Consider the following 72,089-nt stretch of genomic DNA (forward strand, 5'->3'; position numbering starts at 1 on the left):
CCCCTGTTTTGAAAAAAATGTAGAAAAATCATCAGAACTCGTATCAGTGATCCGTAAACTCTCAAAGTTTTCGTTTTGAGTCTAGTTTGTCCATGAATTTTTCCAAGACCTGTTGTTGCCTCCAATTTAGGTGAAAATCGACTTTTTCATTGACGGGTCGGAAATTAGCTGTACGATAGACTGTTTTGTAAAAATCATATAAAATTGTAGAAAAATCGTTTGGACTTTTAAAAGTACTTTCTGGAAAGCTAAAAGTATAAACTACTGGAATATACAAAAATATTGTATAATTTGCAGTCCTTGGTGGTGTTAAAATGGCTTTGAACAGGTGGCTGTTACGGGTCAAAATCTTGAACTTTGTTTTAAACGTTCGTCTATATGTTTAGGCATTCTACTCTCAATGTTTTTGTGTCATCTGTTTGATATTCTCATAAAAGTACATAATTGATGTCTTAATACTACCATTCATTCATCTTGTGTGTAAAGTTGAGCAACTATAATCATTTACCTAAAGTCTTGAATCACATAGTGATTTTTGGTGAATGTTAGAATTTTTGCACAACAACTTTTCCCCATCTTGCGAGAGCTATAGCTGCTAATCCGAGCAGAATTGGAAGATGCTCCTCTCTCATGAAGTTCTAGGAAATCGAATCTAGTTTCCAGAATCTCCGATGTCATCCCAAATGGAGCTGTAGATTAGGTTTTATGCTTAAAACACTAAATGGGGATCGGGCAGGGAAAATATAAAAAATTAATATAAAAGTTAGAATAAAGTTGTATTTTTGAAACATATACTTTATTTGTTAATTGAATGTTATGTGTGGTGTTTAGGTGGAGCCTTGAGAACTTCAAGTAAGTCCAAGACTTGGAAAAGAAGGAAGATTTCATCAAGGCTAAATGTGAGTTCATGGTTTTAACTCACTAAGGTTTCATTATTGAAATGTGCAATCCGTAGATGGTGATTTGATTCACTTTAGGATGACCATGTCATTACTTGTGCTTGATGATGATATGATATTTGTGATGCTAAAATACGCTTTGTGCTAATGCCATGATATGACCTAGTTGCTATGTTGCTTACATTTCATGTACTTGATGTATACGACATGCTAGCTTAAGTTACTTGAAATATGATGTATGCTAAAAGTCACGACGTTACAATATATATATATATATATATATATATATATATATATATATATATATATATATATATATAACTTTTATAAGCAATATTAACACTAAAACAAAGTGATGAATTCAGGTGACAATTCATCTTCTTGAAGAAAAAAAAAGCTAAAAATTTTGTCCCTAATATTTTACCTGTCAATCGTTCTTCAAATTACACTAATGTAATTATCTATGATTTTGAAGGTATTTATATGTGACGAAAAATGTCGTTTAACTAATAAAACAAAAAAATGTTGTGTACAAAGATGTTCTTCAATGATTAAAGATATTTATCGATTTCAATGTATCATCTACATATTTTAAGAATACCAATAACCATAACTTTTTTTTAATAATTATTATATAATATCTGTAGACATTTGTATGTTTTTTTATACGTTTCCCGCGTTTAACACGGGTTATAGTCTAGTGTAAATTATATAACAATAATCATATTTCAAATCAACTTTGCAAGCACATGAATCCAGTTGTTTTAAAGAAGTAAAAAAATATGATTAAAAAAGATTAAAAGAGAAAAAACATGTTCTTGCATTTTTTTAAGAAAAAATTCATCCGCCAATTTCAAATTGATCAAAAAAGGAAAACAAAATTTTTTATTTTTATTTTTCTTTCATTCCGACTCGATAAACTTACATTTTCATTTTTCTCCTCCATCTCCTCATCCTGACGCCCTGTGGTTTCCTTTTGACTATATCGAAAGAAATGGAAGCTTTGTTATGCAGGAAGCTCGGTGACCCAACAACCCAACCGGATTCATCGGAAAACACCGCTCTCACTGTCTCAACATCTCACCCTATTCCCAAACTCACTTCTCCAACTTCAATCAGAGTTCGAATCAAGTCCACCAGCTTGAATTATGCCAACTACCTTCAGGTCCTCGGTAAGTATCAAGAAAAATTCGCCTTGCCTTTCGTTCCTGGATCCGATTACTCCGGTGTTGTCGAATCCATCGGTCCTAAAGTCACCAAGTTCAAAGTCGGCGATCCTGTTTGTTCCTTCGCCGGTGTCGGTTCTTTCGCCCAGTTTATCGTTGCCGAAGAGAAGGATTTGTGAGTAATCGTTTCATTTTTCTGGATATGAAGCTTGATTATGCGCTGAATTTTTCACTAAACATTTCCCTCAATTGAAGGTTTGGAGTTCCTGATGGATGTGATCTGGTGGCTGCCGGCGCACTTCCAGTTGCGTACGGTACATCTCATGTGGCATTGGTTCATAGGGCCAATCTCAAGTCTGGTCAGGTATTCATTCACTATCAGCTTATATCGTCAATTTCTTAAAAAAAAAAGCATTTTCTTTTTGATTTATGTTACCATTGATCATACTAAGCATCTGATTTACAAATAATCATGTGAAAACTCGAAAAATTTTCAATGATTTGTAGGTGTTGCTAGTTCTTGGTGCAGCTGGAGGTGTTGGTCTTGCAGCTGTTCAAATAGGAAAAGTCTGTGGTGCCATTGTCATTGCTGTTGCTAGGTGTGTAATTCGCTATACTGCTTTTAGTTTTACATCAATTGTGAAAATGCTTTTGTTTGAAATCTCAGAGGAACTGAGAAAGTAGAGTTCTTGAAGTCAATGGGTGTGGATCATGTTGTTGACTTGAGCAAAGGAGGTGTTATTGAAAGTGTAAAGTCGTTCTTGAAAACCAAAAAGCTTAAAGGGGTTGATGTTGTGTATGATCCTGTTGGAGGCAAGCTTATGAAAGAAAGCATGAAGTTGTTGAATTGGGGAGCACAAATTTTGGTAATAGGGTTTGCAAGTGGTGAAGTCCCTGTTATTCCTGCTAATATTGCTCTTGTTAAGGTAAACAACTTTATTAACTTTTTGGTATTAAATGAAAGACATACAAAATGAAATTTTGTATTATTTTTTCTTTCAGAATTGGACAATTCATGGACTCTATTGGGGGAGCTATAAGGTGCATCATCCAAGTGTACTTGAAGACTCTTTAAAGGAGCTGCTATCTTGGTTGGCAAGAGGCTTAATTACCATCTACATTTCTAATTCATACAAACTCCAAGAGGTAACAAGAGTTCAATTTTGATTATTGCTCAAATGTCTAATATACCCTTCACTAATACTAGAATAACATTACTTTTCGTTCTAATTAAGACCATCCATAGGATTTAACTTTGGTTTTGCCATAGAGAAACATTGCAATTAACATGAAAAACTTGTTGCAGGCGAACCTTGCATTTTCGGATATTAAGGACAGAAAAGTAATTGGGAAGGTGATGATTACTTTTGATGACCCCAAAAGCATAACCTCTAAGCTCTAGACCTAAACTTATGCAAATTATGTAGAAAGTAGCCCTTACAAAACCGTAGTATCTGCAATGCTGTGTTAGCATAAATAATGTTTCCTTGTTAAATGAAATGTAATGTTGGTAATAATGTTGACTGGTTGTATTGGGATTCATGGAGAAAGGATCAGTTTATGATATTTGGTTTTTGTTGGATATATGCTGAACAGGGTTTTGTTGCTATTTTTAGTTCCTGTTTTGGGGTTCTCATAGCTGACAAATTTTGTATGATATCTTTATCAACACAAAAAGATTCTAAAGTGAAATTCTTGAATTCGCTGTCATTATCACTCCTAAGATGCTTCACTTGTTGTCTAGAGACAACTCAATATGTTTTATGAATGAAATAATTTCATCAGATGTGTCCTCTTTGTTTCTTAGAAACATAACTCATGTAAGTAAAACTTGAGAATTCATCAACTATAACCGATGAGTATCTTTTTTCCTGCAAGGCTTTGGGCTTTGAACATGAATTGGTCCAAACAAATCCATGTGAGGTTGGGGGAGATGAGAATTGATGGAAGAACATTGTTTTGATCTAAAAGAGGTTTTGTGTTGCTTTCCTTTTCACAAGATTAACAAACTTTGTTTATAACAAACTTTATTTTCAGAATTCCTCTAACAAGCTCATCATTTCACAACTTTGAGATTGTCTTAAAGTTTAGATGAGACAGACGCTTATGTCATAACCATTTCAAAATAGATCGAGTCTTTGAAAGAAAACACATCTTCATTTCTTTGTTTCCCGTGAACATATCAAAATATAGATATCTTGAATCTTTTTAGCACTCAAAACTACTTTCCTTTCATTGTTAATGATGTCGTCTTCTGACCGTGTTATAAAACAAAGCTTTAAAATTTATATCCTATTTATTCCACTCAGCTAAAACAGAATAGGCAATGATGTACTTAGTCATGCAATAGTAGAGTAGAGTAACTAAGAGTCGAACACATGGAACTGAATTCTAGTTAAGAAAATATTACTAATAGTCGAACTATTTTTCAGGTTTAGAAAAAGTTACTTAAAGTAATCTACTAAAAACACTTTAAACTAAAGCAAAGAACTAGAAAACGAGTTTTGATCAAGATTTAAAAGATATTTTCGTTTAGCTTCGAATCCCCCTTTTCCTATAGTTAATTTCAAGCAATGGATTATTTATGTTGGTTACCAAATTAAAAGTTATTAGTTATCATGATCAGACTAATTAGTGTATGTCAATTTATGAATGTTAACCTCAATGATCATGCAAGCTAAGTACACCAAATTGATTTTAAGATAGATTTGGACTATGAATGAATATATATATATATATATATATATATATATATATATATATATATATATATATATATATATATATATATATATATATATATATATATATATATGATGTAACTAGTTATAAGACCCGTGTATTACATGGGTTCAGTTAAAAAAAATATGACAATTTTAAACATTTGAATTTTGAAAAAGTTTGAATTTATAAGAAAAATGAAAAAAAAATATTGAATTATTAAAATTAATTTTTTTTTCTTTTAAATTTGAACAAATAATTTAGGTAAATAAACAAAGGAAACTAATGAAGTTTTAATTTAAAAATGTTGAAATTAGAAGGAAAGTCAATTATTAAAATTGATATGCATTTATTATTATATTTATTGCAATTATTATATTTAAATATTATATGGAGTTTAATTAAATGGAAAAAACCACAAAAGGCCATGTGGAAAAATTTTAATTGAAAATAATCACAAAATGACATGTGGCCAAATGAATGAGAGTGTGACATGTGCCAAAATGATTTTCATTTATTACAGTAGATGCGTTCCTTTATCAAATTTAAATTTTTATTTCCCTTATATCCATAAAAGATTTTATTTTAATAACTCAGTTTCCTTTATCAAATTTAAACTTTCCAAAATCGGATTCAGTCATAACCTACCTATTTAATCGTCATTAATTTCATTCATAATTCCACCTAAATTGAATTTGTATTTTCCATATATGATTTTTTTAATGATCGTGATTTTTTCTCTCCAAAAATATTTAATGCATTTATTTTTAGATAATGTTCTCCCATTATAACTATTACTTTCCTCATATAAAGTAATAAAACTTACCAGTATGTATGTATGTATATATATATATATATATATATATATATATATATATATATATATATATATATATATATATATAGGTTCAAATGTTTCTCACATTTACTGTGTGCTAGAATGCTCCAATAAGAATTGAGTAAACATTAAATGTATATTAAATGATATCCATATTTATAATTCTTTTTTATGGAAACTAATTTAATTCATCATTAATGTCAATAATAATATTCTTTCAAAATGAATTCATATATAAAATAATAAGAGTGTATTCTAGGAGAACGAGAGTATATTATAGTAGAATACACCATCATTTTTCATATTCTATGCAACTTTATTGTATTTTAAGTGAGTGAGTCCTGAAATAAGGTTATTGCTGACATAAAAACCTAGATACGAATTCATTCTGAAAGAATGTTATTGCTGACATTAATGACGAATTTAATTAATTTTCATAAAGAGAAAATTATAATTATGGATATCATTTAATATCAATACAATTATGGAAACCATTTAATATCTATCATTATTTAATTAAATAATAATATAATTTTACTAAATTCCTATTGGTGCGTTCTAGCACACAATAAATGTAAAAAACACTTTAACCTAGCCCTATATATATATATATATATATATATATATATATATATATATATATACATATATTTGCCTTATATAAATTTTTTTAATGATCCCCATTTTTTCCCTCCAAAAATATTTCAAGGAATTATTTTTTTAGATAGCGTTCCCACATTATAATTATTACTTTCCTCATATAAAATAATAAAACTTACCAATATTCCTCTCTCTCTCTCTCTTTCTTTCTCTATCTCTCTCTCTCTCTCTCTATATATATATATATATATATATATATATATATATATATATATATATATATATATATATATATAGAGAGAGAGAGAGAGAGAGGTGGGTTCAATTGAGAAAATAAAAAAGGTTGAGAATGGGGGAATCATTCTCAGCCACTCATTTTATTCAAGCATAAAAAGGCACAGTGGCAAACTTGTAAATATGAGAACAACCTTCAATCCCAAATACGTATTTGTAGTTCAAACCCATTCATCGTTCAACATCCAAATTTCTTCTCCAACTTTCAACAATCATCCAGATTTCTTCAATTAAACCATCATCAACATCATTCAGTGCTAATCAATCATCGATCTTCGTCAATAATCAACACGATTCAACAGTTAACAACAAAAATTTGTTTTTGGTTCTTTTAATTCAACCTTCAATTGTGCTTGAATACGATCAGATCTTCAACATCGATGATTAATTATACTCTCAGCGTTATTAGATCAACATCATCGATAATCAACAAAAATCCACTTCATATCATTCATTCAACATCGATTATCAAATAAAACTTGAAAATTGAGGTTAGAAAAATATCAAATCGTTTTTTTTTTTGAAAAAATTCATATAATTCTCTATCAATCTACTCTTTTGTAGATTTAAATAGTCAAAATATCATGTTTCTAACATTTTTAAAAAAAGTTAAATTGTATGCACTCCAACTGTTTGATGAAATGCATGAACTAAATTAACACGTTATATTCATATATGAATATGTTTTCTCAGTATATGATTATTAAAACAAAAAACCAAATATACAAGTTTGTATGTTATTCATATGTGAATAACATATAAAAATTATATATATTTGTGAAAATACCTTGTAATATTCATATGTGAATATACTGTGTAATATTCATAAGTGAATATATCATCTAATATTCACAAATGAATATACTATGTAACATTCACATGTGATATACCATGTAATACTATGTAATATTCAGATATGAAAATATTATATAATATTCATAAGTGAATATACCATCTAATATTCTGAAGTGAATATATTATGTAATATTCATAAGTGAATGCATCGTCTAATATTTAAATATGAATATACTATGTTTATTATATGCTATATTCATATATGAATGATACTTAAACTGTAAAAAAAACAAAAAAATAAAAATAATCATAGTTTTTATTCATAACTGAATAACGAATTTACTGTAGTAAAAATCTGATTCATTTTTATTCACTTATGAATAACGATAGCTGAAAATATAAAAAAAATAAATTTTTTATTTTATCTTAAAACTATATCAATATGGATGTCTATTTGTAGAGAATAAAAAATCATGAATTTTGGTGTATTTAAAATCATTTTTTGATAAAAATAACTTCTTAAAAATTAAAAAAAATCGAAAAAACTATGTTTTTGTATAGATTAAGGTAATGATTAGCATAGTTTAAGGAAACATGTTTTGTTCGAAAACACATGTCTATTCCTTTCCCATTTCTGCTGGTACGACGGAGGCTTTTGCGGCAAAAATAAATGAGTGACTGCGAATGATTCTCCCATTCTCAACCTTTTTTTTTCTCAATTTAACCGTCCTATATATATATATATATATATATATATATATATATATATATATATATATATATATATATATATATATATATATATATATAAGCAATATTAACACTAAAACAAAGTGATGAATTCAGGTGACAATTCGTCTTCTTGAAGAAAAAAAAAAGCTAAAAGTTTTGTCCCTAATATTTTACCCGTCAATCGTTCTTCAAATTACATTAATGTAATTATCTATGATTTTGAAGGTATTTATATGTGACGAAGAATGTCGTTCAACTAATAAAACAAAAAAATGTTTTGTACAAAAATGTTCTTCAATGATTATAGATATTTATCGATTTCAATTATCATCTACACATTTTAAGAATACCAACAACCATAACTTTTTTTTTCTAATAAGTATTATGTAATATCTGTAGACATATTTATGTTTTTTTATATGTTTCTTGCGTTTAACATAGGTTATAATCTAGTGTAAATTATATAACAATAATCATATTTCAAATCAACTTTGCAAGCACATGAATCCAATTGTTTTAAAGAAGTAAAAAAATATGATTATAAAAGATTAAAAGAGAAAAACATGTTCTTGCATTTTTTTAAGAAAAAATTCACCCGCCAATTTCAAATGGATCAAAAAAGGAAAACAAAATTTTTTATTTTTATTTTTCTTTCATTCCAACTCGATAAACTTACATTTTCATTTTTCTCCTCTATCTCTGTAACGTCCCAAATTTTAAGACTAAAAATTTCTTTTAATAAAACATTACTTAACGTAAAATCATCAATTCGAAACATAATCAGAGTATTAAATTCCAAAACACATGTTCGTTATCAGAGTAAAACATTCCAGGTTGTCTAGTCTATGGTGTGTGCCATGCGATCACCCCGAGCTCTTCCCTCCGCTACGGGAAGTACCTGAAACCAAAACTGAAAACCGTAAGCACGAAGCTTAGTGAGTTCCCCACCCTACCACATACCATGCATAACCACATACTACACATACTGGGCCACGCCCGCTATCCTCTGCCTCGCCCGCTACAACGGCCCCGCCGTTCCAGGCCCCGCCTGGCTTCAAGCTCCGCTCGGATACAGATCTGTTTCACTTAGGCCTCGCCTGTCACAGGGCCTCGCCCGCTAACATACAGTAGCACATAAACGTATCATAACACATAAGCTAAACACATACCAACGGATCTCGTCCAAGGCCTCGCCTATCCTGGGCCTCGCCCTTGTCCTGTTACTGATGAGTCATGGAACCCCGTCCATGCTCTTACTGATAGTGAGATACGGGCCCAGCCCACACTCACTCTTTACCTAACTTGGGCTTCGCCCCTGATCTGTTGCTAATGAGATGTGGAACACCATCCACACTTTGCTCTTGGTGAGATACGGGACCTCGCCCACACTCACCTCCCTACCAGGTACATACAAGTATCACACAGACAACAAGTATAAACTATCACATAAACCATTCCTTGGGCACCCGCCCGCTATCTTTGGACCTCGTCCTGAATATCATACTAGCATACTGTGCCTAGGGCTAACCCTCGGGTCTTCTACTCATAACTATATGGGCCGGCATTGTGGATGTAGACCCATTCACACAAAGAGAAACTCACCTGCACTGGCTAAACTTGCTGATGATCCCACTAGCTGCTACCCGACAACTCTCTGAATTCCTGCTCCACTCGCTCCCCGAGCTACCAATATCAATGCAACATTGAGTCTAACTGACCCCCGAAAGACAACCAAGTCAACTCTGGTCAAAGTCAAAGTTCTGGTCAAAGTCAACCTTCCAGGTCAACCCTACTCGCCGAGTCACCCTACTGAATCGTCGAGTTCATATGTTCAGAGTCCTTCCATTCGCGACTCGACTCGTTGAGTCTACCGATTTCCGAGTCCTGACCTGTCCAACTCACCGAGTCTCCACTTGACTCACTGATTCGAGTCTCAACTTGAAGGATTTGGGGTTTCACGACCTGACTCACCGAGTTGTTCTTCCAACTCACCGAGTTCCTGCCCAACTCCATCCGACTCGACGAGTTGTTCATCCCACTCGTCGAGTTCCTCCAAATCTTCATGCTACTCGCCGAGTCCACTCAAAGGACTCGCCGAGTCCATTCAGATCTTCATACATGCAGAGGACTTTTGAGTCATGCATGGACTCCAAACTATAGATCTACCCTTCCCAAGCCTATTCCTCACGTAAAGTTGCAAACTTTACGTGTAGAGAAGGAGATCTAGGCAAAATACACCATAAACTAGGGTTTAAGGCAAAGAGGCTCCACAATCAACTCAATGACAGATACTTTATGCTTTTCAAGACCATAATATGATTAGATCCGAAGTAGCAACTTCAGATCTGGCTTCTAACTCAAATGGATAGCTAATCATGGCTAAAAAGCCCCAAAAACTCACAACCATGATAGATCTAAAGGAGGGAAACGACTTAATACCTTCAATAACTCAGAAAGTTTCCCCAATCTTCAGATCTAAGGTCAATCCTTGAAGCTTCAATGATTCCCCTTCTTCTTCTTCTTTCAAATCACTCAAAAATGGCTTGGAAGCTTGAATGAGCAACAATGGGGCTTAGGGTTCGATGTTCTGGGTGAAAGAGGCAGTAAAGGAACCCTAAGGGAGAGAATGAGACGTTTAAATAGGCTCCAAGTCCCGAATTTAGGGTTTTCCTCGCACAGACCAGACTCGCCGAGTCTCTTTAGCCGACTCGCCGAGTCGGTCACTTACTCCTCGACCTGGATCCCGCTCAGACTCGCCGAGTTCCTCCTTGGACTCGCCGAGTCGTCCCTTAAAATTAGGGTTTCCTTTCCTTTCTTGGCCTTCCTGAATTTGGGTGTGACAACTCTCCCCTACTTAAACTAAACTTCATCCTCGAAGTTTGCTATGGCCCACCGCTTGCGATCTGCTTCCAATATTCCACTAAATGATCCATCACCAGCTGCCTACCTTCGCTGGTCTTTCGCCCGGTCATTCCTACTAACATTAATCCTTGAGGATAATAATCTCGGGTCAACCCTGACCCTGAACATTCTCGAAACACAACTTACTCAACCGACAATCCTTCTATTACTCACCGAGTACTGCACTGAACCCATAAGGGTTCACCCTTTCTTTCCTTGCGCGATTTCCTTGCCTCCCCAAGGCAATGCTCCATAACCAACTATTTCCTCTGTCACTATGAAGATCCTATCTTCACCAATCCATTACTCCCGCTACCTCCAGTTCGGGTCATTATCGTCAGTATCCACTGGGCATTTCTTTCTACTATAATTTGGTGTCGAGCACCCCACGATCAACTAACTGAATTCCACCACACGCTGCATACCCGCACTGTTACTGACTGGAAATTCTGTTATTCCTCATCTGACTTCAGGACAAACTGAGACCACCCTGGTCCTTACCAACCTATCAATATCTCGATTACCGGCTCCCACCGAACGTCGTCCCAACACAACTACTAGTCGCTCCCAGCGACTTTTGAAGAAACTTCGACCACCTATAACTGCTCAATCTATTCTTCCATACAGGCACTACAATTCCTGGGATCCCAATCCCCTATCTTGACACTAAGGTCCCTACCAGGTCCCACCTGTGCTGCTAAAACTCATGGGCCTTGCCCACGGGTCTCACCCACCTCTATCCCTCTAGTCCTATTCTTGCTCGGGCATCGCCCATGGGTCTCACCCGACCATACTACTGAGCAACCCTGCTCTCAAGTCTCACCTATACTGCTATTCTCATACGGGCCTCGCCCATGGGTCTCACCCAACTACATCCTGGAGCGGCCTCTCTCAAGGTCCCACCTCTCTAGGGCTATACAGGCAAACTCCCTATCATTCTCATCCACTACCCATTCCTGATCCCTATCTGATCACTAGGAGATAAGGGCCTCGCCCCAACTCTGCCAACGAAACTACTATGGAATGTTACGGCTTACCCGCAGTCTTACATCACTTTCTATCACCGTCTGCTAGTGAATGCTATGGCTGCCCCGTAGTCTTACAACACTTTCCACCACTGGTTGCTAGTGAATGCTACGGCTGCCCCATAGTCTTACAACACATTCCACCACTGACTTCTAGTGAATGCTACGGTTGCCCCGTAGTCTTACAACACTTTCCACCACTGGCTGCTAGTGAATGCTACGACTGTCCCGTAGTCTTACAATGCTCTCCACCACTGGCTGCTAGTGAATGCTACGGCTGCCCCGTAGTCTTACAACGCTCCCCACCACTGATTGCTAATGAATGCTACGGCTGCCCCATAGTCTTACAACACTTTCCACCACTGACTGCTAGTGAATGCTACGGCTGCCCCGTAGTCTTACAACACTTTCCACCACTGACTGCTAATACGAAAGCACCCCGTGCTATCAGTTCTCAAGATCCTCCTTCTGACTCACTCGAGTCCTACAGGCGATCTTCCAACCTGAATTCCCAACCACATACTAACCAGCACCAATACACGCACTAGCTGAGGGGGAATTTCTCAAACTCCTAACCCTGAACTCCTCAATCCATCAACGTTGTATCACTTCTTTTCCTTCTCGGAGGCTGCGCACTCATTCTGGATCTGCGTGCTCTTACCTTTGAACGCTCGGAGGATTCTCCCCCACTTCGATCCTGCTTAACCCTTGCGGCTCAATGTTCGAAAAGAAATCCCAATCCTCGCTACCATTCCATAATCAACCTGCTGAGGAACCCCAAGCTTACCATAGCTAGGGATCTAACCAATCCATTTCCAAAATTTTACGGCTCCGAACTAGCGAGACATACCAAGTTCCTCCCAGGCATGCTACAATTACTGCATCCTAAGCAACCTTCCCCAATAGAGCACATCCCTTAACTATCATTCAAATATTCAAGGTATGCAGATGACATATAACTCGATCACAAGCAAGCCACACAAAATAAAATACTCATACCGATAATGATGCAAAACCATAACAATATAATCATGCACAAATAAAAGAACTGAAAATGGATATCGCATACCTGCAACGTCCGATGCTGCTCGCGCCTCCAAGGTAGTCATCTGAAAAGCCATGCCTCCTACTGCAGGCGCCTCTGCACGGCCCTGACGGCTGTCTGTGATCCTCAAAGTTGCAGGGGCAGGTGCCATCACCTGTCTTGCTGAAAACAAACTGGGGCACTAGGCCTTCTTGTGGCCCCGCTGATTGCAGTGAAAACATATCAAGTTTGATCCCTGTGTGGTAGTAGTAGCACAATCCCTGCTGAAATGACCAGTCCAACCGCACTTGAAGCAGCCAGACTCACCACCGCTACCACTCCGGCATGCGCCCCTGTGCGCCCTGCCACACTTCCCGCATCGGCTGCGGTCCTGAAAATCCCTCGATCTCGAATCCGATCCCTTGGGCCTTTTTCCCGAACTTGCGGCTACCTGAACCTCATCCGGCTTCCTCTTACAGATCTACTCCAAATCAATTTCCCTCTCTCTGGCCCGAGAAATCATATCTTCCAGCGTCTTACAACCGGACCTGCTCACGAACTCCCTGATGTCAGCCTTCAACATCTCGTGATATCGGGCCTTCTTCATCTCCTCATCCGCGACATACTACGATACAAGAAGAGCCTTCTCCCTGAACTTGGCGGTGATCTCCGCCACAGTCTCAGCGGCATGCGTCAAATCCTGAAACTCTCGTGCCAACTGCTGCACCTCAATAATTGGCGAAAACTCCGCCCTGAACCTGGCCGAGAAATCACTCCAAGTCATCGCGTCCAACACGGCATCATCCCCCAGAGCATGACCAGTCTCCTCCCACCAATCCCTCGCTCTGTCCTTCAGAAGACAGGAAGCGAGTCTGACCTTGTCCTCCTCAGGACACTGGCTCGTACGGAACGCGTTGGCAACATCAGCCAACCATCTGCTGCTAGCGATGGGGTCCCTAGCCCCATGATAATCTGGTGCCCCGCAAGCCCTGAACTCTCGAAATGTCAAGGTACGCGCTCCCATCAAAGCCATTATCTCGGTGCGGAAGGCTCCCAGCCTCTCATCCAAATTCTCCAGTATACCCTCCTTGACCGTGCCAAAGATCATAGGAGTCTGATCTAGAATACTACGCGTAACCTCAGCTGATATCAACTCCCTCAATCGCTCCTCAAGCTGCTCGGCCCCTGAACCCGAGCCTGTTCCCTCTCCGGCGCTTGATCCGCCCGCTGGTCTCTCTCGCAACGTCACCATGCTGAAAAAAAATAATACATCCTCAAACAAAATACTGATCACTGCTGCGATACCCAAACACACACCCTACCAGGTTCCCGATCTTGTCTCAGCCTTTCCCGAATCGAGTACGGATCCTCTGCTTTCAGTAGTACGGGCCCATACTACCTTCCACATCTATCTGTACTTTCCTCAGGAATTGCTTCGACTCCACCAGGTCCCTTATCCACTACTACTTCTCCCAGCACTATCTCATCCGAGGCTTACCCTAGGGAAACCTCTGACTCAACTCAAACCAGTCCTCAGCTACTGAAGGTCTCCTTGTGATGCTAATTAGCCATCATTTGGATACCATCACATGTGACGAGGCTCATATAATCCTTCAAGTAAAAGACTCGTCCCTACAACGGTTAGACTCAAACAAGAGCTGCACAATAGGACCAAATCCAGCACTCTGAGATTATTCAACCCTGATCACATGTGACGTGTCGTATCCACCTAATGGCTAACTCCCATTACTCAGAATCCCACAATGCACAGAGCAAGCAGCACCCAGACAAGGGAAAATCTAACCATAACATACTCAAGCAATCATATCCACATAGCAAGAATCTGAACTAGCATGCAACACAAACTCATAGACTCACACAAACTCATTAACTTAGGCATAACCTAAACAGGCCATCCTATTACTGTCTAATCAGCACTAACATGCAGCCCAAAAGCACATATAACAGGCACATAAGGCATCATCCCTAGATCCTTAGTCCTAATCTAGCATGTTGTTCTATTAACTGATAATCATAACATAAACTTGTATGGGTATTTTGGGGTACTTACTTGAGCTCGGCTGATTGCATGCACCACACCAGGGCCCCAAAGATATCGCTTTTCCCGTTAGGTAAAAGGAATGAATAAAATTTAACTTATATGCTTGTACTATTTACTCATCAAATCATGCACAACAATATGTTTTATAACATCAAGTTATTGATGCATTTACGCATTATCAATGCACAACTGACTCGTAAACAATAATTCACATACCACCCTCTTCACCGGAATCCTTAGAGTGTCACGACCAAAAATTTCAACCAAATTTAAAACATTTTCTTTCATTCAAAAACCATTAAGTTCATACATTTCGTTTTCAAAATAGTTTAGACATCAGAGCATCCCCATATCCATATCACTTAAATCATAAAACATGAGGAGCGGTACGATCATGATTCGCCTTGCCACGATCTCCTGAAGTACCTGAAATATAACACTACAACTGTAAGCCCGAAAGCTTAGTGAGTTACCCCCAGAATACCAACCACACATAACATACTCATATCATATCACAAATAGAACAACCATGCATATCGAGTCTACAGTGTGACTGGTCCGCCTGCACCTGACCTTCAGTCCACCCGGTCCACCGTCTTTTCGAGTCTACAGTGTGACTGGTCCGCCCGCACCGGGCCTTCAATCTATCTGGTCCACTCTTCGAGACTCGGCACGTCTGGTCCGCCCTCTTGGGGCCTTCAGCCTATCCGGACCGCTCGTCGGGCCTTCAGTCACTGGTCCGCCCTGGGTATGTTGGCCTACAGCACAAAGCAGGACCCGCCTCAACCCAACCCCAGTCCAAACAACCATGTGCACATAAACATATAATCATATAACCATTCACATCTAATCAAACCGATCTAGCAAATCACATATCATAACAACATCCAAACCAGGATACCGACCTAACCGGTCACTAACATAGCATCATCCTATATACCAGGATACCGACCTTAACCAGGTCTCTAACACATACCATCCTAACTACCAGGATGCAGACATAGCAAAGCAATAACATAACAACAACTACCCGGATTTCCATCCGATGAAGGGTCGGCCTTGGTGCCTTAGACCCTGTTGATATAGTGTGGATAACTCACCTTGCAACTGCCAAAATCCTGCAAGTCTCCGACCGCTAACTCACCGGGACTCCCAACTATCACATGATAATCACCAAGTTAGAGTCCAATCATGACTTTCTAGACCAAAGGCCCACAACACTCATTAAGACCAAGTCTCAAAATCAAATCCTCATGCAAAGCCCAATATTGGCCCAATTTACTAAATTGGGCCCACCTCACCAAATGGGCCTAGATCCAAGGGCCATAATACTTATCGAGCCCAAAATACTTTATCCATAATGTTCAGTCACGACCCAAGCCCCACTAGCCCAATAACAGCCTAATCACTTAAGGCCCAAAAACAAAAAACCAACAGAGGGAGTACGTTGGGCGTACCCCGACTCAGGTTGATTGGAAAATGGGCTGTTGACCCTAATGCTTTGATGGGTTTTATGCGTAAGAAACATTCCTATGTGCTCATACAAACCCTAATGCTTGGATCTAGGTTTCTCTATTGTACATGCTTTAATTCCAAGACTTACAAACCTAGATCTATCATATATAATTCGAAATTACCATAAGGAAAACAGATCTAAGTGGTTTACCTCTTCCAAGTAGCTTGAATCCTTGTAGTCTTCTTGATCTTGAGCTTAGATTCACAAATGCAACTCCTCTAATGGTTCACAAACCCCACAAGCAAGAAGGCAATATGAGAGAGGGTGAGAGATGCTAGAAATTGGCCTAGGGTTCTCTTTGAATCAAGTGGTAGCCGATTTCAAAGCCCTAGGGGTCTTATTTATACTTACAGGCTACTAGGGTTTCAGTCTAAACCCTAATGGACAGCTTAGCCACCAAGCAGCCCAAGGAACCTTCTGGAATAAGGCCTTGGACGAAAATATGATGGATACCCTTCATAATTTCGTTCCCCCTTAAGTCCATTAGGTTTCCTTAACCCAAAACTCAACTATCATACATTTGACAGTTTATACCCCTTTATTTAGTTAATCTCTTTTGGTCACCAAATTAATTTATTACCAATACTAATTAAATAAATATGATTTCTCCTTTAATATATTATTCTTATAATATATTAATAAACCATAATATTCTCTCTTTCTCTTTAAATTACCTTGTCAAGTTGCTTTGGAGAAGGCAACCCAAAAGGACCATGCACAACCGGGTCAAGTACATACCAAATATAGTTACGGGCCTAGACACTATTCCAACAGTCTCCCACTTGGATATGTCTAGTAACTATATCTCGCATACGACTTCAGAATCCGATTAGCAATCCTAGCTCTTATACTCTGCTGTCAACTTTGATCAACTTGTCTTTTAGATAAGGGACCGTATAATCCTCTATTCTGGATATCATGCTGACAATGCTTATTATCCAGCATTTGTTCCTTGATTTCTGATTTGTTTAACATAGAATTTAGTTGAACACATCAACTTCATTCTGACCAGGCCCGTCACATAAGTCAAACCAAATCATCAAGTGGCCAAGATATCACTTTTATTCTCATAGAATAAAAGGAACAGATAAACTTCGACTCATATGCATCCATTATTCACTAATTGAATCACACACAATAATGCATTTTATAACATCAAGTTACTGATGCGTTTACACATTATCAATGCATAACCAACCAGCAAACAACAACCATATCTCTAAGTTTTAAGACTATATGATGTTATCGCTTTGCGATCACTTAAGGTAAAACACCACGACGTGATACAGCAAACTCGGGTTTATTCCAATGCTCAAATCATATTCATAAGCACTCATGAACTTTGCAGCAAACCTTTTCTATGTACAAAACCTTTTAGACAATCTACAAACAATTCATGACAGTCTTCATTCATATCTACTTCCAAAATATGACTGAATGTGGACCTTTTGAATAATCCTATCATTCAGGAAGTCAAAACATGCAAAAATGGAAACAATAGACAAATAGCCAACACAAGATAGTAGCTTTACTCATAAATAATACAATTTTATTTATTCATCAAATTTTATTTATTCATCCAATGCTCCTAGCGTGCTGCAAGTGTTTGACCCTACTCAGTCCCTTCGTAAGGGGATCTGATGGGTTTTCTACTGATGATACCCTCTTCACAACGAGGAGTCCCTCTTCTACCCGATGTCTGATAAAATGGTATTTCATGTCGATATGTTGAGGTCTACCATGATCTCTTGGTTCCTTGGTCAAGGCAACCAGTCCTTCATTATCACAGAAAATTTCCACCGGCTCCATTATGGATGGCACAACTCCAAGGTCTCCAATGAAGTTCTTCAACCATATAGCCTCCTTTCACGCTTCGATCGCCGCAATATACTCTGATTCGCACATTGAATCAGCTACGGTCTCTTGCTTGGAACTTTTCCAAGTCACTGCTCCTCCATTTAGGGTAAAGACGCAGGCCGACTGCGATCGGAAATTATCCCGATCCGTCTGAAAACTAGCGTCACTATACCCTTGTACCCTTAAGTCATCACTCCCACCAAGGACTAGAAACCATTCCTTGGTCCTCCAAAAGGTACTTAAGAATATTCTTAACTGCAATCCATAGAGCTCTACCAAGGTTCCCTTGATATTTGCTGACCATGCTCAAAGCGAAAGCCACATCAGGGCAAGTACAAGTCATAGTGTACATGATAGAGCCTACTGAGGAAGCGTAAGGTACTCGGCTCATGTCAACTATCTCTGCCTCTGTACTCGGGCTCTGAGTCTTACTCAGCTTGGTATTGCTTTGGATTGGCAACTCCCCTTTCTTGGAATTTTCCATACTAAAACGCTTTAGTACCTTATCTAAGTATGTATCCTGACTGAGTCCTCTCAGTCTCTTTTCCCTGTTTCTTAATATTCTTATTCCCAGAATATAAGCAGCCTCTCCGAGGTCCTTCATAGCAAAACATTTCCCAAGCCAGGACTTGACCTCCTGCAAGGTTGGGACATCGTTTCCTATGAGCAGTATGTCGTCGACATACAATACGAGGAAGCTCACTATACTCCCACTGGCTTTGACATACACACAAGATTCATCTTCGCTTCGCAGAAAGCCAAACTCTTGAACCTTCTCGTCAAAACAAAGATTCCATCTATGAGACGCTTGTTTTAATCCATAAATGGATTTCTCAAGCTTGCATACTCTATTTGGATGCTTCGCATCGACAAAACCCTCTGGCTGATTCATGTAAACATCCTCAGCCAACTTTCCATTAAGGAAAGCGGTTTTCACGTCCATCTTCCATATTTCATAATCATGAAACGCAACTATTGCAAGCATTACCCTAATAGACTTTACCTTCGCAACTGGTGAGAAGGTCTCATCATAGTCAACTCCAGGAGTCTGAGTAAAGCCCTTCGCAACCAATCGCGCTTTATAAGTATGCACTTTCCCATCCATGTCCGTCTTCTTCTTGAAAATCCACTTGCACACGACTGTATTACGACCCGGTACATTATCAACCAAATTCCAAACTTGGTTGTCGTACATGGACTGAATCTCGCTGTCCATCGCCTCTTTCCATTTCGCAGACTCCGGGCCTGCCATGGCTTCCTTATAGCTGCTAGGTTAATCCAAATTTACTAGGGTACTATCACTAATAAATGTATCCCTTTCAGTAGTAATATGAAAACCATAAAACTGGGGTGGAACACTAGCCCTAGTGGAATGTCGAAGAGGTAAGGGCTCGTCAACCGGTTCAACATGAGTTTCCTCCTCAAGTTGAGTGCCAGTGTCAGAGGTTCCTTCATCGCTTTGATCTTGAATCTCTTCAAGTTCAATTTGCCTCCCATTGTCTTCTTGGCTTATCAATTCCCTTTCTTGAAAAACTCCTCTTCTAGCAACGAAGACAACATTATCACTCGGTCTATAGAAAAGGTAGCCAAAATACTTCTGCGGATAGCCAATGAAATAAAACTTCTCACTACGAGGTTCTAGCTTGTCGTGACTCTCTCGTCTTACGAAAGCCTTGCAACCCCAAACCTTGATATGTACCAACAAGGGAGCCTTCCCTGTCCACATCTTGTGAGGAGTCTTGGAAACCTTCTTGGTGGGAACTAAGTTAAGGATATGGGCGGTAGTCTCTAAGACATACCCCCAGAAAGCTATTGGTAACGAAGTCCGACTCATCATAGAACGAACCATGTCCAAAAAGGTCTGATTACGTCTCTCAGCCACACCATTCAATTGTGGCGTCCTCGGAGGCGTCAATTGCGAAACGATTCTGCATTCTTTTAGATAGTCGTGAAACTCATGACTTAGGTACTCTCCTCCTCGGGCTAACCGAAGCATCTTGATTTTCCTGCCCAGCTGATTCTGAACTTCATTCTTAAACTCTTTGAACTTTTCAAAGGTTTCCGACTTTTGCTTGATTAGGTAGATATATCCATACCTGCTATAATCGCCTGTAAAAGCACGTAGAAGCGGCAAGCCTCCCTTGTGGTGGATCTAAAGGGCCTACACACATCGGTGTGTATGAGATCCAATAAACCCTCACCCTTTCACAAGTGCCAGTAAATAGTGACTTGGTCATCTTCCCAAGTAAACAAGATTCACACGTGTCATCGTCCCTAAGGTCGAATGACTCCAACACTCCATCCTTTTGGAGTTGGGCTATGCGTTTCTTGTTGACATGGCCAAGGCGACAATGCCACAAGCATGCTTTGTCTAGACTAGTAGACGAATCAATATTCAAAACATTATTTCCTAAATTATCAACAATCATCACAGATTCACAAATCCCGTTACAAGGTAATGCATTGAAATAAAAGACACCATTCAAATAAACGTTAATAGAACCATTACTATTATGAAAAGAATATCTGAAACCTTGTCTAAACAACCCATGAAATGAAATAATGTTTCTTGCCATATCTGGCGAATAACAACAATTGTCTAAATCTATCCCTAACCCATTACTCAACATTAAAGAATAAACACCGACTTTGGTCACATGAGATAATCTTCTGTTTCCCATAATCAGGTTCATCTTTCCATGCTCCACCTCCTTACTTCTTTTTAGGCCCTGCATATCAGAACAAATGTGGTAACCACACCCTGTATCAAGAACCCATGAAGTAGCAAATGATGATTTATTAGATTTAATAGAATACATACCTGCAAAGGTGGGATTAATCTTCCCATCTCTTATGTCTTGCAGATATTGTGGGCAGCTTCGCTTCCAGTGGCCCTTTTGGTGGCAATAGAAGCACTCTGCTTCTTTGGGATCGGAAGAGGGTTTAGCAGCACCGACTTTGGTCCCACTTGAGGATGAACCATCTCGGGGCTTCCCCTTATGGTGGCTCTTACATAGAGCCTTCCTCTTTTTACCATTTCCTTGACCTATCGCCATCACGGGAGCGGCCATAGCAGGGGACGGTGCAACGGATTTGTCTTTGAGGTTGCTCTCAGCAGTCCTCAAGAGTCCTTGGAGCTTGCTCAAGGAGACCTCCTCTTTGTTCATGTGGTAGGTCATCCTAAACTGGTTGTAGCAGGAGGGCAAGGAGTGGAGGATTATGTCGATAGCCAAATCCTCATCAAACTTAACATTAATTTTGAGAAGACGATCAACATACCTCTGCATTTTCTGCAAATGAGAGGTTAGGGATTCTCCACTCCCCATCTTAGCGGTGATCATGTTAGTAATGATCTCATAGCGCTCTTGACTCACGCTCTGGTGATACCTGTCCAACAAATCCTGATGCATTTCATACGGATACATGTCCTCATAGCACCTTTGGAGTTCGAGGTTCATGGTGTCCACCATGATGCAGTGAACTTTCGTGGCATCACACTCGTGGGCCTCAAAGGCGGCCAGTTCTTCAGGAGTAGCAACATCTGGGATGATCTTTTCAAGCTTTTCATCAAGGACATATTCTTTGTCCTTATAGCGTGTGATCATTCGAATATACCTCATCCACTCGTTGAAGTTTGAACCATCAAATGTCACTTTCTGACACAGGTTCATCAACGAGAATGACCCGTAAGCGTTATTGTTGTTGTTGTTTGCAGACATCTGAAAAAGAAAGGAACAAAGTTTGATTAGAAATGAATCCCTAATTAAACACCTAAATGAGAAATTAGGGCTAGGATCCAACAACATTATTTAGAACTTATAAAGGGATGCCGTACTCTAAAAGTAAATAATTTGAAGGTAAGTGAATGACGATTCACTAATTCTCACCATGAAAAACAAAAAGGCAATTTAGGTTTTAAATGTATTGAAAACTCCTAGATCTTTGAGATCCATTGAACTTTTCAATGACATGTTTAAATATCGATATGCATTTCAAATTTGCGACTGGGATACCGAGGATAGCAAACAAATTGTGAATAACCATGCGAATCAACATGGTGCACTCAATGTCTCTATCACCTAATCAATGTGCCGGTAAACCACACATGCTCCATTGATCTATGACAAACATCGAGTCACCCTTCGCTACCAATGTCATCCCCAAATTGATGTGCCGATTAACCACACGCGCTCCACCAACGTTTGACAAGGGTACGATGTATAATTCCATGGATTAGCATCATTCTCACATTTTGCCCTAAAGTAACTAATATTGGGAATTTGTAAAAACACGTAGTTACTTTGTATCTTACATTATACTTTTAATGAGGAGAGGGTTGCCCTATCCTACCCGTTCGGCTAACGACCCTCCACCAGTCAAGCAAGCGGTGGGTGTGAGTGTACACCCATTAAGCGTCATTTTATAGGCAGCAACCTTATACCCACCTTATAGACTGGCTTCGTGAATGAGGCCTACTAACGGCAAGACTAGCATTTTAAGTTATATATATATATATATATATATATATATATATATATATATATATATATATTAATTAAACTTGTAATAATATATAATAGTATAGGCTTGAATTTTAAACTTGTAAAATTCTAAGGGTTTGAAATTTAAATTATTCAAATTTAAACTTTTAATCACAAAATTAAAATTTCAAAACTTGAGGGCAAGTTTTTGAACTTTTCAAAACACAAGGGATCAAATAACAAATAATTCAAATTAAACAATTAATTTCATAATTATCTATATTTGACCTAATCTTATTTTAGTCATTAGATAATTACTAAATAACTTTAAATAATCCATATTTATCATATAAACAACCAATATTTAAAAGATCTGAAATTATCTATTGTTTTGGCAAGGATAATCATTTAATTAAGATAACATTCGGATTTTAACTTCATAAAACAATTTAAGCATCAAATCCAAGTCAAAACAGCAGCTATATCCCGAAATACCCTCTGTCTGACGCACAAACTCGCCGAGTTAGACCTAGACTCGTCGAGTCCAGATACTGACTCGCCGAGTTGTGTCGGGCAGAGGCAAAAAACTTGATTTTTAGCAAACAAAACAGTTAAGCATCACATACAATTGAAACCAATCAAGGCTTTGATACCACTAATGGGTTTTATGTATAAGAAACATTCCTATGTGCTCATACAATCCCTAATGCTTGGATCTAGGTTTCTCTATTATACATGCTTTGATTGCAAGACTTACAAACCTAGATCTATCATATATAATTCGAAATTACGATAAGGAAAACAGATCTAAGTGGTTTACCTCTTCCAAGTAGCTTGAATCCTTGTAGTCTTCTTGATCTTGAGCTTAGAGTCACAAATGCAACTCCTCTAATGGTTCATAACCCCCACAAGCAAGAAGGCAATATGAGAGAGGGTGAGAGATGCTAGAAATCGGCCTAGGGTTCTCTTTGAATCAAGTGGTAGCCAATTTCAAAGCCCTAGGGGTCTTATTTATACTTACAGGCTACTAGGGTTTCAGTCTAAACCCTAATGGACAGCTTAGCCACCAAGCAGCCCAAGGAACCTTCTGGAATAAGGCCTTGGACGAAAATATGATGGATACCCATCATAATTTCGTTCCCCCTTAAGTCCATTAGGTTTCCTTAACCCAAAACTCCACTATCATACATTTGACAGTTTATACCCGTTTATTCAATTAATCTCTTTTGGTCACCAAATTAATTCCTAATTAATTTATGAGCAATACTAATTAAATAAATATGATTTCTCCTTTAATATATTATTCTTATAATATATTAATAAACCATAATATTCTCTCTTTCTCCTTAAATTACTTTGTCAAGTTGCTTTGGAGAAGGCAACCCAAAAGGACCATGCACAACCGGGTCAAGTACATACCAAATATAGTTACGGGCTTAGACACTATTCCAACATTCTTACCACACAATCCACGAAGGTATCCTTAGCCCTACTCTAGGATGCATTTCACATATCAACATACTAGTTGCAATACATACACATGGTAAATTTTTGGGAAACACTTACTTGAGCTCGGCCGATCGCACGCATTGCACTCTCCCTTCTTACTTAAGAAAACCTTTTTTCATAAAAATTTCAGTTCTTTTTTTTTAATATTATCATTCCTCAGTTTGAGTTTTGACACACCCGAGAGGATGACTGAATCCCTCAAACTAAGGCTTTGATACCAACTTGTAACAACCTAAAAACCAGATACAATTTTTCATTTTAAAAACTAGGAATTACATTCATAATTTGTTTCCAAAAGCCCATTACATCATAACATGTCAAATTATCAGAGTATCAATATTAAGGAGTGCGGAAAACGCTGGAGAGTGAATGTTGCGTCATCAAGTCGGACCCTTCCCTTTAGATCGGAAGTACCGGAAATCACCAAATACACTATGAGCAAAAGCTTAGTGAGTTCCCAAATGTCACATAACATACAATCACGGAATACCATGCAATATACATATGATTGCCATGGGCTACCCCCATGGTCTTTTCCTGGAATGCCAAAGGCTACCTCTATAGTCTGATATCCATGTGTCATGGGCTACCCTATGGTCTTCCATGCCATGGGCCACACCCATGGTCTTCCGTACAAGTGCCACGGGCTACCCTCAGGGCCTTCGGACAATTAAATACATAGACAACTGTCAATCTACATGTCAAGTAATGGGCCGACATTGGTGCCTTCGACCCAACGATATAGTGAGAAGACTCACCTCAATCTGCTGAGAAATAATAACTACTCGGCTATCGGTCCGGAAATCTCACACTGTAATATATACAAATTACCCTAATTAGAATTATGACACAAACCCAATCAAGAGCCCAAAATCCCTAAGTCCAAACTCTTCAAATAAGGCCCAAAAACCTTTCTCCTTTAATTGGTCCCACTATCCTTGGTCTAAAAGCAATAACGGGCCATCATGCCCTAAAGGCCCAACTATGTCGCCTAAGGTTCATTAGCAAGTACAAAGCCCATTCCAAGACACACAAGGCCCACGAAAGAAAACTAGGCCCACCTATCCTAAACGGGCCAAGGTCGAAAACTAGATGAGGCCCAAGAGTCCTAAAAGTTCAAAACTCGCCCATCAGCCCAGTGGAAGTATGTTTAGCATACACCATCGGTACGCTTAGCGTACGTGGTCTTCAAGCGGTACACATAGCGTACATATAAGTACGCCCAACGTATAAAGCTGCTAAGTACATTCAACCATTAAGGGCTTAATCTATGCAGCCACTTCGTCAACTTCCAAATCTTGGTCATTTTAAGGGTCCTAGGGCATAAAGTTGGCAAATTTATGCCTTTTCATGCATTATGGGAGCCCAACATCCCATTTTGTCCATTAAGACTTACTTTAAGAACTTAAAGCCATGCATGGTGCCATAACAACCATCAAGATTACATTTTATGCTTCTAACATGCCAAAGGGACTCAAATCTAACATTTCTAACCTCTGGAGTTGCTCAAACTCACAAAAGATGATTCATGGACCAAAAATGAACTCATTACCTAACCCTAACTCAAACTAGCAAAAGGATTAGAAAGGTATGAACTTTTTACATCCAAAAGCTTCTCAAGGTGATGTAGATGCACGATCTAAAATCTCAAACACGTCCAAGACTTGCTCACCATCTTCTTCTTCTTGCAAACACACCAAAAAGGGATACTTTTATCACTTCAAGCTCAAAGATCACCTCTAATGGCAACTTAGGGTTTTTAGGGATGTTTAGAGGCAGTGGAGGCTGTAAAGAGTGAGGTCCAAAAGTCATAAGTGATTTTAAATAGGGCTTAAGTATGAAGATTAGGGTTTTAGTCTTTAGGACACGTATGCCCGCGTACATGTTTGTACGCCCCACATACGAGGCTCAGCTGCTCGACCAAACGTGCCCATGTCGCTAAGCGTACATGCACGTACGCCCAGCGTACGGAGGGTCTCTTTTGCCACCTTTATTAATATCAAGGACTTGAAAAGGAAATACCTGGAGTCAAATGTTACACATAATACACAATTCCTATAGAGACAGAGAGTCTTCATGCATATAAGGAAACAATATCTTCTATTTAAAACAACTTGATCATCACCACAAAGTCTTCAAATCATCTTCTTGGTATTCTCGTTTCCTTGAGTTATGTTGTCGAGTCTTTAAAACCGCATGCTGAAGCTATCAACGTAGACACACACGTTGAATTCATCAGCGTCACATGTTGGCAACTAGATGCCGCTAGTTTGACTCATCAAATTATTGGGTTTGACCCAAAAAAGTGTTACAAATACCCTTCTGGCTTATATGTTTTGTGAACTAGCATTTCAAAGATTTTCAACTGTTTGGGGAGTTTAACCTTAAACATGGATTAGAAAAAGAATCCATAGTCTTAAAAGGTTCGACTCGGTGATTAACTCACTAGACTTTCCAAGCCTAACATATTTTTTGACGTGTATTCAAAACATGACCATTTCCAAGAAATTGAAGGTTAACTTGTAAGGAAGGTTTAAAGGCTATTAAAATGTGATTGTTGCTTATATATTTGGTTTGTACAAATTGAATATATTATAACACATTTTTTATGGCATGAAATATTTTAAAAGTATTGAGATCTTATTTTTTCGCAAATGTGAGATTTAAAACAGTAAAGTTGTTTTTAAGTGATTTTCAATAGTTCGTATAAGGGGTGTTTCAAATTGGATGTAAAAATAGGATGGACGTATATATGAATATGATTGATTGATGATCAATGGATGGATCGATTAAATTGATGGGATTGAATGATTGGATTAGTGTATATATATTGAATGGATTAATAAAAATCCACAAAGTAGGTCGATGCATTAATAGGATAAATTGGACTAATTGATGAAATAGTTAGATGTAATGGATCAATGAGGGATGGATCAATTTAATCACATGGGTGGATGTGATAAATGTATATGGATTGAATATATTAGGATGGATTTGATGAAAGTAAATGGATTTAATATATTAGGATCAAATGGACTGATTGATAGGATGGATGCATCATATTGAAGGATCAAGGATCAGATGGATAGATGAGTACAATATGTGGGGTGGATGGATGGATCGACCGGTTAGACGGGATGCCTTAAATAGGATAACACTTTATATGTTGGAAGCTTAGACTTAAGATCAACTGAATACTTTTAACAATAACCATCATCTTGGTGGCTCGCCGGGTAAAGCTTGGACATCCCATAAGGAGGTCTCAAATTCAGCCCTTGGGGTTTCAATCAAATAATGGTGTGGAGAAGGGTGCTTGACACGGTAACGAAAGGGACTGTTTAGTATTTAATGCTAAATGCGAGCTCTCTCCCTCAAACCTTGCAATATCGAGAAGTCGCAGTGTTGTAGTGGATGATAAGGACCCCATAATTCTTTTGAATCCTTTTCACAATCTTTTTTTTTTCACACTTGCTTATTGGCCTAATGGTTATTGTTCTTAGCAAAAGTTTATGTGGTATACTTTACCCGTTTTACAAAAGATATACTATCTCGTAAGGCCGTACGGAGCGTCGCGGGAAGGGGGTGCTGGAGTCATTCCCGCACATTGGAACACCGTACAGCCCCAATGGGAAAGGAGGTGTGGGAAGGGAGTGAGGGATAGAGACCCCACATTCTCTCTCTTGTTTTGATTGGTTAGTTTTTTTTAAATATTTGTTAAATTATATACTACTAAAAAATTATAACAAAAAAATATATCAAAATTCATGATTTTTAATTCCCTACAAAATAAATATAATATTTGTATGAAATATATTTAAAAAAAAAAGAGTGAAAGATTATTTTTATACACACCATGCGTTTTGATGAGGGAAAGAAAAGTTGGGCAAATGTCATATTAGCTCATCAAACTTATTGTGTTGTTTTAAAAAGCCACTCAATTATTTTTTTTAAGATTAAGGGAATGAAGTCCGAATTTACCGTTTTAAAGGTCCTTATTTGACCTGATACCGGTATCCAAGTAAAACTTATCGGGTTTTCCTCAAATCCGTTCTCGATCTTTGTTTTCTCTTCCATCGTAACCACCTGCAACTCGACCATGTTTTAATACGGGTCTCTCTCATTGCTCTAATCTTCATTGCCATCCGAACACCATCGTTAGAACCGGATCACTTGTCAATGCCGACACCCATCATCTTCCTTCAAGCAACAACCCACCAGATCGATGCCTTCGATGTTCACCTCCTGCCTCCGCTCCGATATCCTGCTGCTACAGGTGGTGAGCTCCAGCAAAGAACCAAACAAAAAAAACAAGTCATCTCTAGGAGCATTGACCTACAGTCGTCGATCTCTTTTTTGTGTTCGATCTCCGATACATTCAATTCCAAACAAAAACAAAAAGAGAAACTGGACCCATTTCATAAAATGGTTTGCAATATTATATTTGGGATGGACTATTTCTTTTAGGCATCTCAAAAACTAGCTATTTTGGAGAGGGGAAACCTGTTACAGTGGGAGGATGTTGGAGGTGATGACGTTACATTTCAAATTAAAACCTGTTATAGTGGGTCAAGTGACATTTTTAACAGGTCAAACAATAGTTTATGCCTTTAATGTACAAAAAAAATTTGTGACCTTTTAAAGTAAACACGAAAAGTTCAATGGGCTAATATGACATTTGTCCATAAAAGCAAGAAACAAATGTGACAAACAAAAAAAAAAAAAAAAAAGGAAAAACTGCAATAAAGTCCCTACATATTGGCCTCATAATCGATTTAGTCCCTATATATTTTTTTTATTCAATTAAGTCCCAAATATCGATAATCGTATTCAATTTAACCCTTTGACCCGGTCAACAGGTCATCCAACTTTCAAAAATTACATTTTTGGCCCAGATTTCAAAATTTATTACAAATTTGGTCCAAAATTTACACTTTTGGCCCAGATTTTAAATTTTTTTTTTTTACAAATTTGGTCCAAACTTTACCTTTTATGCCCAAATTTTAGAATTTTATTATGAATTCATCCTAATTTTAGTTTTTTTTACAACTTTTTTTTCAAAAAATTGTTTCTAATATATTTTTTCTTTATAACATCATATTTATACAAAAAAAAAACGTATTTTCACATAAAAATCTTAATATTTTATATATAAAAACTTTCTTCAAAAAGTTTTTTGTATATGAAATATTTAGTTATTAAAATAAGTATTTATTAAGTATATAAATATATAGAAATCCATTTTTATAAAAAAATGTATACAAAAACATATTTTACAAAAAAAATGTATACAAACACCTATTTTATCTATATATTTTTTTTTATAAAATCTTGTTTGTTTATATTTTTTTTTTATAAAAACGTGTTTGAATATTTTTTTTTATATAATACGTGTTTGTATACATTTTATAAAATGTATACAAACACAATTTTATAAAATATATACAAACACGTATTATATAAAAACTTATTCAAACACGTTTTTATAAAATGTATATGAACACGTATTATATAAAAAATTATTCAAACACGTTTTTATAAAAAAAATATAAACAAACACGATTTTATAAAAAAATATAGATACACACCTATTTGTGTGCATATATATATATATATATATATATATATATATATATATATATATATATATATATATATATATATATAAAGGTGATAGGTGTTTGTATATATATTTTTATAACTAGATATTTCATATACAAAAAACTTTTAAAAAAAAGTTTGTATATAGAAAATATAAGATTTTTATGTGAAAATACATTTTTTTTGTATAAATATGATTTTATAAAGAAAAAACATATTAGAAACAATTTTTTGAAAAAAAGTTGTAAAAAAACTAAAATTAGGATGAATTCATAATAAAATTCTAAAATTTGGGCAAAAAAGGTAAAGTTTGGACCAAATTTATAAAAAAAAATTAAAATTTGGGCCAAAAGTGTAAATTTTGGACCAAATTTATAATAAATTTTGAAATCTGGGCCAAAATGTAATTTTTGAAAGTTGGATGACCTGTTGACCGGGTCAAAGGGTTAAATTGAATACGATTACCGGTATTTGGGACTTAATTGAATAAAAAAAATATATAGAGACTAAATCGATTATGAGGCCAATATGTAAGGACTTTATTGTAGTTTTCCAAAAAAAAAAAAAAAAAAAGAGATCCCATATACCTTTGGGTCTAATACTTAATACTTAACAACCATTTTATGTTTTTGGGTGTATAAACGGTAAAGTAAAATTGCCAAAATAAGTGGTGATATAATATTAAACAATAACACATAACACAAAAGTAATTTTTTTTTCCAAAATCGCTTTATAGTCACACTAGGATTTTGAACAAAAAAAAAAAAAGAAAGAAAGAAAGAAACCTATTTATTCTATAATAAAAGTAATCACAGTGAATTTAGATCGAATTAGGTGTGTATTATGATCAGTTTATAGCCTGGTGTATATGTAGTAGGATTACAAGACTGTGAACCTGGACTTATGCGAGGCCATATTCATCATGACTAAACATCCCCTCAACCTCAAGACAAATGAATCATTAATGAATATTTCATTCCAACCGTGGTTAGTTTATATAACCATGGTTATACTTGATCAGTTTTGTTTTCATTTAAATGTTTCCCTCTCTATTTGACTTCAACCATGAGTGAAGGAAATGGAAGCTTTGGTATGCAGGAAGCACGGAGATCCAACAAACCCACCGGATTCTTCCGAAAACAGCCCTTTGAGTGTTTCAACTTCTCACCCTATCCCCAACCTCATTTCTCCCACTTCTGTCAGAGTTCGAATCAAGTCCATCAGCTTGAACTATGCCACCTACCTGCAAGTCCTCGGGAAATATCAAGAAAAATTTCCTTTGCCTTTCGTTCTCGGCTCTGATTACTCCGGCGTAGTCGAATTCGTTGGTCCCAATGTCACCAAGTTCAAAATCGGCGATCGGATCTGTGCCCACGCTGGTGTGGGTTCTTTCGCACGAGGAGCATGAATTGTGAGTGATCGTTTATTTTTCTGTATCCAAAGTTTGATTAAAAATTTCCCTAATTTTGAGTTTCACTAAGAAATTGAAGGTATGGGGTTCCTGATGGATGTGATCTGGTGGCTGCTGCTGCAATTCCAGTTGCATATGGAACATCTCATCAGGCGTTGGTTCATAGAGCCAATCTCAAATCTGATCAGGTATCAATCACTACCAGCTTCTCACTTTAATTTGTTAACTAAGCATCTGACTTCGGTATTCAAAGACTGATGAATTTTTTTTATTTTTATTTTTGCCTGCAGGTGTTGCTGGTTCTTGGTGCAGCTGGAGGTGTTGGTCTTGCAGCTGTTCAGATAGGAAAAGTTCGTGGTGCCATTGTTATTGCTGTTGCTAGGTGTGTAATTCCTCTAAACTTGTCTTAGTTTTTCTAACACCAATTCTGAAAATGATTCTGTTTGAAATCTCAGAGGAACTGAGAAAGTAGAGTTCTTGAAGTCGATGGGTGTGGATCATGTTGTTGACTTGAGCAAAGAAGGTGTTATTGAAAGTGTAAAGTCATTCTTGAAAACAAAAAAGCTTAAAGGGGTTGATGTTGTGTATGATCCTGTTGGAGGCAAGCTTATGAAAGAAAGTATGAAGTTGTTGAACTGTGGGGCACAGATTTTGGTAATAGGGTTTGCAAGTGGTGAAGTCCCCGTTATTCCTGCTAATATTGCTCTTGTTAAGGTAAATATATAGTTTTCACCCTTGTGGTGTGAAGTGGGACCCATAAAATGGGATGAAAGTACTGATTTTTTTTTTTTAAGAATTGGACAATTCATGGAGTCTACTGGGGGAACTATGAAACAAATAGACCGGGTGTAGTTGAAGATTCTTTGAAGGAGTTGTTATCTTGGTTGGCAAGAGGCTTAATTACCATATATATGTTTCGTTCATACAAACTTCAAGAGGTAACAAGAATTCGATTTTGGATATTGTAAAAATGTCTAATATGCTCTTTACTAATACTCAAATAAGAGAACCTTATGCGTCTAAAAATATTGTTGGCAGGCTTACCTTGCATTTTTGGAGATCAAGGATCGGAAAGTAATTGGGAAGGTGATGATTACTGTAGATGATCCTAAAACCATACCTTCTTCTAGGCTTTAGGTTGTTAGGTGTGTGCAACGCCCAAAGGCGGCTTTAGCAAAAAAAAAAAAAGGAAACGGCATTGCAGATGTTGTGGTGGTAATGGAAAGTAACGGACATGCCTATAACGCGCAAAAACGATGAAGGGGACAGTGTTTGTGCCGTCATAATGCGCAAAAATGTCCCACCGGCAGAAGTCAAATAAAATCTTTTAACTCTACTCGAATTAAATTTGGATTATGAGTTTTTTATTTTAAAATGAAAAATGTAAGTTCATAATCCCAAATGAAGTTTTTATATTTTTTTAGAACGGCTCACAAATGTATACATATCTTTATTCATAAATCTACACATTTCGTCTACAACAAGATTTGTATGCTCATCCTTTGACTTTTGTTAACTACTGATACCCGCTAGGCCAAATGTCTTTTATTTATGAAGTTTTTTCTTTAATTCGAGTGTTTTTAATGCTAAAAGTTCAAGCTCCTAAATTTTTTCAAAATCTCGTTGCTAAACATGTTTGTTTTGACTCTCAAACAAGTGTCTGGGTAATATGTCTACGTTCTGAGTATGTGGCTTCAAAAATACGGGATCTGAGTATGTGGGTTAAAAAATACGGGAAGTTAAAGAGTTTTAAGTATTTTGTTTATGTTTTGATGTTTAACCATATTAGAAAGTGGCAATTGAATGTGATTCCTTTTACATAAAAAGAAAAGTGACAATTTGGATCCTAGTATTCAGGGGGAGGCTAAGGTGCTGTTTGTTTTTTCGAAGCGAAAATTCATGAAGTCTGCGGACCACCTCTGCAATCCTCTGTAGCAGAAGAGGTGGAACAAACGGCTGCAGCCTATAATAAGAAGCATGTTTGTTTTTTAACATCTGCAGACTGCTGTAGTAAACTGAAATTTAAATAAACTAATTTTATAAACTGAAAATAGTTCTCAACACCGAAATTTAATAATTCTAGTTTTAAAACATTGAAATAATAATAAAAAGAACATGTAAAAAAACAAAAATATAAAACCTTTTTTTTAAAAAAACTTTAAAAAATGTAAAAGAAGCTAATAGTTTTATTTTAGAAAAAAAAACTAATTTTAAAAAACATTAAAAAAGAAAATAATAAAAAAATTAAGAAAGTATTGCAAACATTGTCTACAAAGTTCGTAAAAAATTACACACGTTAAAAAAGATGCAACTGAAATTGAAAATATTATTAATAAAACGGTAAAAAAATTAAAAAAATCATGTTAAAAAAATCGTGGAAATTATAAAAATAAATTGTGTCACATCCGTAAATAAAAATTTAAGAAAATCAAAGTTTTAAAAAAAATTAAAAAAAAGTTATACAAAAATTCTTAAAAAAACACTTAGAAAAAATAAAAACTGAAGAGGTTAGAAGAGGCAAGTCAAATGTTGCGCCTCGCAGCACACGTGCAGAGGTTTTGTAGTCTGAAGTCTTCCAAAAAACAAACTGCTGCGAGAGGGAAAGTGTTGCGTGTATGCTGCGCCGCGCAACAATAAGTGGTTTGAAGAGGTTTTTACAGAAAAACAAACAACACCTAAGTGTAATTAAGGTGGGTCCAATGTCCCACCTAATTTTTTTAATTGATCTAAAATTTCTAAAGAAAATTTTTAGTGACCTACCTTAAAAAGAATTTAGGAACTACCTTACCTATAAAATCTTTGAATTTGTTTGAATTTGTATAGAAAATTTTCTATAACAAAACTAGTGAACTATATAGTTTTCCATTTTAGACTCACCACTGCTGGTATTAGAAGTTAAGTTAGCATCCAAAATACCAAAGTGTTTCGGTTAAAAGCTTTTTCATGCTACATAATCAAAATAAAAAACTTACAGAAATTTCAGAAAGCTTTTTCATAATTTGAAAATAATAAAAAATAGATATGAACCCTACCAAAATGATTGAAAAACCTAATGTTTGTTATTGGTAAAAAAGTTATGGGCCCCATTAAAGTATTGAAAAATATATCTATTTAGAGGAGAGAGAGAGAGAGAGAGAGAGAGAGAGTAAACTAGGAAGACATTGTGAACAAAAAGCTCACTATAGGTGATTAATTTTTTCAAAACCATTTCATTTTTTAAAAGACTATTATTATGGATTTAAGTTATACCAATGGGTCAAAGATTCAAATCCTATGAACAATTTAAATATAAATATATTATTTTAATCATATAACTTTACCAACAGTTAAATAAAAGCAAAATTACATATATGGTTCGTGTGGTATGTCAATAAGTTATGTCAATGGGTGATTCAAATACTATGAAGAATTTAAATAAAAATATATTATTATTTTAATCATATAACTTTACCAACAGTTAAATAAAGGCAAAATTACATATATGGTTCGTGTGGTATGTCAATAGTTATAGTTATGGATCTTGTTCCTAAAACTATTTTTTACAAGGACGATATGCTCTTGGAAAAGATGTTAGTGTTCTTTACTTGTTATGGTTTGTCGAGGTCAAATGGTCAATACAACAATATAGTTTTACATTAAACATTTCTAAACAAATCTTGATACTTACATTGTCACCATGTGCATTAGGAAAGACAATTGATGACATACTCGTGCTGGTAAATTATATTTGGAAGCTAGTTTTAGAGTGGGTTCGAAGAAACCAACATATAACTTGATAACCAAACATTGGTATCTAATGGGTTCCTTGTAAGATATATGTTGAATCCAAGGCACTCTCTCCAAATAGCTCCTTATCCATAAAAAAGTGACTAACATATACTGAGACATTATAAGATATACTAGTATATGTGGAGTGCAAGACTCTCTATTCAAAATAGCTCTTATGGAGAAAGAAGACACTCCAACGTATATAGAGAGATAAGGGATCATGTTGCCCCGATGTGGGATATAGTAGTAACACTCCATCTCAAAGACGGAGACTCGATGATGTCAAACAATGATGTTTTAAGCTATGAGGTTGTGTAAGTCAACTATATATAGAGACATAAATGAACATGTAGTTCCGATGTGGGATACACCAACAATTTTTAAATTAGTCCATGCAAGAACATGCACCTGAAGTAGAATAAACATCGGATGTAATCAAGGTTCTAAAAGGTGTAAGACGTGGCATGGTGACAAGGTCAAGCCTCAATCTTTATGAACCATAACATTTTTCAATGTGTGATGTAAGGATACGATTTTGCATTGAACTATAATTATATTATCACATAAATATAGATTTATATCAAGTATAACTAGTCTTTAGAAGTGTTATATCAACAACTAATAACAAAAAGTTAACAAAAACACAATACTTGTATGCACTAATGCACGATTAAAAAAAACATAACAAAGAGCAAAACAATATGTCTGAAAAAAAAAAAAAAAAAAAAAAAAAACCCATGCATAACACGCCATGGCACGCCATATCACGTCTTGTCATGTGTCACTCCTAACAACAACGACATGGCGCTTTTTGTAACGGCAGAGTTGCACCTCACGCCTTGGTGCGTGTCATGACGCTCCTTTTAGAACAATGGATGTAATTAAACACATAGAAATAGAGGCAATAAACGGAGTGATGGAATCATGAGACATATTTGGCCAATAAGAATGTTAGACTACATTGTGGACTTGTTTTCCACCATGCTAGATAAAGGTAGCTTGTAGTAGTTGTGTAAAGGAAATGGTTATTGGTTGTGTATATGAATAATATATGGATTTGTTGTGCTTTTGGAATATTATAAGAGCATCTTCAACACACTTTCAAAACCCATTTTCCATTCCATATCTCACTCTATTTTGATGTAAATGAGTAGTATTACTCCTAATACATAATAATATTATTCATTAGCACCAAAACTGAGTGAAATTTTTGGTTGTCAGTTTTAGTCCCTATCATTTTAAGTTTATACAATTTTAGATTATTTTCATTTACTAGATATAATTTAAATATAACAATTACTGCTTACATTATCATTTTATATATTAAATGATGTTAATTAACTATAAATATAATTTTTTATCTTTATGTATCAAATTCATATAAAAGTTAAATGCAATTAAAAATAGTTATAACAAGATAACATATTTTACAGGGAGAATTTGGCTATATCCATGTAAACTTTTATAAGCACACCTATATCCTTGTAAAACTTCAAATTGCATGTATATTCTTATAAAACCTATACACTAACATATATACCAAGCACTTAATTGTTTTGGGGCTAAAAGTTTTGGGCTTAAATGATTTCCATAATTATATGTATATTAAATGATATCCATAATTATAATTCTTTTTTTATGAAAATTAATTAAATTCGTCATTAATATCAGCAATAATATTATTTCAGATTGAACTCACATCTAGTTTTTCATGTATGTGTTTGTATTTTGTTTCATGAACCACTCACTCAAAATACAACAAAGTTGCCTAGAACATGGAGAACGAGAGTGTATGTAGCACCTGGTTCCTGGTATGTAAATCTTATTGAGTATTTTCCTTCTTTTTAGCCTTGGACTCGGCGAGTCATAGGTCCGACTCACCGAGTAAGGACGGGACTCGGGACATGTTTAAGTTGGCGACTCGGCGAGTCACCGCTGTTGGATGAAACCCTAAGTTTCAGGGGTTGCACCCTATTTAAACGATGTTTTGTGCCTCATATCCGCCCCCATTGCGTCCAGAACACTCCCTCTCGAAGCTCTAACTCCTCTTTTGGTAATTTGGGTGATTTTGGTGCATTTCTTTGAAGTTTTGGAGAGAAGAAAAAGGTAGATCAAGAGGAGTGGAAGAAGATCCAGAATCTTTGTGCCATTTCAGAACTTTTAGAGGTATTGGACTCGAAACCCTCTCTGTCCCTTCATTATTATCTCATTGAGAGCTTGTGATAGCCATTTCAAGGCTTCTTCTAGTCTTGACCTTTGTGTAATGAGCTTATAGTATTGAGGGACTTCGGATCTAGGCATGTTTGGGCTCTAAGGGCTCGGATCTATAGCCTTTATGGACCCTCATTTCTTGAAAACCTTGGATCTACCCTTTTAAGTACATTTTGAACCCTAAAATCCGTATTGGTGAATATCTACACGTAAAGTTGGAAACTTTACGTGTGATTTGTGTTCTAGGAGTCCAGATCTGTGAATGGCATGGACTGGAATCGAGCAAATCTGTGTATTTAGTGGGTGCATGGCAACTACTCGGCGAGTCGTTCATGTGACTCGGCGAGTCTGTTCGCGAGTCTCTGAGTTTGTCCCCTTTTCGTAGTGTCGAGTGAGCAGTGAGTCACGGGGTGTGACTCAGTGAGTCGGAAGCTGAACTCATCTATGGAGGAACTCGGCGAGTAAATGCCCTGACTCGACGAGTTCAAGGCAATCTCCTTAGATCAAGAACAAACTCGACGAGTTGTTCATACAACTCGGCGAGTCGCAGCATAAGTGTTCTTCGGATGAAGATGGACTCGGCGAGCTGTTCATACAACTCGGCGAGTCTTAGCATAAGTGTTCATCGGATGAAGATGAACTCGACGAGTTGTTCATACAACTCGGCGAGTAGGATGAAGGACTTGAATATCAGTTTAGAAGGAGAACTCGTCGAGTCGTCGCCTAACTCGACGAGTAGAAACGGGATTCAGGACAATCGTTTGGGTAGGGACTCGGTGAGTTGGAAAGCCAACTCGGCGAGTCGGGTCAACTGAAAGTTGACTCTGACTTTGACTTAGGGCATGATCAGGGGAAAAATGGTCATTTTACCCAAAGGACAGTTAGCAGTGTTTGATTGAGTATGTTGTGGGACTTGCAGCCGGAGGATTTCCGGAGTAGCAACAGCAGCAGTAGACAGTCAGTTCCCAATTAGATCAGCAGCTACTTCGAGGTGAGTTACCTTCCAGTAGCGGTGGGTCTACGGCCACAATGCCGGCCCACCAGTAGGAGTCGTATGTTAGATGATTGTCTTTGTGATATCATCTAGGTTTGCTACTACCTGATATGTTATATGCTAGCATGATATGTTATATGAGATAGAAGTAGAGATCAATTGATAGGACCGAAGGGTAGTTCAGACACCCCAGAAATGTCTGACAGTACGTGATGATATGTTTGCATGCTGGCTTGTTATGTTATATGCGATAGAGGTAGTGGGAGGGGACTAGTCCCCGAGGATCGGTTGTTAGGACCGACGAGTAGTCAGCACCCCATAATGGCTTGACACGGGTAGGACAGCACCCCAGAATGGCCGTACAGGTAGTCGGCGCCCCAGAATGGCCGTACCGGGTAGTCAGGCACCCCAGAATAGCCTGGCAGTAATTGTGTTATGTGTTTGCATGGTCTGTGGTAGGTTGGGGGAACTCATTAAGCTTTGTGCTTACGGTTTTCAGTTTTGGTTTCAGGTACCTCCTCAGCTAGGGGAAAGGAGTCGGCGCGGTAGCAGCATGTCACACACACACACTCTCTTGTTTCCGCAGTTACGAGTTTATTCTGGGATTGATACTCTGATATTTGATTGATCGAATGTTGTGGTTTTCAACTTGGTTTTCGATGTGAAATGGTTTAATCAAACAATGTTTTAACTATTGATGCTTTTATGTAATGTTTTATAACGAAATTTTTGGACGTGAAAATTGGGTCGTTACAAGTTGGTATCAGAGCCCTGGTTTGAGGGATTCGGACACACCTTCGGGGGTGTCTGAACTCAAATCGAGGGATTAAAAGATTTTCTAAAAGAAAATGTTTTCTAAAAACTGAGAAAAGAGTTTCGAGAAAGAACGAAGTGTGTGATGTGCGCGCACTACAAGAAAAAAGGCCTTTTACGATGCGCAAAATACGACGCTCATTGATCTATGTTACGCAAAGGAGAGTGACATTAGAAAAATGTCATCTCTTCAAAAAATTTAAGGATAGAAGACACGCATTATTGTGCGCCCTTAAATTAGTGTCTAAAAAAAACACGGAGGGCACCTATAATAAAATGCGCGTCGTCTAAAAATGTCGCTTTATAATTTTTAATGGAACGCGCGTTCCATCCTTTAACAGTAGGGGGAAATGAAATTCTGAAAAAATTAAAAATCCCGCCTTCCTTTTTTTTCTCCTTTCCCTCTTGCCCTGGACGCTCCTTCCTTCCCCCTCCCGACATTGACTGCTGCTTACTTCTTCCCTCACTTCTACCTACTGGAACCACCATATCTCCCACTCGATGTTGAAATTGGTAGAAAAAGCCCTAATTATACTCTCAAGTCTAAATACAGAAAAAATAGAAGATGGTGAAGAAGTAGCAGTAGAAAAAGCCCTAATCGGAGGTGGTCCTGTTCTTCATTGTTTCTTCGATGTTGAAATTGTTAGAAAAAGCCCTAATCGGAGGTGGTCCTGTTCTTCCTCCCACCACGATTCCCAGCTTTTGTTCGCCGGAACACCGATTCCACCGTGGTTTCTGATCCACGCTGACCAGTCGTCCCAGTCTTCAACGATTTTCTGCCATTCAAATCCGAATGGGTTGAAAAGAAAAGGGGCGAACAGCCACGACACGACTAGGAACCACATTGAGATGGTTAGGTGGCTCTGTATTTGGCGCCGCCGTGGAGAATTGTGCGACCGAAATAGTGAAGTTTGGTGCCAAGAGAGAAGGTGAAGAAGACAGCGGAGAGCTGGAGGTTCATGATTATTAGGTCACCGAGTGCAGTTCTAAAGCCTCTTTCGAGTCCGATCTCCATAATCATCGGTAACGCCATTAAAAGACCAAGTTGAACTACAGATTGAGAAGCCATGGCTGCTTTCAAAGCTTTATCTCCTTGCATCTTTGCTGAATTCATAATCGCTTTTTCTAATCCACTTAAACAGAGATATAATCTCCCGTATAAGAACGCATACACAGTAAGCATCACCATCTGAAACATAAGATAATTTGTCATTTTCTTTAGACTTACATTACAATGAACCCGTATCGTTAACCATTCAAAATTGACATTGAAGAAACAATGAAAAGTTTTTACCTTTTGTTACTTTTCTAACTCGGTTTAAGCAAAAATTCACCTTTTTTTTTACTGGGATTGCAGTTGTGTACTTACAGTGGGCAGGAACATTTTACCAAAGAAAAGAAGGAAGAATGATTTCAAGAGGAATTGGAATTGTGATCATCTGAGACTAATGTGGGTATTTGACCTTGATTGACAAAGTCAATCTTGTTTAATCTCAAACAACAAAGAATTTTCTCGAGTAATTCTTCTGGTTTTTGAGCCTGTATGTTTTTTTTTTAACAAGAAAAAATATTAGGGAGGGAAAAAGTTGTAATAGTTTGAAAGTACATCAACAATTCATGATTAGATTTAGATTACCTAAATTGTTAAGCCAAGATTCATAATCCCGTGTTTTAGACGTTCACAAAATGCATCCAATCCTTTTCTTGCTATGTAACTAAATCGATGAATATCAAGGTCAATTTCAAAAGTAATTTGATCCCTTAAAGAAGTTGTGTTGGGGGCGTGAGAACATGGCTCCATATAATCAACAGAGTGAAGGGGACAAAAATATTAGTACTACTACTCCTCCTGTTGTTGCTGCACAAAGCAAACCAAATCTGAAAAAGATTCAAATGATGTCTAAAACAACAGGTGAAGATAATATTCAAAGCATAAAAACTTATGTTACTGAATTAAAAGAACGTGTGTCAAAGTTACAATACCAAAAACAGCTACTTGTCTGCCAGGTTAGTTACAATTTAGAAAGAAAGTAAGTTTTTACTAAAATTCCGAAAATGCCCTTTGTAAAATTATTGTTTTGGTTTGAACAGGCATTCGAGGTAGAGGAAGCAAACGATGGTGGTGGTGGTGGGGCCTCTGATGAGACGGATTTTGTGGAGGAAATGGAATATCCTATCATGCCACGTCACCTTATGTTATGTCAGGTACCTATGGAACAAGCTTGTACTCCTCGAATAATAGTATTGCAATCACTCATATTACCATAAATTTCAATCCTATAGACTTACAATGCAATTTCATTCTAGGTATAATTCCATCAATGATATACAACCAATAAAACTACTTTTGTCAAACACATATATGTACACTACACTAACGGCACACCTGTTGGATTAGGGTCTGATACGTGTTCTACAGGTGTATAATCGTACTGCCATCCCACTGGATTCATCCCCGTTGCTTTCTATCTTTTTACATTTGGCAATGTCGGCTATCTACGTGTCATTTCCTACAAAATATCCGTTTGTGATAATAATTTAAAAATAAAATAAAAATAAAAAAACTCTTTTGTAAAAATGTATGGGCCGAACAAGAAAGAGTGCATTTTAATTGATTCATCAATTAACTTTTTTTTATAAGGTGTAAGTTAATTATCGTTCGATATAATCGACTTTGATCGATAAAAGTTGAAATGCAATAAATATGATCAAGGTTTTCTAGAGATAATGCATAATTAAAAGGTTCCCTAAATAATGTACTGATGAAACGTGGCTTTCGCATGTCGGCATACTTTTTTGTTTGACTTGATGGGCTTTCTTGGTTAACCACTTAATCTGGACAGCTTAGTGTATCAAAACACCAACCCTTCCCCTACTTACCCTTAATATTTTTTCCACCAACTTCTCTCATGTTAAAATTGATGATGATTATGAAATCTGTTTGTTGGGATGTAGGGTAAAATGGTCATTTGGTCTTAGGGGCTGTTTTATAGTTGCTAACCATTCAGCCACTTTACCATACAAGACTTGATGGGAAAATAAAAGAAAAAAGAAACAGTCCCTGAATTATTTGTATTGATTCATGATTGATACCTTGTGTTTTCCCATTCCAGGTAACAGTTTCCAATTCGAATCCAAACATAGTAATGGTTGGATTTCGTGTCCCTGTGGGGAACACATTAGCAAACCATATACCCTCTGAGATAACAATTTTCCAAAGAGTTATAAAACTAGACGAAGGCATGAGGTCATGGTATGACATCCCATTTACAGTTGCAGAATCCCTTCTAGCTGATGAAGAAATTACAATCTCCATAGGAACAACTTTCAACAGATCAGCTTTACCAAGAATAGGCACTTTAGAAATTTATGGTAGAGTAAAGGATGAATTTGGTTGGAAGGAGAAAATGGATGCAGTACTGGACATGGAGGCACGTGTGCTTGGTAGCAGTTCTTGGGTTTCAGGATCTGGGAAAAAATGTTGCATTGGTCAAGTTACTCCTATTGAAGAACAGGTTGTTTCAATCCGTTTTGCCTAAATGAGAAATATATTATCAAGTACACAAGTCACTTCTCTACTTCAGTTTTTTATATTATGCTTTTACTAATTTACAATCACAGGGACAACAGATGCAAATGAGGAATCTTCACGATCACATGCCATTCTTCGTTTATAAATCTTGCAGGAAATGAAAGAGGTGCAGATACAACTGATAATGATAAGAAAACAAGGTAAAGGTTGGAATATAGAATGGAATGGAATGGAATGAGTCATTCCTTCCATTTCTTCCCTCTCTATTTTTCTCTCTCTTTTATTCTAATGATCAAAGTTCTTGTTTTTAATATCAGTTTCCCTGTTCTCTTTTATACTTGATGCACCTTTTATTTGCAGGCTTGGCCTGTGCGTACTCCAAGGCCTGTTGCTTTCAAGCTTGTTGCTGATACCCCTCTTCTTACTGGACAGGTAAGTTTCAAATCTTTTTGTTGTGGATTTCTTATAGTTTCTTTTTGTTGTGGATTTCTTATAGTTTACTTAGCTTCTTAAATCAAAGAGTATAAAACTTTCCTAATGTGTTCTAATAATTAAGAAAATGGTGTTTTTGATGCTGCATCTGAGTGTAAAAAATAATATTTGAACTCATAAGTTCCTTAATAATACTTTATTGTGTTACATGTACTTTATTACTTACTCATAATATATAATTCAATCTGATTATTGATTATGTTTGGTGAGATCATGTTCTCTGTTCTTGATGCTGCATCTGATAGGGAACCAAAAGTGAGGACTTTTTTTCCCCCTGACACTTGAAATAACAAGGTAAGGAGAGCATTCTAAACATTCTGGAAACTTTAAAAGAAGAGGGAAATAGGGTCTTGTTCAATGCTTTAGCTGTGTTTGCTCTAAGGGAGATCAACTTATCAAAAGTAAGTTACTGTTTCACCCTTTTATTTAATATTTTTGTGATTGAATGAAAGTCTTAATGAAAGTAATTGACAACCCTTTCTCTGTAAATGATGTTGTGATTGTGGGAGAGGTGTTGTGTTTTTCTCTATTGCTAGGTAACCTTCTCAACAACAACATTCTACTTAACCAGGTGAGTAATCAAGATTAAGGGAGACTTGTAATCATGTTTGACATTCCTTTCCAATAAGAAACAGAGTTGTATGATTATTTGTTAGTTTTATAGGAATGTATAACCCATGTTAGCAATGTATTATTTTTGTTTAACATTTGAATGATTCTTTGTATGACATTACAATTTGTGTAATTTATTTTATTTTTTGAGTATGAAATTTTATTTTATATTATGCAATGGATTGTATTTTTTGTATATGGTATTTTATTTCTATTATGAGAAATTAAATGCAAATTTAATTTAAAAATTAATAAATATATAAATTTATTTTTTTTAAACATTTAAATTTACGATACGCAAAAATGTGTGTCATCTTCATTTATGACATGACCTTTCTTGACAGGGGCTTTCTTGATACGCATTGCGTGTCATTAACACGCGCGTCGTAAGGTTACGACACGCGAATGCGTGTCATCTTCCTTTATGACAGGGCCTTCCTTGATACGCATTGCGTGTCGTAAACGCGCGTCGTAATTGCGCGTCGTAAATGAGCGTCGTAAATGCGCGTCGTCTATAGACGACGCGCAAAAGCGCGTCGTCTCTCTTTATGACAGGGCCTTCCTTGACACGCATTTGCGCATCGTCTGAGCCTTTTACGATGCGCAATGAGCGTCGTAAAAGGCCTTTTTTCTAGTAGTGGCGACCGGCCGAGCTCAAGTAAGTATTCCCCAAAGTACCCATACGAGTTTATGTTATGTTTATCAGCTTTGGTATAACAGCATGCTAGAATAGGACTAAGGATCAAGGAGTGATGCCTTATGTGCCTGCTTTATGTGTTTCAGTTGTATGAGAATTGCATGCTAGTTATTGAGTAGACAGCAAGTAGGATAGCCTGATTAGGTTATGCCTGATAGTATGAGCTTAGCACTTTATGCTAGTACAGTTCCTGTAAGCAGATAGAGTTGATTGAGATTGTTACCCTTGTCTGAATGTTGCTTGCTTCGTGCTATGTGGGACTCTGAATAATGGAAGTTAGCCATTAGGCGAATACGTCACGTCACATATGATCAGGGTTGAATAATCTTAGAGTGTCGGATTTGATCCTACTGCGCAGCTCTTGTTTGAGTCCAACCGTTGTGGGGACGAGTCGGGTACTCGAAGGATTATCTGAGCCTCGTCACATGTGATGGTACTCGGGTAATGGCTAATTGGCATTACAAGGAGGCCTGCAGCAGCTGAGGGTTGGATAGAGTAGAATCAGAGATTTCCCTAGGGCAAGCCCAGGATGAGTATAGCAGTGATCAGCAGTAGTGAAAGGGATTTGGTGGAGTCGAGGCATTCCTTGAAGAAGGTACGGATAGATGTGGAAGGTAGTATGGGCCCGTACTACTGAAAGCAGAGGATCCATACCCGAACCAAGGAAGGCCAAGATAAGACCAGGGAACTTGTAAGTAGCAGTGATCCCTCAGGAAGTATTAGGTTCGGGATCAGGTTCCGAGCCGGTAGATGAGGGACTACGCGAGTTCATCGCGTCAGAGATCACCAGAGGCATCCTTGAGTCGACCCCCATCCTCTTTGGGTCGATCAAGGAAGAGATCATGGAGTTGATGGAGGATCGCCTTCGGGCATTCAGGAGTGATATGGCATCTAGTCAGTCGGGATCTCGCACACTGTCCTTCAAGGACTTCAGGGGCAGTGGTGCGCCGAATTTCCATGGGGTGAAAGACCCCATTGCTGCCAGGCGATGGATTGCAGAGATCGAGTCTGCACAGTTGACTAGCTTCTGCCCCGAGGGTTCGAAGGTGAGGTATGCAGCCGGGTGCTTACGGGACCGTGCCCGGGATTGGTGGGAGTCAGTGGGTGACTCGTTGGGAGCCTCGGCTATCGAGGCTATGACCTGGTCGGACTTTGTGACCAGGTTCAGGGCAGAGTTTGCGCCGGCTGTCGAGCTTCAGCAGTTGGCCAGGTAGTTCCTAGACATGAGGCAGACGACAGAGACTGTGGCGGAGATTACCGCCAAGTTTCGGGAGAGGGCATTGCTGGTGGCCCAGTACGCAGGAGATGAGGACATGAGGAGGACCTGCTACCATGACATGCTACGGGCTGATATCCGGGAGCACGTCAGTTTTTCAGCTTGCCCCACCCTAGACTCCATGATTGCCAGGGCAAGGGAGAGGGAGATAGATTTGGAGCACATCCGGAAACGAAAATCAGAGGAGGGTCAGACAGGAGGGGCTTCGGGGAAGAAGCCCAAGGGATCAGACGGGAGGCCAAAAGGCCAGTCAGGACCGAGCCGCTGCAGGAAATGCGGCAGGCCGCACGAGGGGGCGTGCAGGTTGGGATCATCGAGCTGCTACAAGTGCGGCAAGCCTGGGCACTTCAGCAGGGATTGCACTGCTCCGGCAGCAGTTATTCAGACATCTGAGTTGCTGTGTTTCCACTGCAACCAGAGGGGCCACAAGAAGGCCAATTGCCCCCAGTTGACAGTTTCAACGCCGGTGAAGGCGCCAGCTCCAGCAACCATGCGTCACCATATTAGGCATCCTAATTAATACATATTTTATTCATTTTTTGTCATATGTCACCATATTAGGCTTCTTAATTAATGCATACCACTTGTCAATTTATTAATTCTCCATTTCAAAATTTAAATTTCTCACTCTAATTAAATTAAATTAATAACATTATAATAAAATTAATACAAATTGTACGTGATATAATATTTCATACATTTATTTAAATTAACGATTATAACTTTATATAACTAAAAAAAATCATTTAATTAATAATTTATTTAAAATTAATTAATTAATAATTTTTGAATTCTCACTAAGAAACTTTAATTAATTTTGTAACCGTGGTTTCCACGGGTTATAAAGTAGTATATATATATATATATATATATATATATATATATATATATATATATATATATATATATATATATATATATATATATATATATATATATATATATATATATATAATTGAAGTTTTTGTTCCTTTGGGGGATATCAGATAAGTTGGAACAACAAAGAAATATTAGCATGACCTTACACAAAGAAATCAAGGAATGGGAGTTTTTTACATTTTACTTAAATTATAGAAAAAAAAGTACATGTTTATATTTTTTTAGGGTAAAAATAATATAAAAAATGAATGAGAAATTAAATATTGTCCTATTTATTTTTTCTATTCATCCTCCTAGCATTTTTAGATAATGATAAATATAATAAAAATTTATTAACTTTATTAAATATAACAAGTGTCGCAATAATATGTAGGAAGATGACAGGACAAAAGAATATAGTAAGATATTTAATTTCTTTAAATAAAATAGGGTTGAAGATAACATATTGTTTGTATATTAATTTGTAGTTGGATATGATGTAAGTTCTTATTTAGACCGGAAGGAGTGGGAGGGATAGCTCCCTCATTTTTGGTGGGTCATACCCTTCTATCACTCACTCTCCTTTCCCTCACCTAAAAGCCAAGGAGTGGGAGGGAAGCCCTTTCCTCACTTTTTTTTTAGTTTAAATAAAATTAATTTTTTTTATTTATAATTTTTAAATTAATATCAAACATAAAATTTAATTAAAAATAAAAAGCATTTCATTAAGTTAAATAAAAATTACATTAACCCTAATATTTAAATAAGTAGAAAAAAAACCCAAAAAAAAATCAAACAAACTATAGTAAAAATTATTAATTAATATCCTAATTTTATTTAAACCTAGATACGTCACTCGGAATCATCATCTTCGTCCTCGCCTAGATCATCTGCATCATTCTCCCCAGCGTCACTCTCGTCGTCGGAATCTTCACTCTCGACGAACATATCAGAATCCTCGTCTGATTCGTCAAATAAATCATCATCATAAGATAACTCTTGCGGGGGCTGAACATGAGCCTTATAAATGTGCTCCACCAAATCAGCACGAAGGGCCTGATGAAGGTCGCGATTGGGTACTTCTCTTCTATTCACCCTATACTCTTGTGTCCTAACGGCTACTCATTCGACATTTGGCAAAACTTCATTTTCGTTGTATCGACATATCGCTCTTCCTTCGTCTTCAAGAATCATATTATGCAATATGATATATGCATACATTACGTGTTGTAACCTTTTCACCTCATATGACCTTGCCCCGACCGTTAGTGCTTGCCAACGTCTCTTAAGTACACCAAATGCTCGCTCCACATCCTTCCTAGCTGACTCTTGCGCCTCTTTAAACTTTTTCATTTTCGGGTCGTTAGGACATGTAAACGATTTCACAAAAACAGACAAGGGCGGATATATACCGTCAGTAAGATAGTATACACGCTTATATACTACCCCATTTGGTTGAAAATGTACATCGTGTGACTTTCCAAGGTAGATATCGTTGAATACAGGCGACTGGTCTAGCACGTTGATGTCATTGTTTGCACCAGCTGGACCAAAGAATGCATGCCATATCCAAAGATCATGTGATGCGATAGCCTCTAGAATAATCGTCGGCTCTTTGTGGTCACCTCTCATGTACTGACCATGCCATGCGTTGGGGTATAATGACCAACTCCAATGCATGCAATCGATACTACCTAGCATTCTAGGGAATCCATGTTTGCCTTCATGCACCGTATACAATTGGTGGATATCGTTGATAGTTGGTTTGCGCAAATATCGTTGCCCATAAACCAAACAGATCGCTTTGCAGAACTTGTACACAGAGTCCCTCACGGTACACTCTGACATTCTAAAATACTCGTCTCATTTGTCTGCGCCCATGCCATATGCTAGTTGACGAATTGAAGCCGTGCATTTTTGAATGGGAGAGAAACCTTTTTTTTCCCTTGCATCCATTTTCCATTGGAAATATGGAAAACGGCCTTCCAAATCGCCAACAATACGTAAAAATAGTTTCTTCCTCATCCGGAACCGACGTCGAAACTTTACAACGTAGACGGCGTCATCTGCAAAATAATCTTTTATAAAAAGATCGTGTCCGGCTTCGTGATTTCTGCGTAACGGTGGCTTTCTTAGGTTAGGTCGTGCACGTGATTTTTCACCAAGTCGGTTTTGATAGTATGCAACCGTTTTCGCCATGACGGAACCGATAAACTTAGCCTCCTCTACTGTCGTCGAATCGGATGATGAAGATGATGACATTTTGAGTAATATTTTTTAGAGAGAAATATAGAGAAATATAGATTATAGTTTAGAAAATGATAAAATGTGAGTATTTATAGATTAAGAAAAGGAAAGGAAAAAAGAAAAAAAAAAAAAAAAAAAAAAAAAAAAAAAAAAAGAAAGAAAAATTGCAGTGGCCAATAGTTGGAAGAGAGAGAGAGAGAGCGGGACTCTCTCCCCCTAGTAGCTTCCCGCGGTTCCTTTCCCGCACCCACGGTGTGGTTTGCACAGGTGCGGGATCGGTTCCCTCGCCCTTCCCTCACCCCACTCCGTCCGGCCATAGTCACGCTTTTAAGACAAGTTTGGTTGTGTATGTAGATGACATAGAAAGCCTATTTTATTGGATTAAATTGAGGTTCTATAGAGATGGTCTCCAATCTAACATGAACTGTTTGTATATTATAAATTACCCTCCATTATCTTGTTACCTAAGCCGTCGGATCTTCTCAACTTGCAAGTTGCAACATCTTGAAATCAATGATCTTACAATCTCTTTTTTATATAATTTATGCTACATGATTACACAGGTTGGTTTACTTAGAGTAAAAAACACTATAAGTATGTCTAGTAGTAGGATGAAATAAAAATATAAATAGAAACGAGTATGATTGTTGCCTAGTTGTGGTTTGTTAGTATCAATATCAAGACGCCACTCACATAATGTACACGAACATCATGTTTTATAAAATTCGTGAACGTAAATGCGACTAAACAACAAAAACAACAGTCTACACAAATTAAATAGGTATGCAGCAAAACAAATATTTTTCGTGTATGCGACATAAATTACACAATATTCACAAATCATAAATTACTGCAATTCTGTTAACCACACCCACACCTCCACCAACAACCAATGACATATTTGACCCACTGCCTTGAGTGTTTTTTTTTTTTTTTTTTTTTTTTTTTTTTTTTTTTTTTTTGAAGAAGAAGAAGAAGAAGAAGAATCAAGACAGATGACAGGTTGGAATTAAAAATCCTTATTTTAGAGATATATTCACATTTTAAAGGGAATTGAGAGTTTAAATAAAAAGGGAATTAATACGATTGATATTGTTATCTAGACTTGAGTTGGGTTTTCAGGAAACGCACATACTCATGTTGCACCATCTCCCCACCATTCACAGGATCGAATATGCACCTGTAGAAACTGTGAATCATTTCACAAATCATCCATCAGATATATCATATCATTCACCTAAAATAATCCAACAAATAACAATCTACCCCTACTTTCACTTTCATATATTTATAGCATCACACTTTCATTTTTTTTTTTTCTATTACAAGATAGCAATGAAAATTGCTTTGTATTTGGGTCACATTGCTATAACTGGATATATTTTTTCGAAGTAATACAAAAAAAAAATGAAAGTAGGATGCTATCAAACCAATTGTTATTTCTTCCATTTTTAAATAAAGGCAATAAATAATACCTTCCATCCATGCCTACAATAATGACTGTGTTCTGTGATCCAAATGCTGACATGTAATGTGTGCATTCTGGCAAATGAAACCGAGCAAATGACCATTCGGAGCTGAAATACTTCGGCAACACCCCTAAAAAATTGCAACCCATTAAAAAACATATTCATTGCCAAAACGACGTAGATGCCCTTTTGTCATTAAAAGTTAAAAATCACATATATATATATACCTTTCATGAAAGATAGAGAAGAACCAGGATTGGCACCAGCAGAAGTTGGTGAGATAAGGGCATCAAGGGAAGATGAAGAATACTGATGTGATAATGCTGCTGCTGCTGATGTCATAGATTGAACAGATGATGGATCTTCACCAACAACACGCACTCTAAGACTAAATATATGCACAGTACCCTTGTCACTAGACACAGCCAACCACTGGACATTTGGAGAAAGGGCAATTCCGTAAATATCAGCTCTATCCACTCCTCTACGAACCTCTTGTAACCGAGTACCATCCATTGCATTAAAAATTCTGACCAAAGTGCCCTTTGTGCTGGCAGTAGCAACAAGAAGCCCATCCATTGTCATGGTCAAGCATGCGATTCTTGAATCATGAGCATTGATTAACTTTGTCATGTTTAATCCAAAATGTTCAACCCTAACTTGTCCTCTTCTTAAACCTGGGCAAGCTAATACAGATGTGTTGACCTGATGGGATAGGCAACAAAGTCCTCTAGGGTTTGCTAGGGTTTCTATCTGATGAAGAAGCTTCAGATCCATAAAGTTATAAACATAGATCTTGTGTTCAAGAACAACAACAATCCGATCGCGTCTTAATTTTACAGCTCTAACTTCTGATCTAAATGAAAATTCACCAATGCATCGACTCTGATGATCATCCCATATGATGACTTTATTTGGAGGGTATTGTGTATTAGCTTTTCCACCAACAAGTGCTAGAATGTTGCTTCTGAAAAGCATCTCAATGATCCCAAATCCTCCACTTTTCAGATCACGTCTGAAGGTTTCTTTGAAAGGATCACAGTTGTATATACGGAAACCATGGTTTGTTCCTGCAGCAAAACAACCATAATCTTGGTTCCAAGAAACTGATAGTAAATCTATTTCACTCTCATCAATGTCTGGATTTGAATTCCCAGAGGGACTGTTATAGGGAGCATCCATCAGAGGCTCAACTGGTAAGAACTCAGATTCTGGAAATCCTTCTTGCAATGTTGAAACAGCTAAACTCATAGGGGAAGAAGCAATAGTCATGAAAGCAACCTAAAGCAAACATATATAGATAATGTCATGAGCATAGTTGATTTCATAATGATAATGATACAACAACTTTTAATGATTCTATGAATTTCGTAGCAATAGCAATAGCATTAGCATTCACCAAGGTCCATCTTTAAAGAAGTATTCAATCAAACGCTAATTTTGCCATAGAAGGCATTATTGTTAAACTATAATCATTCATAAATTCCTATCTGTCGAACTGGAAATCATGTCATGGTCTTTCACGGATAATGATTTGGTGAAAACTGAAAGAGTACACACACAGGCAAAACAATTCCTTAATTCTTCTCTTATCGAATTGAAAATCATATCGAGTCTTTCAGAGAGAATAATTTCGTTAAAACGAACAGCTGCAAGCATTCCATAGATTACTAGATATGAAATTGATAATCATATAATGATATGAAGACTTCAGCATAAAACCATGTCATGTAACTAAAATAGTAAGCATACAAAATATAGCCAATCATACAAGGAAAACTAAAGGAAATCGAAAACTTACAAAGTCATTGGAGATTCACTCGATCGCGCAATCCTGTAAATCAATATGCTTTTGCCACAACCACCGATCAATATCCGTTTTCCTGTAATTATACATTTCGTAACGTGAAACTCAAGCAAAGCGTTCGAATCTGGATATTACCCACAAAATTAAAAACCCTAGAAAAAAGAATCAGGCATGATCGTAATCGACTGACCTTAAGAAGTTAATCAACTTCAAATCACAACCAAATACTTTCCCGGCGGTGAAAGTTGAGCGCGATTGTGTGTTTAATTGCTTAAAGAAAGGAAAACCAAGTGTTATTTGGTGTGCGAGTGAAGAGAGAGATCAGATCAGAGAGATGGAAGAAAGAGTAATGGAGCATAGCGTAGAGTTTTGTTGCTCTTCTCTGTGATGCGAGAAATTCGTGATTGGAGAAGGGAAGACGACTATGAATTATGAAAATCAAACACATGCGTCTGGTCGGTACCAATTTTAGAGGTCAGAGAACGGAGCAAATGCCTGGCATCGTGATTCGTGATCGTGTTTGTTTTTATTTAAGGGGAAGGTATTAACTTTCGATAAATTCAAATATGGATAATTATTTTTATTTTATTTTTTTTATTTTTTATTTTTTTGTATATATCCAGGTAATAAATTTGTTGGAAGTGTTCATATATAACCATTATGATCGGCTGTAACAGGTTACATCCTAATTGTTGTTTCATGTGAACAACAAAATGAAAAGTAAGAGTAAATTACACGAACGGTCCCTACGGTTGGGGGAATTTGTGTTTTTGGTCCTAACTTATTTGTTTTAATCTGGATGGTCCCTATTATTTATTTTTGTTGCGCGTTTGGTCATTATCTTACCTAAAAAGACTATTGTGTCATTTTTAATTTATTTTTTAATTAATTTTCTTATTTATGTATTTATTTTTTTATATATTTAAAAAAAATTAATAGACCTCACATATTTATATCTCCTCACCCACTAAAGATGAAGAGACAATGTATATTATATGGATGACCCGATCCGTAAGGACCATGAGTGGGAATTGTTTGATCGTCTTTCTCTAAGGAAGAAGCAAATAGAATCAACTTGAATTCGAGACCAGTATTCGAAATCTTAGTGAAACATTAGATTTGTTATCTCGTCTATGTTTTTCGTAAAAAAAAAATACCAATTGAAGTGGAAGGTTTTTTCAAACAACAAGGGGTTAGGTCAGCTATTAAATCAAATGATAATGAGCACTAAAGATAAGGAGAAACAAATATGTGAGATATATTAATTTTTTTAAATATATAAAAAATAAATACATAAATAAGAAAATTAATTAAAAATAAATTAATAAGGGCACAATAGTCTTTTTAGGTAAGATAATGACCAAATGCGCAACAAAAATTAAACAGTAGGGACCATCCGAGTTAAAAAAATAAGTTAAGGACAAAAAAACAAATTCCCACAAACCACAGGGACTATTCGTGTAATTTACTATTACTTTTCGTTTTGTTCATATTTAGGTAACTATTTTTTTTTACACATCTAGGTAACGAACTTGTTGAAAGTGTTCATATCTAGGATGTAACCTGCTACAGCCGGTCATAATGGTCATATGTGAACACTTCCAACAAGTTTGTTACCTACATGTGTACAAAAAAAGTTACTCAAATGTGAACTTACTGAAAAGTTAATTACATTCTCAAGTCATTTTCCCTTTATTTAAATGTAAAAAAAAGAAAAAAAAAGAGTGAACACGGACAAAAAACACGTCTTATAAAAAGAAAAGAGAGGATAAATTGTTGGATCGAGAAAGTATAACAATAATTGAGGGGTTAGTTTGTTTTTCGTCTGCAGATCTAAGGGTGAGCAAAACTGACAAAATCGAAACTGAACCCAAACCGTTGGGTTTGGGTTTAAATTTCTAAAAACCGAAAAATGGGTTCTAGGTTCAGTTTTAGTACTTCAAACTAACCCATAGGAACCAACCCAGCCCATTGGGTTGAATCCGACTTAAAACCGACCCGTCCTATAAAAAAATATACTACTTATATAAGTATTTTATTATAAAGTGGGTTATAATCATAAGTCCTAAGTCACCCAGCCGGTTAAGGCGTGTATCTCTTAAACTAAGATGCACAGGTTCGAATCTTGACTTCGTTATGAAGCTTTTATATTGTTTAGAAAGCACCTATCCTATATCTATGCCAAGTTGTTTCTTTCACTTCTCTTATTTGTCCCGCATCGATCAGAAAATGAAACAAATCCCCTACTGAGCTCTTATATAAGCAAAACTAATTTATTAATTCTTTCATTTCTATTACTTGTCCCACATCGAACGAAAAATGAAACAAAGCCCAATTCGATTCTTGTATAAGCAAAACCAATTTATCAGTTCTCCAAGTTAAATTTTCTAACAGGTTTCAGTTTAAACCTGAAACCGAGTTTAAAAACCAAGAAATCGACCCATCGGTTTGGGTTTAGGGTTTGGTTTTGAATATTTGAAAACTGATATTATCGGTTTGGATTCGGTTTTGGGTCAAAACTGACTCATGCTCACCCTTACGCAGATTTGTGTGGTCTCTTTTGTCTGTACCGTGCAGACCATACACAGGCAGAAGGGTTTGCAGTGTGTTTGTTTTTCAAAAGTGTGCAAACATAAAAACATCTACGCGGGGTCTTCATGGCGGAGACTTGGCCTTGAGTCTTATAAGGTCTGCACATTTTATTCTAACACCTAAAAAAACACGCTTGTTGCTTCCTTCATGTCTAAAAAAAGGTTCGCTTTCTTGAAGCCACCATCATCAATCCTTGCTTCAAACCCATCTCCATTCCCTTGCTTCCTTCCATCGCCGACGCTACTCTGTCTTAGGTGAGGCTAGCTTCTGTCGTCGCTGCTTCATTTCAGGCGACAAACCTTATACCAGCGCTCTTCCTCTCCATTGTTGATCCATCCATGCTTCATCGATCATTGTTCGACCAGTCGACCACGGATGCTTCATCCACTGATTGTGATGCTCCACAATCACTATCGGCACTCCTTCACAACCACCACCAGCGCTTCTCCATCTCCTCGTCGCAGACCACAGGTAAACACAAATTTTTTTTGTTAACACCGAAATTTACAATTGACTTGCAATTACACCAAAAATCCTAAATCTTAGTTGTAATTACCACTCATCTGTACTCGAATTCACCATTAATTTGTTTCAATATCTGAATAGGTTAGGGTTTAATGAGATATGAGTTGTGTTTTTAGTTAGGCTACTAAAATATTTGGGTTTCAAAATAATGGTTATGTTATATTACTCTCTTTAGTTGTGATTAGCTAATGTTGTGAACACTTTGGGCGAATCAGGTATCATACAATCGATTTCCCTCCAAATTGGAAAGAAATTAGCAACCAACATCCAAATTTATTTTACATCTTTAGTCTTTTCTTTTGTTGTGAAACTGTGTTGTTTTATGTGTTTAAGGATTCATTGTTGTTGTGAAACCGTGGGATTTCATATAACTAACGAAATATTTGGCTAGTTCATGGAAATGACATGCAATTGAATGTTAGTAGGAAACAAGTGCAGCAAGCTGCTTTTCTACTCAAACAAATTGGAAACCATGTTGTTTACTTCCTTATTTTCCTTATGTCATGATGTATGAATGTTGAAAGACTTTGAATGTATAAATGTTGAAAAATAAAATTCAATTGTCATCTCTTTATTTCAATAGAAAAATATAATTTTTTACTAGATACTACCTCCATCCCAAATTAATTGTCCACATTTAACTTTTGAAGTCTTTATTCTTCAACTTTGACCTTATATATATATATATATATATATATATATATATATATATATATATATATATATATATATATATATATATATATATAATACTTGATGCAAAATATATGAATGAATTGTATTTTAAATGTTTTTTCATTGTTATAAGTTTCATCAAGTAATATATAACCCAAATAAAAATACTTAAGGTCAAAGTTAAAAAAAAAGACTTCAAAAGTCAAAAGTGGACAATTAATTTGGGACGAGGGAGTAATGTTGAAATTGTTGAATTCTATGAATTTTATGAATTTTGTGTTGTAGGAATATTTTCGGCATTAGTATTAAAAAAACCTAGAATTATTGTAAAAGTCGTTTAATTTAAAAAAAACAAAAAAATAAATAAATAAACAATTTTTGAACTTTAACTTTTTATGTAGTATACTGCAGACTTCTAAAAAACAAATACGTTTTTCCTTACGCAGATGTTTGATCCACCTCTTCTTCTGCAGATGACTGCATATGTGGTCCGCAAACTGCAAATATTTTATCTTTTAAAAAATAAACAACACCTAATAGTGGTAAATGTATATCTTTCTAGGTTTTCTTTATAATTATCCTCCTACAATAATTAATAATGTATTAAAGAATATTTACAAATTTGATTATATGCTCACTTTTTGTAGGATGTGCAAAGAAAAATAAATATTTTTTTATATTTTCTTCATAATTCTCCACCTACGTAGGCCAGGCGGAGTGGAGCTCGGTGCAACTCGACAGATCTGATGTAGACTCAGCAAACATCGGGTCATTAACTCGGTAATGACATGTCGAGTCTCTTTTCTTATTCCTCCTTTCTTCCTCCTTCCTTCTCCACCACTCAGCAAGTCGTACCTCCTTTCTTCTTTCTTCCTTCTTTCCTCCTTTCGTCTTTTTCCGGAGCTAAGGTGGAGCTCGGTGCAATTAACACCACTCCCATTAGCCTTATATAAGATTATGACATAAGGATACCATTAATTCTCTTTTTTAATCCGCTTTCTTGGTTTTGACATTTGTCTTGATATAGTGAGTATGAGGATTAATATGATGAAAACGTAGGAATATATTAAGAATTTGCAATTTACATAAATTGTCATCTGATAGCTTATGAATATATGTTCTTGTAAGTGGTTCTTTCTATTTAAGAAATATCTAAAATATAGTATCAACTATATTTTGAAAATAACGTTTCAGATTCTCTCAAAAATTTCAGTTCGATGATACGATGTATAGATTCATAGTCGGAGAAAATTACGGTAAACTATGTTATTTCTACATTATTAATCTCATGTTTTATAGTTAAAAAAACAAAGTCCGGAATGATACCCCCAAGTTCCAAATGAGATGAACATTTCCATAATTTTTTTAAAATTAAAATAGGTGTTTCGTATGTCTTTTTTTTTATAGTATTTAGTTTATAAGAACTCGTGGTTGATTTTGTAATGAGGTTAAAAATCATAAAAAACTCGTGGTTGATTTTGTAATGAGGTTGAAAATCATAAAAAGTAATGCCAAAAATGTAAAACCTTACTCCAAAATCCAAAAATATTTTTGAAATTGCTCATTTTTTTGGTATTTGATATGTCGCTCAAAAATACCCGTTGCGCAAATAAGGATATATATGCTCTTTTAATGAATTGGCGTAATTAACTATGTTAAAACTACTAGATATGTTATATTCATTTATTATCTCTACTATTAATGGCCTCTTATTATATTATAACTAACTTTTATTTGCAAGGAGAAATTAACGATTGTGGAAAAACACTACAAAATCCATAACCACCAAAAGCAGAGTTGTAATTAAGGAAGTGAGAGATGGTGCTAAAACTCAAAATGAAAGTAGATAGAATCATGAATTTCTGTCAAACATTAAAAAAGACTATTATTTATAGGGAAATTTCCGGAAAAGTCTTAAATATTTTATCATAATTTACAAAAATGTCCCAAACTAAAATTGGTTTATGAAAAAGTCCCAAAAACCGGTAAAAATAACGAGTTGACCCTATTTTCTCGGTTTACCGGCTTCATTACTTACCCGGAAACATTAAAGTCCCATTATTTTACTATTATTTTAATTAAAGTCCTATTATTTTACAATAATTTGGGACTTATTCGTAAATTATGGTAAAATAATAGGACTTTTTTAAAACCGGTTAAGTAATGAAACCGGTAAACCGGGAAAATAGGGTCAAATCGTCATTTTTACCGGTAATTAGGACTTTTTCATAAACAAATTTTAGTTTGGGACTTTTTCGTAAATTATGGTAAAATATTGGGACTTTTCCGGAGATTTCTCATATTTATATTAGCCTAGTGTAATGTTCAATGTATATAGTGCCTAGGGTCTACAGGCACAACCAATTGGTAATATTACTATTAATGTCGGTATCTTTTTTGGTTACACGCAATAACAAATATAACGTCCCAATTTTCATAATAAAATTAATTTTTAAATAAGATAAAAAACAATTTACATAAAATCAAACATCAATAAAACCATTTGTTCCATAAGTCATAATCCCCAAAATGTAACAGCCCAAAATCCTAATAAAATTTTTCATTTTTAATTAAGAAATTCATTTCCACAAATCATAAAATTCTAATCATAATTGTTTTCAAATCCATAACATCAGATAATTTATTCATAAAATCAGAGTGTCCCCTCGCAAAATGCCAGAAAGTGCATGTCGCGTCATCACGTCGGGCTCTTGCCCTTAGATCCTGAAGTACCTTAAACAACCAACAAACTGTAAGCTAATGCTTAGTGAGTTGCCCAGAGCATACCCCACATAACCACATAATCATATAATCCATATCAATCACATAAGTCATGCATATAAACATATAAGGATGTCGTGGGCTCCTCCAAGGTCTTACTCCAGGATGTCATGGGCTCCCCCACATGGTCTTACACCTATGTGTCATGGGCTCCCGCATGGTCTTTACCTGGAAAGTCATGGACTCCCCCACATGATCTGACATCCAAGTGTCTTAGGCTCCCCCCATGGTCTTTACCTGGAAAGCCATGGGCTCCCCCACATGGTCTTACATCCAGGTGTCATGGGCTCCCCCATGGTCTTTCATGCAAGTATCACATAAACAACTAGCATACCACACAACATATAAGAACTAGCATATCGCATAACATATAACTGATGGGTTTTGAGCATTTAAACACTCCTATGGTGTACGTGCAACCCTAGAAACCTTAGATCTATGTTTGACTAAGATACATGCAAATAATTATTTTTTCCAAGGTTCTTATCCTAACTAGCATGGCATGGGGTACTTGAATCAAATAAAGCTAGTAGAATTACTTACCTTGTAGTTGTAGTTGATTGCTTGGAGTTTGAGAGCCTAGGACCAATAGTGTGGATGCCTCAAATGGAAGTCACAAATCACCACAAACTTGGAAACTTGAGAGAATAGTCACAACCTTTCTTGAAATCGGCCCTCTTAGTATACTCACCACAACTAGTGTGATTTCAAGAACCAAAGCCTCATTTATATAGTGTGGTGGATTAGGGTTACATCCATGTAAACCCTAATACCCATGTCTTTTCATTTCCATGAGATACATGAGTTAAAGCTCCATGGAGTATCCATGGACTTTCCATGCAAGCCTAGCCCATTCCAAATAAGCATTAACCCACACTATATAGATACAAGAGCCCATATTTAATTAGTCTTACTTTTGCTCTCTAAATTAATTATAGATCAACACTAATTAAATAATATGATTTTATATTAATATATTAGGACTTATAATATATTAATAAATCATAACTTATACTATTCTCAAAATATTATCCATAAATTGTTCGGATGAAGTGCAACCGAAATGGACCATGTCGGTCGGGTCAAGTACATACCAAATATAGTTATAGACTTAGACACTATATCCAAAAATAACAACTAGAATACAATATATCACTACATCAACTAGTGTACCACATGTCATAAAATGGGTCGGCCTTGGTGCCTTCGACCCATTGGTATGATGAGGAGACTCACTGTTGCCTGATGAACCTGAAAGTTGCTCCCCTAACTGTCTGAAACCACCCATGCTGAACAATAATGCCATTAACCTTAAGTTAGGGTTAAACACAATCTAATTGTAGAACCCAATTACCTAAGTCCAAGTCCTTTTGCAATGGCCCAAAAGTCTACCCTTGCTAATGGGCCCAAAGTCCATGTCCAAAACTATGAACGGGACATATGGCCCAATAAGGCCCAACCAAACAACCATGGCCCAAAACAGATTAATCAGACCACCAACCCAAAATATGACCAGGCCCAAAACTGAATAAGGCCTAAAGGCCTTCCAAGCCGATACGAAGCCTAAAACCCACTAGGGTGTGTACGCCTGGCGTACCACTTTAGTACGCTCAACATACTAGCGTCTTAATTAGTACACGCTGCGTATATGCTGCTATGCACAACGTACTAGTCTGGCATGCAAAAATGACCATTAAGTGCTTAATACTCAGGACTTCAACGTCCAACTTTAGATTTGAGTCCATTAAGACGTCCTAAGGCATAAAGTTTTGCATGTTCCATATGCTCCCAACAACCCATTAAGACCTTTCCAAGAGTCTTAATCAATGCATGAGGTCAAAACACCCATCAAGACTCCATTTTTATGGTATGAATGAGTCAAGGGACTTCATATCTACTCTTCCTAAGCTCTGGAGTTGCTCAAACTCTCAATAGATGATCTATGAACACAAAAGGGACTATATAGAAAAACCTAGCTCTAGAAATGACAATGATGACCAAGGAGAAAGCTTTTTACCTCCTCAAGCTTCCTAAGCCGCTCTAAATGCAAGATGAATGATGCGGTTTGCTGATGGGGTTTGAGGATTTTCTTCAGGATGCCATAAGTATTGCAAGGAGGGTCACATCGTGAAGGATTGTTGGCAACAGAATCCAGGTTCTGGTGTCAAACTTTGTTACCATTGCGAGCAGGTGGGCCATATGAAGGCCTAGTATCCCCTGCCAGCTACCAGGCCAGTGTCGGCTACCTTGAGGATCACGGGCGAGAGCCAGATTAGAGCAGAGCCCCCGAGGGCTCGTGGATGCGCATTTCAGCTCACTGATGAGGAAGACAGGACATCACCTGAGGTGGCGACTGGTATGTCTTTACCTTTTACCTTGTAAAGCTTCATACGCCTTCTGCATGAGTCGTTAGGACATAGGAGGTGTTAGGGGAATTTAGTATCAAAGGATTATAGATGGTTAGGATCCAAAGATGCATTTTAGGATCAACAGTTACGGTAAAGAATCGCCATTCCAAGGTAAGTAGTTGTAATTTGGGAATGCAGAAGTTTTCAGCTGGGATTTAGACTTCTTTTGAAGTTCGGTTGCTCCGTGCCGGGAGGATTGTTCTGCAAAGGTTATTCATTCCAGGGTTGAGTATAGTAATAACTGGTTGGGACGGTTAAGTCGTGTATTGGTTTCACCACCAGTGGGTAGTGGTTAGGGTTCTAAGTGAGGGAGAATTGGGGATTCTCAGATCGAGCGTCATCCATTGAAGGTTTTATTTGTTGCTGTTCGAACTACGGTTTCTAGAGTGTTTGGGCAAGCATTGGTCGATGAACCTCTCCAGAAGCGGGAATGTTCAACTCCATGTATACTTGTGGCTCCCTGGTTTAGGGTCAGGGTGTTCTAGACCATTGGGCATCAATTTCGTCTTCATCAGGAATTTTTTGAAGGGTTCAAGAGGTGATAATGGAGAAGCTAGGAATGCATCACTAATCCCCATGTTCGTTGTGTTTATGTTTTCCCAGTCCTTAGGGTATATTTACCCTTGATGGTGGAGTGTAATTCTAATTCGTATCAGACTCGGATTTTGGCAACCTTCTGGATAACTTTGGAGGCCTTCCCAAACTAGGTATCCATGGGTGCTCAAGGTAGCATTAAGGGTGGACTGATTGATGCACATAGTTAGGTCGGGGTTATGGTCTGCGAATTGGATCGAGAGTTCGAACCCCAAGTGGGGGAGAGATGGCTACTTACGGAAAGGGCACCAAGATGGGTCCAGGGTTTTGCTCAACATACCTCGGGCGGCCTGGATAGGCTGAAGGCCCAGTAAGGGAGGTCTAGTCAGGCCGAAGGCCCGGAGAACAATTATGACAGACTGTTGGCCCGGAGAGGTGGTCCAGACATGCTGAAGGTTCTGAGAGTGGTCCAGATAGGCTGAAGACCCGGTGATGCGGTTCATTCATGTTTAAGACTCTGTATGTATTATGTTAGATCTACGTTTGGGTATTGAGCATGCTGCTTTGTGATAATAACTGATGGAACCCTATGTTATCTGCACTTATTGATTATCACCTATGGAGTACCCTTAAGAGTGGTCGGTGGTCATGAAGGAGAGCCTGGAAACTCTTGGGGAGCAACTCGTTCTAAAAGGCAATCGTGCATGGCAAGGTTTCAGTATTGGGGTGCTTATTTGATGCTACGAAGAACATTGATTAGGCCTTTAGGGCAATGGAGGAAGGTGAGTACCTTCAGGCCCGGAGTGCGGGGCGACTGATGGATTGGTGACAGTATTGATAGTTATCGAGAGCATTCCAGTCATGAGATGGGGGCCAGGAAGGGCACACCAGACTCATATCATAGGCTCGAAGGCGACCGGACCTATGCTGAGGACCATGAAGGAGTATTCCAATCATAGGCTGTGGGCTCAGAGATCGTGATGGTTCATTTCTACTATTGGAGCGTTGTCAGAATGGATGTATTGTTGAGGTTCGACGAGTCGTAATCGGTTGCAACGAATCAGAGGATTTTGGACGAAATGCAATGGTAGACCCTTGGATCTCGGGTTGTGAGTTCAGAACTGAGTCAGGACTTTCTCCTGGTATTTAGCATGTTGCTTCGTGGTAATTGCCTGCAGGATTGTATACTATGAGGAAATAGTAGGCGACAAGGAGCGGTATGATTGATTTTTTGTCGGTATTATGTGCACACTTGATCCTGATTGGCTAGTTGATGACATATTGTGTGGACGGGGTGAGGCGGTCCTACTCTATGCAGTAGGCCAAGATACCTGGTGCGGGCTGACTGCAAGTCGTAGGCACGGAGGCTCCGGGGGAGCGGTAGGGTTGAGGCGGTAGGCCAACAAACCCTGAGAATTTCAATCTCGTGGTTAATTGGATTCGACATGTTGATATTCCAAACCGAGGCTGATCAGGCCAATCATAGGTGTTTTTGGTTATGCGTTAGTAGTTAACTGTTACTGTGTGTAGGTTTGGGAGCTAAAGGAAGCATTATGTAACGACCCAAAATCACGACTAAAAATTTTCTTTTAAAACATTACTAAAAATAGATTTATAGACAACGTATCAAAATCAAACATTACTTTTGAGTATTAAATTCAAAACATACTAGCATTATCAGAGTCAAACATTCCCAGGCTAACTGACTATGGTGTGTGCTCTGCAATCTTCCCGAGCTCTTCTTTTGAAAACCGAGTACCTGAAACCAAAACTGAAAACCATAAGCACGAAGCTTAGTGAGCTCCCCCAATCTACAACATACTTCACAAAACATATAAAGCACATATTGGGCCTTGCCCACTACATCGAACCGAAGTCCGGGCTAACTGGGGCCTTGCCCCCTGCATCGGACCGAAGTCCGGACTAACTGGGACCTTGTCCCCTGCATCGGACCGAAGTCCGGGCTAACTGGGGCCTTGCCCCCTGCATCGGACCGAAGTCCGGACTAACTGGGACCTTGCCCCCTGCATCGGACCGAAGTCCGGACTAACTGGGACCTTGTCCCCTGCATCGGACCGAAGTCCGGGCTAACTGGGGCCTTGCCCCCTGCATCGGACCGAAGTCCGGGCTAACTGAACAGAACATAACATAAACATATCAACTAGCATGAACACACGTATACCGCATACTACTTCGGGCCGTAGCCCGGAACACATAACACATAAATCCTGTCTGAGCCACGAAGGCATCAAACATACTAACTACTATATCAGATCAACATCCGAAAACTACTGCTAGCTAAACGGGCCGGCATTGTGGCCTTAGACCCGTTCCTACTGGAAGGAAACTCACCTGAACTGCTGAGCCCTGCTGATAAACCTCTGGCTGCAACTCGACAATCCCCTGAACCGCTGTTCCTCCAGCTCTCCGAGCTATCAATATACATATAACACTTAGTCCGACAGTCAACTAAGTCAACTCTGGTCAAAGTCAACCTTCCAGGTCAACCCTACTCGCCGAGTCTTCCTAAAGACTCGCCGAGTTCATAAGCTCAGGGTCTTTCTTATTCGCGACCCGACTCGCCGAGTCAGTCCATGACTCGCCGAGTCCCACTAGTTCCAAGTCCTGACCTGCCTAACTCGCTGAGTCACCCCCCCCCGACTCACTGATTCGAGTCTCAACTCAAAAGGGTTTAGGGTTTCGCGACCTGACTCGCCGAGTCCAAGAACAGACTCGCCGAGTCCAAGACAATCTTCAACCAACTCGTCGAGTTGTTCATCCAACTCGCCGAGTCCATGCCTAACTTCAACCGACTCGACGAGCTGTTCATCCTACTCGTCGAGTTCCTCCTCATCTTCAAGCTACTCGCCGAGTCCACTCGAAGGACTCGTCGAGTCTATCCAGTCCTCAATCCATGCAGTGGCTTTTCGAGCCAAACAGAACTTCCAACTCATAGATCCATACTTCTAGGGCCTATTCCCCACGTAAAGTGGCAAACTTTACGTGTAGATTGGGAGATCTATGCTCAAAGCACACTAAACTAGGGTTTATGGCAAACATGCTTCTTCAACATACCAAGGGCTGATACTTTAGGGGATTCAAGACCAAAACCAACATGGATCTGAGGTAGCAACCTCAGATCTGAACCTCCAACTCGAAATGGTTACAAATCATACCAATAATGACCAAAACTCACACATAAGAATAGATCTAGATGCAAAGGGAGTCCAAGCAACAGCTTATTACCTCCAATTGGTCTGAAATGACTCCACAATCCCAGATCTACAGTCCCTTCTTGCACCTCCAATGTCTTTCTTCCTCCTCCAAGCTTTAGTGCATTCTTCAAGGCAAGATCTAGCTCAAAAACGGATATGGCGGCTAGGGTTGATGTTCTGGGGGTAAAGAGGCACTAAAGGAACCTTAGGAAAGAGAATGAGACGCTTAAATAGGCTCCAAGTCCCGGATTTAGGGTTTTCCTCGTTCAGACCCAACTCGCCGAGTCTCCTTGGCCGACTCGCCGAGTCGGTCGCTAACACCTCAACCCGGATCCCGCTCGGACTCGCCGAGTCCCTCCTTGGACTCGCCGAGTCTCTTCTTAAAATTGAAGTCTTCTTTCTTTTCTTGACTTTCCAAACTTTGGGGTGTTACAACTCTCCCCCACTTAAACTAAACTTCGTCCTCGAAGTTTGCTATGATCAACTGCCTGCGAACTGCCTCCAACTCTTTGTCTGGAAAATCCCTCACCCCTTTTGCCCATCACTCCGGCCACTCACAGTGCCGATCACTACCGATAGAACATACTAAATCCTTCTCTTTCCCATAATCTCCTCAACGTTACTTCCTGCGACTGAAAATCCTGCTGCTCATACTGAAACGATGTTGTTGGAACCAGCTTGCTTTTATCCCACCTGATTACTCATCTCCTACTAACTCGAGCCTTCCCTCCTGAAAGAAAAGCTACCTGCCTAGCTATCCTTACGGATCACTTATACTCGGCAAAAGGTTCAACTGATCCTGCTGAGAGGGACTTGCCATTTCCAAATCAACCAACTATATCGTCAGCACTTGCATTCCAACGCAAATACAATACTGACCCAAAACCCTGAAACCTTCCAAACACTGAACTACCTGCAATACTGAACATGCCTGAAACACTAAACTGCCTGAAACGCTGAACCGACTGAAACGCTGAACGGCCTGAAACACTGAACTGGCTGAAACACTGAGCTGCCTGGAACACTGAACTGACTGAAACATTGAGCTACCTGAAACACTGAGCTCCAACCCAACTGTGGAGTCAAGGGACTCCTCACTTAGTCGCTTCCACAACTTCTGAACGAAATCTTCCTCTAGGACTAGTTTCCACTAGTTATCCTGTCACCGTGGCTCTAGCAACCTTCCGATCCAACCGATCGGGTCCATACGTCACATCCTGACATCATCAATTCCACGACTAACAACATGATGGCTCCCAGACTGACGGTAGCCTGCACATACCCGAACCCCAACGGTCCACTGCTACTCTGATCTCATAACTAATGTGACGATCTATAGCCCAAAATGCTGACTTAGCCATAACTGATCCATTTGGGAAATCCGAAATCTAACCCGTGGATTCCCATATCCTCACTGTTGTACCCGAACTGGTGGGTACTACTGCTTTCCCGCGTCTAACACGCGCTCATGCTACCTACCAATCTGATAAAAAGGCTGCGACTACGCTCGCGGACTTACAACTCTCTAATGCTACCTGGCTGCTAGTGAATGCTACGGCTACCCCCGCAGACTTACAACACCACTACTACCATCTGACTGCTAGTGAATGCTACGGCTACCCCCGCAGACTTACAACACTACTACTGCCATCTGACTGCTAGTGAATGCTACGGCTACCCCCGCAGACTTACAACACTACTACTGCTATCTGACTGCTAGTGAATGCTACGGCTACCCCCGCAGACTTACAACACTACTACTGCTATCTCAAGAACATCCTGACTATCCCTAGTCCCGCTAGTGATTCCTCATCCCGATTTCTAAAAAAAACAGTCCTTAGACATTGAATTCTGCATCATCCTCGACACCTTATATCCTTGATATACTTAGCGCTTCGTCGAGGAATCCTTCGGCTTGGTTCCCAAACCAACCGTCTACTAATCCAGATACAAGAAGCTATTGTTGGGAAGTTTCCAACCTCCCAACTCCTGAATCTACGCAACCTGCATGCTGCCCCAGACACTGGCTACTAATACGAAAACATCTCTTGTTACCCGTTCTCAGGATCTTCATTCCGACTCTCATGCGCCCGACAGGTGGTCCTCCAATCCTGGATTCCCAGCCAGCTTCTAACCATCTCGATTACATGAACTAACTGCTGGGAAAAGTTCTCGAACTCCTAATTCTGAACTTCTTAATCCATCCATCACTGGGCTACTACCATTTCTTCTCAGAGGCCGCACACTCATTCTGAGTCTACGAGACTCTTATCCATGTATCCCCGGAGGGTTCTCCCCCACTTCGATCCTGCTTACCCCTTGCTGCTTCACACTCAAAAGAGATCCCGATCTTTGCTGCCATTCTATAATCATTCTGCTAAGGAACCCAAGCCTGCCATAGCTAGGGGTCTAACCAATCCATCCCAAACACTAACCGCTCCGAACTAGCGAAACGAACCAAATCTCTCCCAACCGTGCTACAGTTACTGCATCCTCCGAAACCTTCTCAATAAGAGCACATCCCCTAACTACCAACCAATTATCCGAGGTATGCAAATGGCATATAACATAATCACAAGCAAGCCACACTAAAGTACAACACTTATACCACAAATTGATGCAAAACCATAACGAGATAATCATGACATAAGCTGACAGAAAACAAAAGTTACATACCTTCATTACTCAGTGCTGCTCGAATCTCTGCTGAAACCTACCGGAAAACTCGGCTCCGATCCGTAGGCGCCCTTGCCCGGCCTCGACAACCACTAACGGTACATGAAGTCCCAAGGGCAGGAGCTGGCACCTGCCCTGCTGGATACAAACTCGGACAGTGGGCCTTCTTGTGCCCCCTCTGACTGCAATGGAAACACAACGGATCAAGTCCCTGGGCGATGGTAACAACACAATCTCTGCTAAAATGACCAATCTGGCCGCACTTGAAACACCCAGCATCGCCACCACTTCTACGCCTACACACGCCCATGTGCGTCCTTCCGCACTTCCCGCATCGACTGCGGCTCTGATAGTTCCTCACCCTCAAATCCGAACCCTTGGGCCTCTTTCCCGAACCTGAGGCTACATGAGTCTCATCAATTTTCCTTTTCCCTTCTGACTCCCTGCCCGACTCTCGCTCCTGCGTTACCCCAACGGCAACGCCTGCTATCTGAACAACAGATGTCTGATCCTGAAGCCTCGCTATCAATCTATCAGTGATCCTCACGACCATGTCGGGCAGATCCTCGCGAATGGCTCGCGAAACTTCCTCAACTATCCAATCATGCAATGGTCTCTCTTGGAGACAAAATTCCCCACTCACCCCTGCCCCCTGATGGCAGGAACTAGAAATAGGATCTCCCTCCTTGATGGATCCCTGAACTCCATAAGATTCGGGACCTAGACGAGCCCCAATCTGTCCTGAAACTAACCCGGCCTTAAAGGCCTCAAGATGACTGTCCATGAGCTCCACAATGGCCTCTCTAACCGAACCGAAAATCACTGGAGTCTGATCAATGATGTTGCGCGTAATCTCTGCGGAAATGAAATCCCTCATCTGATCATCAAGCTGCCCGGCTCTGAAGCCCGATCCAGACCCCTCCTCGACACCTGAACTGCTAACTGGTATCTCGCGCAACGTCACCATGCTGAACATATAACAGAATCCTGATCAATTTACATACTACTGCTGAGGAATTTCTCGCATACTCTACTAGTTCCTTGATTTTGCCTCGGCCCCTCTTGAATCGAATACGGATCCTCTGCTTTCAGTAGTATGGGCCCCTACTACCTTCCACATCTATCCGTACTTTCCTCAAGAGTTACCTCAACTCCACCAAGTCCCCTTTACTCTTCTACTGATCTCTGCTGCTCTCATCCCAGGCTTGCCCTAGGGAACTTCTGACTCTACTCAAACCAGTCCTCAGCTGCTGAAGGCCTCATTGTAATGCAAATTAGCCACCACCTGAATACCATCACATGTAATGAGGCTCGGATAATCCTTCGAGTAAAAGTCTCGTCCCTACCACGGTTGGACTCAAACGAGAGCTGCGCAATAGGGCCAAATCCAACACTCTGAGATTATTCAACCCTGATCACATGTGATGTGATGTATTCACCTAATGGCTAACTCCCATCACTCAGAGTCCCACAAAGCACAAAGCAAGCAGCATTCGGATAAAGGAAACGTACTCAGGCAAAACTATTCTCATAACAAGAAACTACACTAGCATACAACGCTAAGCTCGTGCTACCAGGCATAACCTAAACAGGCTATCCTACTGCTGTCTACTCAATACTAGCATGCAATTCTCATAAAACTGAACACATAAATCAGGCACATAAGGCATCATCCTAGATCCTTAGTCCTATTCTAGCATGCTGTTCTACTGAAGCTGGAACTGAAACTGAAACTGAAACTGATACTGAAACCGATACTGATAATCATAATATAACTTGTATAGGTAAATTGGGAGTACTTACTTAAGCTCAGCTGATTGCATGCACCACACCCTTTTCTCTTTTCAAAACTCTTTTTGCTTTTTTTTTTTTTTTTTTTTTTTTTTTTTTTTTTTTTTAAACTCTTTTCTTTACATTTTTCTAAAATTGTTTTCTTTTCTCAAAATTCTTTTGTAACTACGATTTTTCTTTTGAAAACTATATACCACTTCCTTAGTTTGAGTTCAGACACACTAGGGAGTGTGCCCGAATCCCTCAAACCAAGGCTCTGATACCAACTTGTAACATCCCCCTCTGGCACGTATCACAATATTGTCCGCTTTGGGCCACTCGGCACGAGGACTTCCCAGGGGGTCACCCATCCTGGTACTACTCCCGCCCGAGCACGCTTAACTGCAGAGTTCTTATGGGATCTGCTGCCCTCACGGCTTTAAAACGCGTTGTGTTAGGGAAGGTATCCACACCCCTTATAAGGAATGCTTAGTTCTCCTTCCCAGCCGATGTGAGATCAGATCTAACCCACTTTCACCCCCCATTATAGGGTTCGACGTCCCCGTCGAACACATCGACCCGTGCCCTGGCTCTGATACCAACTTGTAACGACCCAAAATCACGACTAAAAATTTTCTTTTAAAACATTACTAAAAATAGATTTATAGACAACGTATCAAAATCAAACATTACTTTTGAGTATTAAATTCAAAACACACTAGCATTATCAGAGTCAAACATTCCCAGGCTAACTGACTATGGTGTGTGCTCTGCAATCTTCCCGAGCTCTTCTTTTGAAAACCGAGTACCTGAAACCAAAACTGAAAACCATAAGCACGAAGCTTAGTGAGCTCCCCCAATCTACAACATACTTCACAAAACATATAAAGCACATATTGGGCCTTGCCCACTGCATCGAACCGAAGTCCGGGCTAACTGGGGCCTTGCCCCCTGCATCGGACCGAAGTCCGGACTAACTGGGACCTTGTCCCCTGCATCGGACCGAAGTCCGGGCTAACTGGGGCCTTGCCCCTGCATCGGACCGAAGTCCGGACTAACTGGGACCTTGCCCCCTGCATCGGACCGAAGTCCGGACTAACTGGGACCTTGTCCCCTGCATCGGACCGAAGTCCGGGCTAACTGGGGCCTTGCCCCCTGCATCGGACCGAAGTCCGGGATAACTGAACAGAACATAACATAAACATATCAACTAGCATGAACACACGTATACCGCATACTACTTCGGGCCGTAGCCTGGAACACATAACACATAAATCCTGTCTGAGCCACGAAGGCATCAAACATACTAACTAGTATATCAGATCAACATCCGAAAACTACTGCTAGCTAAACGGGCCGGCATTGTGGCCTTAGACCCGTTCCTACTGGAAGGAAACTCACCTGAACTGCTGAGCCCTGCTGATAAACCTCTGGCTGCAACTCGACAATCCCCTGAACCGCTGTTCCTCCAGCTCTCCGAGCTATCAATATACATATAACACTTAGTCCGACAGTCAACTAAGTCAACTCTGGTCAAAGTCAACCTTCCAGGTCAACCCTACTCGCCGAGTCTTCCTAAAGACTCGCCGAGTTCATAAGCTCAGGGTCTTTCTTATTCGCGACCCGACTCGCCGAGTCAGTCCATGACTCGCCGAGTCCCACTAGTTCCAAGTCCTGACCTGCCTAACTCGTTGAGTCACCCCCCGACTCACTGATTCGAGTCTCAACTCAAAAGGGTTTAGGGTTTCGCGACCTGACTCGCCGAGTCCAAGAACAGACTCGCCGAGTCCAAGACAATCTTCAACCAACTCGTCGAGTTGTTCATCCAACTCGCCGAGTCCATGCCTAACTTCAACCGACTCGACGAGCTGTTCATCCTACTCGTCGAGTTCCTCCTCATCTTCAAGCTACTCGCCGAGTCCACTCGAAGGACTCGCCGAGTCTATCCAGTCCTCAATCCATGCAGTGGCTTTTCGAGCCAAACAGAACTTCCAACTCATAGATCCATACTTCTAGGGCCTATTCCCCACGTAAAGTGGCAAACTTTACGTGTAGATTGGGAGATCTATGCTCAAAGCACACTAAACTAGGGTTTATGGCAAACATGCTTCTTCAACATACCAAGGGCTGATACTTTAGGGGATTCAAGACCAAAACCAACATGGATCTGAGGTAGCAACCTCAGATCTGAACCTCCAACTCGAAATGGTTACAAATCATACCAATAATGACCAAAACTCACACATAAGAATAGATCTAGATGCAAAGGGAGTCTAAGCAACAGCTTATTACCTCCAATTGGTCTGAAATGACTCCACAATCCCAGATCTACAGTCCCTTCTTGCACCTCCAATGTCTTTCTTCCTCCTCCAAGCTTTAGTGCATTCTTCAAGGCAAGATCTAGCTCAAAAACGGATATGGCGGCTAGGGTTGATGTTCTGGGGGTAAAGAGGCACTAAAGGAACCCTAGGAAAGAGAATGAGACGCTTAAATAGGCTCCAAGTCCCGGATTTAGGGTTTTCCTCGTTCAGACCCAACTCGCCGAGTCTCCTTGGCCGACTCGCCGAGTCGGTCGCTAACACCTCAACCCGGATCCCGCTCGGACTCGCCGAGTCCCTCCTTGGACTCGCCGAGTCTCTTCTTAAAATTGAAGTCTTCTTTCTTTTCTTGACTTTCCAAACTTTGGGGTGTTACACATTATCTTGTCA

General features: G+C 38.3%; 3 protein-coding genes and 1 pseudogene across 3 annotated transcripts; 3 read left to right on the top strand and 1 right to left on the bottom strand.

Moving 5' to 3' along the window:
* The first annotated feature begins 1,803 nt into the window (after positions 1-1,803).
* Positions 1,804-3,649, top strand: LOC111919646 (uncharacterized). The gene is made up of 6 exons (XM_023915213.3): positions 1,804-2,240; positions 2,321-2,429; positions 2,573-2,664; positions 2,733-2,991; positions 3,068-3,211; positions 3,372-3,649. Exons 1-6 carry the CDS (start codon positions 1,894-1,896, stop codon positions 3,465-3,467), a joined length of 1,047 nt encoding a protein of 348 aa, XP_023770981.1. The 5' UTR covers positions 1,804-1,893; the 3' UTR covers positions 3,468-3,649.
* A 27,422-nt stretch (positions 3,650-31,071) lies between these two features.
* Positions 31,072-32,913, top strand: LOC111919627 (uncharacterized; annotated as a pseudogene).
* An 8,092-nt stretch (positions 32,914-41,005) lies between these two features.
* On the top strand, positions 41,006-41,721 carry LOC111881640 (kinesin-like protein KIN-7A). Its single transcript, XM_052766662.1, has 2 exons — positions 41,006-41,222; positions 41,307-41,721. The coding sequence occupies exons 1-2, from the start codon at positions 41,007-41,009 to the stop codon at positions 41,481-41,483; spliced, it is 393 nt and encodes a 130-aa protein (XP_052622622.1). The 5' UTR covers position 41,006; the 3' UTR covers positions 41,484-41,721.
* Positions 41,722-49,897: 8,176 nt separating this feature from the next.
* LOC111919648 (autophagy-related protein 18d) lies at positions 49,898-52,726 on the bottom strand. The gene is made up of 5 exons (XM_023915215.3): positions 52,396-52,726; positions 52,200-52,281; positions 50,626-51,679; positions 50,405-50,528; positions 49,898-50,118 (listed from the first exon to the last, which is right to left on the bottom strand). Exons 3-5 carry the CDS (start codon positions 51,668-51,670, stop codon positions 50,025-50,027), a joined length of 1,263 nt encoding a protein of 420 aa, XP_023770983.1. The 5' UTR covers positions 51,671-51,679; positions 52,200-52,281; positions 52,396-52,726; the 3' UTR covers positions 49,898-50,024.
* Between the last annotated feature and the right edge of the window lie 19,363 nt (positions 52,727-72,089).

Source organism: Lactuca sativa, chromosome 8 (genome assembly GCF_002870075.4).
Source record: "Lactuca sativa cultivar Salinas chromosome 8, Lsat_Salinas_v11, whole genome shotgun sequence".
NCBI lineage: Eukaryota > Viridiplantae > Streptophyta > Magnoliopsida > Asterales > Asteraceae > Lactuca > Lactuca sativa.

Coding starts and splice junctions, on each gene's coding strand:
- LOC111919646 (XM_023915213.3), top strand. CDS start 1,894: ATGGAAGCTTTGTTATGCAGGAAGCTCGGTGACCCAACAACCCAACCG. Junction 2,241..2,320: donor GTTGCCGAAGAGAAGGATTT/GTGAGTAATCGT, acceptor CCTCAATTGAAG/GTTTGGAGTTCCTGATGGAT. Junction 2,992..3,067: donor CTAATATTGCTCTTGTTAAG/GTAAACAACTTT, acceptor TTTTTCTTTCAG/AATTGGACAATTCATGGACT.
- LOC111881640 (XM_052766662.1), top strand. CDS start 41,007: ATGGCTCCATATAATCAACAGAGTGAAGGGGACAAAAATATTAGTACT. Junction 41,223..41,306: donor AACAGCTACTTGTCTGCCAG/GTTAGTTACAAT, acceptor TGGTTTGAACAG/GCATTCGAGGTAGAGGAAGC.
- LOC111919648 (XM_023915215.3), bottom strand. CDS start 51,670: ATGACTATTGCTTCTTCCCCTATGAGTTTAGCTGTTTCAACATTGCAA. Junction 50,529..50,625: donor TTCTCTATCTTTCATGAAAG/GTATATATATAT, acceptor GCAATTTTTTAG/GGGTGTTGCCGAAGTATTTC. Junction 50,119..50,404: donor ATTGTAGGCATGGATGGAAG/GTATTATTTATT, acceptor AATGATTCACAG/TTTCTACAGGTGCATATTCG.